The sequence below is a fragment of the Miscanthus floridulus genome, chromosome 2 (assembly GCF_019320115.1).
Source record: "Miscanthus floridulus cultivar M001 chromosome 2, ASM1932011v1, whole genome shotgun sequence".
NCBI classification, from domain to species: domain Eukaryota; kingdom Viridiplantae; phylum Streptophyta; class Magnoliopsida; order Poales; family Poaceae; genus Miscanthus; species Miscanthus floridulus.
In genome coordinates, this window is record NC_089581.1 from 1,011,532 (window position 1) to 1,083,620 (window position 72,089).

At 44.1% G+C, this 72,089-nt stretch overlaps 2 protein-coding genes across 2 annotated transcripts; one reads left to right on the forward strand and one right to left on the reverse strand.

The window, feature by feature from the left end:
* The first annotated feature begins 25,198 nt into the window (after positions 1–25,198).
* Positions 25,199–38,301, forward strand: LOC136513805 (uncharacterized). The gene is made up of 16 exons (XM_066507785.1): positions 25,199–25,588; positions 30,696–32,974; positions 33,071–33,361; positions 33,438–33,534; positions 33,613–34,263; positions 34,369–34,554; positions 34,648–34,834; positions 34,923–35,173; positions 35,263–35,466; positions 35,622–35,714; positions 35,977–36,090; positions 36,743–36,844; positions 37,200–37,433; positions 37,516–37,521; positions 37,857–37,859; positions 38,275–38,301. Exons 1-16 carry the CDS (start codon positions 25,199–25,201, stop codon positions 38,299–38,301), a joined length of 5,115 nt encoding a protein of 1,704 aa, XP_066363882.1.
* A 2,508-nt stretch (positions 38,302–40,809) lies between these two features.
* Positions 40,810–41,876, reverse strand: LOC136513816 (secreted RxLR effector protein 161-like). The gene is made up of 2 exons (XM_066507795.1): positions 41,558–41,876; positions 40,810–40,919 (listed from the first exon to the last, which is right to left on the reverse strand). The coding sequence occupies exons 1-2, from the start codon at positions 41,874–41,876 to the stop codon at positions 40,810–40,812; spliced, it is 429 nt and encodes a 142-aa protein (XP_066363892.1).
* Positions 41,877–72,089: the final 30,213 nt, after the last annotated feature.

Genomic DNA, 72,089 nt, shown 5'->3' on the forward strand with positions numbered 1-72,089 from the left:
GTAAATGAAAATGTGACATAGCTTATAATTAGAAAGTGCCATTTTTGAAGAATTATAATGTGCAAAATACTTAAATAGTGCTTTAATATTTTATTCCCACGAGTTAGTACGAAGTATGGACTAGGTCATGACATGTTGTCTAGTTGAAATTGATGAAGTTCCAACCTTTTTAAAAATTCAATCACAAGTGTTAATGGTTGTTTAGTTCAAATGGGACTCTCATCCTTTCTAAGTCTGAAACGATGATAGACAATGCCGTTTTGGCACTTAGATTTCAACAAAAATGGATTAAGCAATATATATGTTTTTGCATGATTGGTTGCATCAAAGGTGTGTACTAGAACATGGTGCAGGTTGTAGTTGCGATAGAGGTTATGATGCTCACTCGACAGCTGCCGAACTTCACTAGAACGCGCTGTAACCATGTTGTTAGCACTCCATTCATGAACTGGGGTTCAGGGCGACGAACTCATCTTGGCATACTTGTATCTTTTCCCCTAGTCATTCATTGGTCACGCCGATTGCTTCACTAGATAGCTGGTGGTGTGGACCTTAGGTTAGTGAGGTTGGTCGACCCTTAGCCGCACTGTTTGGTAGCCTTGGCGGCGCTTCAAAATTCATGCAAACGCATCGTTCACCTGATTGGCTTTGTGGGCGTGGTCACCGTGCGCTGTTGTTGCCTGGCCATTCATGGCCATGGCCGCGTCGTGGACTGGTCTTGTTGGTTGCCTACCGCGCGCTGAGCTAGGCTGTCCACGATCGCGTTTCATAGGGCCGGGCTAGCCACTGGGCTACTATTGCGTGGCCATCGTGAGCGAGCAGCCAGTCACAACGAGCGCGGGCTAGGTCGATGCCACGATGGCTGCCGTGTGGTCGACATGGCACCCGCCTTGCCACTGAATCCAGCTACCATGTTGTGACCTAGCATGCCTTCTGTTCATCATATCTAAGTCGGTGACCCTAGTCACTATGGCGAGGGTGATGCCCCTCTGCCTCGCCTGTCCCCGCTAGCCGGCACCGATGAGACCGATCGAGCTTGGCTGCTCTAACACTAATGCGTCGCGCCAAGCACCCATGTCGTGTTACCGAGGCGTAAGTACTTGCACTGTCACCACTAGTTGGAGCTGCCCCACCTTAACTTGCTCGGCTCGCTCGGGCGCACGCTCCATGGCCGCCCGTGCGCTTGACCATCGCCTCTTCATCCCTTGATTCTCTTAGCCAGAGCTTCTCAGTCTGATTCCTTGCAGCTATGCATAGTATGGGGAGTCGGCTAGCTAGTCAATTCCTATCAAGGCCCTACCATGCCTTAGCATGGTCGAGCTTGGTGTTTCTGTGGTCGCCGGTCGTCTCGTCACCGTGGATGATACGATTGGGGGAAAGGCCCTTAGGGCTGGTAGAAGTTCAATTACTTGCAGCCAGGAACTCATCTTGACCTTCTCTAGCTCGTGCTCGCATCCTTCTGGCCAGGGACCTCGCCGGAGATGCGGTGACACACCAATGTCTGGTTGGAGCGCCACCGCCCTGTCAGCTCGCACGTGCCCAGCGCTGCGGGGGCCGTCTCTGACTTCACCACCACCTCGACCATGTTCGTTGTAAGCTGTTGATGCTCAATCGCCCCCTGTTAGTCTGTTAATTGTGTTAGCTCATCAGACCGCTCGCGCCGCCATGGCGGTTGGGCCGCTACCGTGGGTAGCGCTATAGAAGTCATCGTTTAACTCCTAATCATCGCCTAGGATTTTGTCTCGGCTCCGCGACACTCGTTGGCTCGATTGTGGGGCTGGTGTTTCGTTCCGGTGGTTGGAGTACGCGCGTTGCGCCAGCCGGAGTCGTGCCGTCATGCGTAGGCCGTTGAGGACCTCCCTATGGTGAAGCCGGCAACATTTGGGGCCCATTTGCAAATATGATGACTAGGAGAATAGTGTGTAGGGAGGTTATGCTATTACTAAGAAGAATATGGTCTCTTTTGTAAGATGGTGCGCACGAGCGGGCTCCCCTCCTTAGGCCGCTTGCTGGGCCGGCTTATCGCACGTGGTCATGCCTCACGCTGGGCCGCGGGGCCCATTTCATTTTCCAGGGAATTGGAAAAGGTTTTCTAAAATAAATTCTGAGCTGATTTTTATTATTTAGATATGATATAATTTAGGGATCCAAAAATAGTAAAACCAATTTTGTTAGGATCCTAAAATCATGATATATCTGCTAGTATATTTTGTTCATATAGTTTTATAATATTCTTATAAGCTATATAATTAATTTGAGATACTTAATATTGTCAAAATATAAACTTGTAGGAATTATTGTGATAAATTAGTGATAGTGTTGGCTCTAAAATTTTTACAGTAGATTCCTAACAATATTAGGTGCTCACTGTAATTTTTGTAGCTCCATAGGAATTAGTTTGTTAAGGTAACTAAATGAGTCCTAGTTTAAATATATATGTATTTAATTAATAAAGAAACACCTAGGGATTTTATAACTAAAACATTGTGGGAAATTAGCGCCTAGTTCGACAACCTAGATACGTGGCCTAGTACGTTAATCGTCAGAGCTAGCTCGTTAGCTTAAGAGGCGTAATCGTATTTTAAGAGTTGCGATTGTCGTTGATTATTTACGTCCCTGTGTTGCATCCATGTATTTCGTGATAGGAGCGATGTTGAATCGCGGAGTTATCGGGAGTAACGGAAGCAGATGGTGACTTGACGATCATGCCACCATGATGGAAAGCTAACTTTTGGTTATACCTTACCCAGGCAAGCCTTGGTGCATAACCCCTACTTTTCTGCACTTTATATTATGTTTGTGCATTAAGTTTTAAGGAGTTGTGTGGGGGGTATGACCCTGGATACCCACGGCAGACCACATGGGCTGCGCCCTCAGGGGCGGCCTAGCCCACAAGACGAAGCCTTGTGGGGCACGACTCTGGTCGACGCCTTCCGCAAGATATCTAGAAGATATCCCAAAGATACTACGAGATCTGTTAGGATATGTATGATTCCAAGATTTCTATAATCAGTTATTACTTTTCGGTTATCTCTCAGATCTAACCGACTTGTAACCCTGCTTCTCGGACTATATAAGGTGGGCAGGGACCCCCTCCAAACACACGTAATATCAGACGATAGCTAATACAAACCAACAGACCACATGAGTAGGGTATTATGTCATACTGATGGCCTGAACCTGTCTAACTCGTGTGTCTCTGTTGCCTTCTTGTTCTTGATCTCACGCTCATCTGCCGATCAATCTACCTTCGTGGGATACCCCTTGGAGGACTGCCGATGATATTCTGTCGACAAGTTGAATCAAACCCATTTGCATATATATATATATATATATATATATATATATATATATATATATATATATATATATATATATATATATATATATATATCTTTATCCTATGAGTCTTACTAGTATGATAGGATCATGTAGATTGCTATGCTACAGGACTCCGGTAGAAGTCGAGTGATTGTCTGTCACTCACGAGAGATAGGAAAGATATTATTATTGCTATTATATTATTATCACTTGGAAAATATATATGAATGATAATTGGAGACCGAACGGAATGATACTTTGGATCTGGACCTGGTTTGGCATTCGAGCGAGACTCGGATTGCACGTGTTCTGCCTGTGTCGGTTAAGGACCGGCCGTTGCTTTGGGTTCTAGGCAGGTCACAAACTTATTATTCTGAGGACATACTTGTTTATGGGAGCAGGGAATGCTCGTTACTCTGTTGTCGTGGGTTCCGGCTCTTTCTGGACCGACTAATTAGAGGCGGGGATGGTGAATGTCTAGGCACCACTCTCAGTCTGGGACTCAGGAGTGGGGTCTTAGAGTCTAAGTTTGGACGGGGACCTAGACCCCTCGATAGGAGAGTGGTGGGTTGGTCCTGCTTGTGCCTGGGGTACAAGCAGGGTGTGTGTTTTGGGGTACCCAGCTGGCACATTGATTCGCGAATCACTGGGTAATCCGGTATGACCTGTCTACAGTCAGCATCGTAGTAAGAACTGGAAGATGAAAGATGGTAAAAATAATCCTGATTGCTTACCACATGCTTGAAAGTAGTCCAGGTGCATACATAGAACGGTTAGTTAATGAACTAATAATGACTGCTAATAAAATTAAATATAAGGACGCACGTTTAGTAATGCTCCTGCAGATGCAATGAACCCACAAGCCAGATAGCCTTGCATACCTTTGGAGTCTTTTCTTTCCTCTTGATGGGTAAGTCTTGCGGAGTACAATTGAGTACTCAAGGTTTGTTCTACCCTGTTGTAGGTGACAAGAACATGTGGAGCTGATACTTGTGTGTGGAAACCTCCTGGTGAGCTTAGCGAGGATTTCCTTTACATTGTGGACATAGAGTTTCTTTGAAACTTCCACCCAAAATATTTTACAATGGAAGAACTTATAACATGTTATGATGTATATAACGGATCATCATGTTGATGTTAAACTTGTCATTTAATGATTTTATTTCCGCTAAAACTCTGATAACATGATTATATTTCGCTGATTATAAACAATAAATATTATACTCTGAAGTTGCATAAAAAGTGGCGTAAGAAATGGCTAAATGTTGTAAGCTTTATTCTCTTATTTATGATTCTGATGAAAAAATATGGATTTTCACATTCTGTTTTGGAGTGTGCTCGATGAAGCTACATAATTTAATGTTCTCTCTTGAATACTTAATGTCTAATACAAGACGAGTACTCTCGGATTAGGCGGTTCTGCCGTAGCCCTACCATGACTGAGATCGGGCATGTGACAACGGTACCCGCTCCTCTAACCAGCTGCTACCATCGCCTAATCCCATTCGCTCGACGAGGATGGCCACGTGACCACGTGCGAGAGGGATGACAGCCAGTAGATCTCAAGCCTCGTCTTGGCTCCTCACGCGCAGAGTGAAAGGATCAAGATGCCCAAGAGGGGGGTGAATTGGGCTAATTCTAAATTTTCTTGCAATAATTAAATCCTACGGTTAGCCCAATTAACCTCTTGTGCCTAGAAAAGTGTTTCTATTAATCTAACGCACAGAGGACTTGCAACCTATGTTCCAAACTTACTCTAGCATGGCAATTCTATGAATGTAAAAACAAGTATTGAATTGCTCAAAGTAAATAGAGAGAGAGGAACGCGGCGATGTTTTGCCGAGGTATCGGAGAGTCGCCACTCCCCACTAGTCCTCGTTGGAGCACCCGCGCAAGGGTGTAGCCCCCCCTTGATCCGCGCAAGGATCAAGTGCTCTCTATGGGTTGATTCTTCGACACTCCGTCGCGGTGAATCACCCACAACCGCTCACAACTTGAGTTGGGTCACCCACAAGCTCTGCCGGGTGATCACCAAGCTCCCAATCACCACCAAGCCATCTAGGTGATGGTGATCACCAAGAGTAACAAGCACAAACTCTCACTTGACCACGCGAAGCCTAATGAGAATGGTGGATGCACACTTTGCTACTCTTGATTCACTAATGAGGCTACTCTCTTGGATTCTCAAATCTCAATCACCTCACTAGGACCTTGCTCTTCTTGGCACTCACAAATGTGTTTCTCAGCTGTTGGAATGAACAAAAGTACCCCCACACACGAGTGGAGGTTCTATTTATAACACCGGCTGAAAAACAAACCGTTATGTGCTTCTGCGGGGTGACCGGATGCTCCGGACAGTTCAATCCGCACACTAGTGATTAAGTGTTGACCGGACGCTAGCAGCGTCCGATCATCACTGACCGGATGCGTCCGATCGCATTTAACCCTCACTGGAACCTTACTGTACTCGACTGGACGCTGAACCTCCAGGGTCCGGTCAATACTGACCGGACGTGTCCGGTTGTAGATTTTCTCTTCTGGAACCTTACTGGAGTCGACCGGACGCAGGACCTCAGCGTCCGGTCACTTGACCACTCAGCGTCCGGTCGTGCCAGACGCAATCTCCTTAGTCAAATGAACTGACCGGACCCTGCGGCCAGCATTCGGTCGCACCGGAGCCAGCATCCGGTCAGTACTTGACCCTCCATTCACTTCCAACTCTCGATCATATGTGAATGAAGTTTGCTCCAAAGGATCTTAGGCATATGTAGGAGCTACCTAGCGCTAGTTTTAACAAGTGTGCACCACACCTAACTCACTAGACTCACCTAGGTCAAGCTACCCGTCCATACCCCCCTTAATAGTACGACCAAAGGAAAAACAAAGTCCTAAACTACTCTAAGTGTCTCTCCAACTCCAATCGACACTTAGAACTAGTCATCCTTAACCTTGTCGTCCATCCTTTGAAACCGAAACGATTTCCATCGTCGGGGCATGACCACCTCGATTGCCCAATTGATCTCTATTACCATGACCTAACTTAAATTGCCTCTGCAAAACACACGTTAGTCATAGTAATCTTGTATTGTCATTAATCATCGAAACCCAACTAGGGGCCTAGATGCTTTCACAGAGCTCATGATGTTGACAACGGCACAGACCCATGCCCTTCGATTTTTTTTTAATTTTAACCTTTTTTTGAATATAATTTTAAATCTAACACTGTCGGTTTTTTTTAAACTAACACTTTTAGCCACGCCTATTGCCATGGCGTGGCCAAATGCCTGTGTCGCGCCATGCATGGTGGCGCGGCAGAGGGCTGACATGGCGTAGGCTGGCCTGGGGGACCGATGACGTGGCAGGTCCTGCCGCGCCACCAACCTTGGCGCGGCAGTGCCGCGCCCTGTTGCGTGGCGCGTCTGGACCAAATATACCGCCCGAGCAGCCACACCACCTGGCCGCTGCGCCTGCCGCCCGCCCGAGCTACCTGGATGGTTGAATCGAAACTCGTCGTGCCCATATTTTGTTGAGTTTTTTTCACGGCTGAATAGAGAATTTGATAAGCCAATGATTAGTTTTTCGTCTTTCATAATACGGTTATGCACCATTTTAACTAATCAATTATGAAAAATTGCCACCAGCGTCCAGATACGCCGGGACTGCCGGTTCCCGAACGCAGGGTACTTAATCTCGCCGGCAGTGCTGCTGCGACTCAAAGAAATGAATAAGAAGCAAGTTGACAAGCTGCCACATAACATATTCATTGTTTTGACATAAGTTTGAGATAACATAACCAAATAACCCTGCAAGTTTTGGATGCCAATATTCATTTGACCTAACAAACTAAGACCCATGAGTGTAATGATCCCTCGGATGCCTCTGTCTCTTCGGATTTGTTGGCAATACATTGGGAGTGTAGCCAACGTCGATATGGTCGCATCGACGATGCGTACGGCTCATACCCTGCAGGTATATGATATGCACGATTACTTATAATTCTTTATGATCGTTAGTTCATGGAGCCTACGTATTGAAACAAACTATCTTTGTTAGTACCTATGAGGCTCCTTGGGTGCCAAGCAGGGCACCACCTAGCTGAGACATGCCGATCTCGTTCTACGGCCATTCGTCCCACTGGTCATGTTGTCCGTGGAAGCCTGGGGGTTCATCGTTATTGTCATCATCCTCCTCCTTGTCCTTGATTGTAGGGTCCTCCCCAGCGCTATGATGTGGTGGTGTACGCACCACGAAAGTGGCACCCTTCGTCATCGGCTGAGAAGAGCCGACTGGTGTCCTCAAAGAGGCTGAAGACATGCCACCCGACCGCGCGGGGAGTGGCGGTTCCTCATAAGGAGTGTCCATGTAGCTCAACTTCTAAGCTAGCTTCCTGCAGCTCTTCTTCACCTTCTGCATAAATAGACGTTAAAGTTAGTTCATTACCTAAACGCATATACACTAAAGAAATATTTTTGAAACGGACAAGTTTATGTTTACCTCCACAAAAGCCGCGAGAACGCCTGGCCCCTGCCCTGTAGACTCATGAAGCCGGAACGCTGCTTCATTGGACAGCCTTGACAATTGTGTCGCCTGGGTACAGAAACGCGGTTGGACAGTTTTAGTACACATACTTAATACCAAAAGGATAACAAATTGTACCATTCAAGTATCTTACCATGTATCTTTGAAGCGGGGCTCTCTGTAGCTGTGTGTCCTCCCTAATGGTAACGTCATACACATCTTCGATGACATCTTCCTTCGAGTCCTCGTCAATCGCCACATCAGTTTACGGGGGCTTGATATGTGTCCTCGTAGACTTGTGAAGCCACCACAGGTACTCGTCGAAGGTGTGCTGGTCATGTGGAGGACCCACAAGGACCGCATGTGGTACCCTGGTCTACCACAAATGGATGTACGAGTTGTGTGTCATGCGCCAATCCTTGGTCTTGTACCTCTTCCTGCGGTCAAACCTGCAACAAAACGATGTTAGTTGTACCAAACATACCTCTGAATTGTAGCATTGTTATTAATCAATAACGCACCCATGCAATTCTTGATTGGTGGAGTAAAGCGGTGGTGGGCAGCCTGTCATTCTTCCAAACTGTCTGCAGATCCGGATGGGCAAGTGAATCTCGACCACATGGAAGAAAATAAGAGGGACGTCGCAGTGATACTCATGTGACTCGTCCCTAGTGACAGGAGTCAGATAGCCCTGGAGCTCCAGAGAATCCCAAGGACACCAAAACACCTGAAATTTCATAATTGTGTTAGGTTGTGATATAGTGTACATCAAAGAAGACACTGCTATGATAGTATAGAGAGCGTAACCTGGTGCTGTGTCAGGACGTCGAGACCATCCGTATACTCCCTGTACTTGCGCCACGCATTCCCTCTAACTAACTGTGCTTCCGTCCAGATATACAGAGTTGTAGGGAGTGTATTATGCCTATTTCATCGCTGCATTGAACACGATAATAAATTAGCAACAAATAATCTCATCATATCTAACTGCCTGAAAGAATATAATGAACCAAAGTACTTACCGGTAAACCATTATTAAGGGACCTCCCAATGGGCAATCGTTCCCAACACCAAACCTAGAGTAGGTAAGAGCAACCCCCAAGGTTCGCATGTCCTAAGGTGCGACGGTAGGCAACGCATAGCTGTCGATACGTCCATGCCAGGACTGCGCTGCCCTAGCTGTACCCCGCTATGTTCTCCCATGGCTGGCGAAGTATGTCAAGGAAGATCTAGCTGATGGTGTTGCCCAAGGCGTATGGGAAGAGGAAAGCACCAAGAAAGTGCTAGAGCCACACTCGAGTGAACCTGTCGATCTGTGCCTCCTCAGCTTGTGGGTCCAAGTACTCAAAGCGCTCTGTGATCCAGGACAACGAAACACCAAAACTTTTCCTATAATTGATCAAAGAAAATGAGACCCGATGCCAGCTATAAAGCAATGCAAGTATTAAATAGGCTTGAATTACTCACTTATTTTTCTTGAAAGCATCGTCGTCCGGTGGAAGAAAGCCAGTAAACTGAGCCACCATCTCCCACCAGTGATCGTTGTCAACTATCCCTATCACTGGAAGTCCCCCCAACTGAAGGCCTAAAATAGCCTTCACGTCTTGCAACATCAAGGTCATCTCGCCACAAGGTAGGTGGAACGTGTGGGTCTTAGGCCTCCACCTGTTATAAGAATAGAACGATAGTTGGCTCAAATTTGTTACAAGAAAGTTTACGTACAAAGAATGCACTCGCACCTGTCTATAGCTGTAGTAAGTAGTGCTGGGTCAAGGGGCGAAAGACCGTGGTTGACAACACGGACAAGCTTGAGGAAGCCGGCACGCCGTATGTACGGCGTATAACGCTCGTCCCACTGATGCGCCCTGGTGTGAGTGCGGAGCCTTAAAGGAGGCAAGGACACCTCTGCATTGTTGTCACTCAAGATGTGTGCTCGGTGCTGGTCGTCGTACTCCACCTCAAGAATGGGGTACAACGGGTGCTGCGTGGGAGGGGCCACCCTGTTAAAAATTGATAAACAAAGCGTTAGAGTATTCAAATTAACAAAATTCAAGTTAATATTAGTAAGTTCACAAACAAATCACAAACAAATTCACTAACCTAACTAGCCTAAATCCCTAAACCCAAAATCCTAACTATACTAGATAATAAATACATAATCAATCCATATAAAACTTTGGTTCCAAAATTACAAGTAATCCCTCCGTCTCAAAATAAATACACATCTTGCTTCTCGAGTAGTCAAATATGTTTAAGTTTGATCAAAACTAAAAAACGGTATCAATATTTGTATCTCCTAATAAGTTTATTACGAAAGTATACTCCATGCTTAATGTAATAGTACCTATTATGTATCATAAATATTAGTACGCTATTATATAAATTTGGTCAAATTTTTAAAAAAATTAACTTCAGGAAGCGAGATGTGCATTTATTTAGGACGGAAGGGGTACTTCCTCCGTCACATAACAATAGTTGTTCTAAGATATCGCAAAGACACTAATACTCAATGAAAATAGCCTCGATGCCCCTACATGCTCCTAGAAATGCTAGCACTAGCAGACCATCATAAACTCTTTTGCTTCTGCGCCGGCCGCTCGAGAATTGCGAGGGCACGTGGGGGTACCGTAGGGATACAAAAAATACTAACTATACTAGATAATAATAAAAAAATATGAAATCGAGAGGGAGGTACCTTAGGAGCGGGCGGCCTTGACGCGCCGGCGTTCGTGGCGCGACCGGCTAGGGCGCTGCGCGGCGGGAGTGGCCAGGCGCGGCGTGGGCGAGTGGCCGAGGCCGGGCCGTGCGGGCACGGGCGGGGCGAGGCGAGGTCGGGTGGGCGGGGCGAGGCGAGGCTGGGCAGGCGCGTGCGGCCGCAGGCAGGGCGCTGGCGGCGGGGCGCGTGTGGCTGGCGGTGGCGGCGGCTGCGGCGTTCGGGCGGGCGGGCAGGGCAGGGTGCGTGCGGGCGGGCGGGCTCGCACATGGTATATATTTGGTCCAGCCGCACCACGGATCAGGGTGCGGTACTGCCACGTTCGGTGGCGCGGCAAGACCTGCCACGTCCTCGGTCCCCCAGGCCAGCCCACGCCACGTCAGCCCTCTGCCGCGCCACCATGCATGGCGTGGCACAGGAATTTGGCCGCGCCAGGGCAATAGGCGCGGCTAAAAGTGTTAGTTTTAAAAAAAATCCGACAGTGTTAGATTTAAAATTATATTCCAAAAAGGGTTAAAATTAAAAAAAATTATGCCCTTCCCATCACGCACATTGAACCCCGTTGATGAGTGGAGAGGTGGCCCCGCGCTCGATCTGTTCATCCTTGCGATGCGTGATGGCGTGGCCAGAGCTTCGCGTCGTCGGCCTCATCCTCGCATCCCTCCTCAGGACGTGGCCTCTGGAGTGGATCTCTGTCTGCACCACGGTAAGCAGCTGGCCCGTCCTCCTCCCTGAACTTCAGAATGGGTTGGATCTTGGCCCTAAAATCTAAGGGATTGCAGTTTCCTCTACTTCATATGGATCCGAAGGTGGACACATGCATGTTTGATCCGAAGGAGAATAACCGAGGCAGATGATTAATCAAGCCCAAGGTAACGTCTCTTCATCCTGCTAATTTTATCTTCCTATACTGTGTTGCCCTCAATTGACTCTGTGCTGCAGCAGGCTTTGATTTTTTTATTCTGAATGTGCTTGATTTCGTTTATGTAAGGGAGGAATCAAATTAGATAGGTTGATTATGAGATAGTGTCTGTGAGTTGGTATGACGGGGGAGACACATAGGACACCCTATTTTTCCTTTTGTTCCCAACCAATGAACTAATACATAACATTCTTTTTTCCTAGAAAACACACATGGAAGACTAATGTAATAGTTTCTATCCTTAAGTTAATTACCAACTATGATTATGTAATAAAATAATTTAGCTTCTAATCTTGGTTCCCCCTCGTGGCTGACTATTTCAATGAAGTTTTAACTTTAGGGCAGCCATTACTGGTGATTGCATGGATGTACCTTGACGATGATAGAATTTAACAACTTCAGGGTGCATACCATCTCATTACAGCATGTTGTAATGATTACGATCATGAGTTATTCAAATTCAATATGTTTATTAAGGTAAAAATATATCTTCCCTTCACTTAGCAATCAACTGCAACTTAATCAATAGCTAACTTTATATTGCTTGTTGAAATGTAAAGAATATGATACAAAATTCATCTTGTTAAGGTCTAGTGTTCTGCAATTTGAAGAGCCTATATGTTTGAGAATCGTTGGGGGCAATTACTTCTATAGTGCCATCAGTTTTATATGTTCCTAATGAATAGCTAAAAATGTGGTTTATCTTGGATTCAGACAAAGATTAATATCCTAGATTGCCTTAAAAGTTTACATTAAGGTTATGTTCACTGTAGATCTTATTCATTGGTCACCTAATTGAGATCAGAGGTATAGAAGATATTTTTTATTCTTTCTTGTCTTCTCTGTGATCTAAATTGTATGTTCAGCTCAAAATTCTATATGCTTCTGTCGTGCAACATATTCGGTTTTTATAGTTTTGACATTTTAGTATTATTAATTGCCATTTCTTGACTAGTTATCAAGCATTTCAGCATGGCTATTGAAGCATATTTTTTCAAATAACAGTAGGGGTTGTCCCTGCTAGTTATATATTAAATAAAAGAGGAAATGCTATTTACAAGAAAGAAAGAGAAGAAAAATCAGGAGCACAAACTAATTAATGTAAAGACTTTAACCGTTTACTACTGCTGGAAAGTCTCTCTTCTTTTGCTCGATGCATAAGCATTGCAAATTAAGACTTGCACTTGATCATCACTGCAGCTAGAGTTGGATCAAATTGATTGAAGTCCAGCTATCGAAGCAGTTATGTGTGAGAGACTTCATTTATTCAGCTTATGCTTTTTTAATCTGTCAACAAAAGTGACTCTTGTGATTGTTTGGTCATTTTTGTTTTGTAGTGACAGATTTAATGGCCATGAACATTCAAATTCTAAATGAGAAGGGGTGATGGTCAGTTGAGACATCACTTATCCTTGTGTGTGTGTGCTTTGGGTAATTATATCTTCCTGTTCTGTTGTCCTTAATTGAATCTTCCTTCTTCTGTCTTGCAGCAACCTTTGATTTTTTCTTGTTTTAAATGTGCTATGCTGGTTTCAATTTTGTAAGAGAAATCAAATTAGATAAGTATTGATTATAAGATAATGTCTTTGAGAAGGTATGACGGGGGAGACATATAGTGTCCTTTGCCCTATCTTCTTTTTGATCCCATCCCAACCAATAAACTAATATAGAATATTGTTTTGTTCTTAAAAAATCCACAGGGACGTCTTAGAACCTGTTTTCATATGTGCATATTTTATGGTATTTTTCTGATGAAATTCTGTACAAATGAAGCTAGCTTGACAATTAGTCAGCCGTGCTAGACCAGCTCTTTTGATGATTGCACATAGTGGGAAAACCTGCTGGTGTTCTCAGTCAATTAGCAGTCCTAGATTTAGTGATTGTAGGAATTAGTTAATACTTCTAGTCTTTTATGTACATCACCAATTAATGTGTGCTTAATTTATGCACTTCCATAATGCATATGGGCTTTGTGGAACCTGCATTTGGTAGAAGTACATGCTGCTGTATGATAAAGTGGTAGGGACAGGAGCGTGTCGATGAAATGCATTCAGGAAAGCTGATATTAAACCCAAGAGGGTTATAAATCAATATTTATGATCAAGCTAGTGTGGTTGTATGTACTAGGAGGGTTTAACCTACCCTCCTTTATGTTCTTTTTCTTAATAAAATGACACAGCTCTCTTGCGTTGTTTGATTTTTTTTTTTTGCTCAATTTCTTTGAAAAAAAGCTTTGAACTGAGATGATTTTTGTGGTTCAATTGAAATAGTAGGATGAATGTGATTAACATTCGATTAGACATTGTGCCACCTTATAGTTGAAGTGGAATCACTTGATTTTGCATCTCTACGGAAAATATAGAATGCATCGATTGAAGTTTTAGTCTTAGAATATCCCTAATCTGCAGTCGAATTTTTTTGAAACAAAAATTATATGCGCCGGTGTAGATTTCTTCATACTAATCTTCTCTGAGCTCCACCGGCACATAAGTATGTGAGGAAATCATGATAAATTGTCACATACTGATTGTGTACAAAGATATATAGTTTCAATACATAATTCTTTAAACCAAAAATTAAATTCTGAATACATTAGGAGCTTATCTATGCAGTCAAGATGTTCTCTATTGATTTCTTTTCTTGTCAACTACTATATTGTGATTAACTTTTTTTGTCCAGTAAAGTCTAAACATTCTCTCTACCATGTTCTTGATTTTTATGTACCGTCTTCAATTCAGTGTAAGGTCAGCTATTTTATTGCAGTAACAAAAATCTTTGTTGACTGAATACATCACATGGTGCGAGCCACAGCTTTTCCCCAACATCCACGGGATCCACTTGAGTTTTCGTCCCTATTGTTGTACTCTTTGCGCTAGCATGATAGTGCTGGGCACAGCTTGTTCTGCTGCTCGTATTTTGGGATAAGCAGTGTGGCAATCATACAGATTATTTCTGCCAAATTTCATCCTCAATTGTTAAGCTAATTCAAGCACAACTCTAAAGAATGTTGTATGTTCACAAGGCTTTGATAGTTTCAAGCCCTTTGTTGAAAATTTGCAATTATCCTTTCAAAATGTATTTGATAGACTGATAATTCCAGCTCTGATTTCCAACATGTTCTCACTCAGTTACACTCTTGTTCTATATTTTCACAAAACAATTTAGATTTTTATTCAGTGTACATAACTGAACTCTTAACTTGTTAGGCCTTGCGATACAGAGAAGATGCATTCTGAGGCTAGCCATATCAGATAGAAGTACTTCAATAGATTTCTTACAGTGACGTCTTTTATACTTGCATTACATCCAGAAATAGATATCTAGAGGTTTTATGTGAGAAATCAGACAACATTATTTCATTTTTTTGCAAACAATGGCTGAACGATAAGAAGCTGGAACTGATAGTAATACTAGGAATAGTATTACTTGTTTTGCCCTCGTTGCATAAGTCTTCAAATAGTAGAAACTGTAATCCATAAGAGAGAAACACAAGCTCCCTAGAAGGCCATTTTGATCAGCACCTTTATATAGACAAGTCACAAGTGCATGCTTTTAATCATATTTGGTCCAACAGTTCAGAATGGGTGGCTTTTGAAGTGATACACACAGTGCTTGCCTAGATTATTTTTCTGCCAGTAGAACTACGTGCAGTATTAGTAATTCAGGGGTTTTGAAGTGATATTGCGATGGTCGTATTGTAGGCTGATTAATCAGGCAACTTAAAAAAAAAGCGACTTGTAAGATAAAAAACAGAGTAAATTAATGAGATTGGAAACATAGTTTAGATTGCATCCTTATTTGCTTTCCATCTTTTCTGATTTCTAGTTCACCGAAGTAGCATCTTTTTATCATATTGTCATAAATTAAGAACTTCAATCATGTGTGTTAATGTTTAGTCATCCTCATCCATTGGGGGGCAACTGTTAGACTTAGTTAACCAATACGGCACATAATTTATTTTTCGTATCAGAAGGGGCTAAGCTAAACATGCATGGAGTACATAACACAATATACTGAGTAAACTGCCCCCTTCCTTATCAGCAGCTCAAGCCTCACTCAATCCGCATCGCCACCAGGACACTGCTGTCGGTCATCACTATGTTTCGGACAGCCAACTCCCGCCGTCTCTCTCTCTCACTCTGATTTTCCCTAAACTAAACTTTGGTTCTTAGTCTGTGCAAACTGACTTCTGGACAACCGTGCACCCTCCCTCCAAGCTTCGGCAGCGGCACCCCGGCATGCCTCCCACCCATAGAGCATCATCCTCTGACCTACCGTGGTGACCAGCTTCAGGTTGAGAAACAGTGAAGCATGCTGGTTGGTATGGGGCTCACTTCCTGCAGAATAGTTTATATGAAATTAACTGTCTATGAATTAGATTCATTTTGATACTGGCGGTTTGTGCAGGCTTATTTTGTTTCTTTGGCAAAAAAAATGTCATTTCCATCAGCATCCGTGATTTAGTACACACAAGGAGTCATTGATTCTTGCAATTGGTAGTTCCAAGCACATCTTATAGGTTTTATTCGGCTTGCATTTCTTATTTTCCTATCTAAATTTTCTTATTTGATTTGTTTATTCCCACTACTTATTTTCGTGTCCTTTTATCTGCAAAGCTGAGGGCTGAGATGTTGCATTGTCTTGTAATGTTCATGCAGAGAACAGAATCATGATACCCATATAATGCTTCTCACTCAACCTGTCCTACATGCCGAGGTAAGGCTGACCTTGGGGTCTTCTAATTTTATTTTATGTGAATATGGCTACTAATTTTTTTGCATGATCGATATGCATGAGGGCTGAGATGCTGCATTGTCTTATATTATTCATGCAGAGAACAGAATCAACAAGATGTGTTACCATATAATGCCTCTCACTCAACCTGTCCTGCACGGCGAGGTAAGGCTGGCCTTGGGGTCCTCTAATTTCATTTGATGTGAATATGGTATCCAATGTGTTTTCAACCAGAGTGTAAATGTTCAGATATCTGTCATGCACAAAACAAAAAGCTCTCAAATATCTGTACTGTGCATCGTTAACTCAGATGCTCTTTTCTTCCATATTCGAAAGCATACCATAAGGTGAACCAAAGACAGTTCACCAGAACACTTAGCAGCCATAAGGTGAACCAATAGTTACCCCCTTTGATTCGAAAGCCTAAATATGAAGTTGCTACCATTTTTATCTTTTGGAACAGAACCGCTAACATTTGGAATGGCAAACCACTTTGGAATGCAAGCCAAACTGATTCATTGATGTTTATCCGGTTATTTAAGAAAGCACAAATTAGTACCTGAGTTTGTAGGAAAACATCTCTTTTTTTTTGTCCACTATGGACTGCTGCAGAACTGGATGTTAAATCTAGAGAGCAACTTTTCTTGCTTATCTGGTTTGATTATCTGCATCTAGCATTCTAATTTCCCTTTCAAGCCAATTCTATGTTTTTCTTTTTTACAAGCAAGAACCCTTCTAACGATGGTTCTAGACTTCCGGTTGATCCATTTATATTAGTATAATATATAATACCTTAATTCAGTAACTATGTTCATTTTTCACCATTTTCTGGAGCATCTATAATGTATCCTTGGTTTACTGAATTATTTTTTGCATACATTTTCCCATTTATGTAAGCTTGAAGGTTCTATAGTCGTATCATTAGTGGATGTTGTCCCCTTCATGTAAGCAATGCATTTCAAGACTACAACTATTGTTTCCTTTATATGATCTGCAAATCCGTATGCATGGCACACATTGTTATTAATCATGAAAGTTCCTTTGTAATGTTTTCTTTTGTTCCGCTTCTTTTGACAGGTGAAGCAATCGGCGGTCATTAGAGAGGGTCGAGAGGAGAGGGATGTAATAGTTTTTTTTCTTTCAGATAAAAAGGTCATAATTTGGCGTGAGTTGTTGGAACCCCCATATTTATGATCGCAGTGAAGGTTATTTAGCTGCCATAAATTGCACTGTGATTTTGTGGAATAACTTAGACAGAGCTACAAAACCATGTGTATTCAAACTGCAAAGTGTATTGCAATCTTTCACGATTCATTTACTTGACAAAAAAATGTTTTCGACGAAAAAAAGGTTTATGGTTTGAAATATGTTTTGTATGATTCATTTATTGTTGGAGACTTTTTTGTTGCCTCACCTATCTCAATATAATGTAATAATAAACGTTCAAATAATTTTTTTTGGACCCCATCCTAAAAACTAGCAGCCTAAAAGAAAACCGAAGAAAAAAATCAGCCACAAAAGCCGATTCAGTAAGGTTAAAAAAAATATTTCTCGAAATTTTTATTGTAATTCCTCCTTTATAAATGAGTCTTTTTATGGACACGTACATGACTACTAGTAAGGTTAAAAAAATATTAGCATTTGAAGCTTGATTATTTATATTTTTTGAACTCCATGCATGGAAGCAGCCTTTTTCTGAACCAGAGTACTGTGAGACGCTGGTCCCACCTGCGGTCAAGGGGAGCTGAGAAAACTGCAGAGGCCGCTGTCCTCTAGTCCCTTTTGTTCTACTTCGTAGTTATGTGATCTTTATCCAATCAGGTTGTTGACATCGTACTGGTTTCTAAAAGGTCCTTTGGTTGCAATTTTTTTTTTTGTAAATTACTAGTAAGCCGCAGCAAATCTTGTTCAGTTACATAATATTTGCCCAAAACGTTTCTTTGGTTACAAAAGGTTACTACTCTAGAAGATGGCCCTATAATATTTTCGTGTATAGCGCGCTCCACTGGACCAAAGTTCCACGACGATAGAAGTCGTACTCCGCTATCAAACAAAATTAGAGGCTATAAATCCTAACAGGAGTCTGAAACGACGTCCATTATTGTGAATTTGGGAGCTGGGACTCAGCCAAAGCTGCCAAATTAAGCTGCTTGACCTTTCTGCCAATGTACTAGTATGCTGTTTTTGGTTAATGAGCAAAGGCCATCCGATCAAGACTAGAGCACACGCGTCACTCATCCAGGACCAGTGGTAGATACCACACCGGGGTGGGCAGTTACCCTCCGTTGCAGAAAATCCACTCTAATAATATATACATATCCTAATCTATTCCCAACCTGATCTGATCTGTAGTCTGTTCAATATAATATAGGAGTATCAGCGTTGCACCGCGTCAAAAAGGCATGCAGTCACTGGAACGAATCAAAGTACCATGATGGTCCACGGTAATAGCGTGGGATAGCTAGCTAGCCTTTTACAGTGTAATACTTAGGTTCTTCATTTGAAAAAAAAATACCGAGGTAGACAGAAAATTTTTGTTTTCGATCCAGTAGTGAGCAAGTGTGACAATAGATTTCTCTTAAAACTATATATAAACTATTACTTAAATTAAATTACCCATGCTCCTTCGGTAATGCACTTGGTGGACCTAGCTTAAAAACAATGTCACCCTTTCATGAAAATTGCATGCATGGAATAATGTACTTAGCTAACCAGTGCCTCTCAATGAGTGGTATGTTATACTGGTATTATTAGTAGATCGCAATGAGTGGCTCCCTTGTGTACACGTCATACCTACGATAAATGAGTTCAATATCTCCCCAAAGGAATCATGGACGCTAGGTTATCATAATTAGAAGTCCACTAAGCTTCATGGTGGCGTGCCAACTTGATATAAAAAGGAAAGAAAATCACGAATTGCCCTCGCTAAGGCTTCATAGCTTGTTGTAGAATATTTTCAAGTAATTTATTATCATGTTCAAACGTCATAGCTAAGTTTAGCCAACTAACCATTAGTCATTTATCTATGTGTTTCCATCTAAGGTTTTCAAAAAAAAAATTAAAATTTGAACTCAAATTAAAAATCTAAGAACTTAGCATGTATATTTGGGACTTTAACGATCTCAAATAGTTAAAAATCACGTCAATTATAAAGTTTTAGATCTCATCGAGCTCTACAATTTTGATATGCAGTTAGTTTGTCTTTGTCCAACTTCATACGAAACATAAACTGCCCCTAGGAAAAAGCATTTCTACGTGTGGTTGTTAACACTGATTGCGCCTAAAAACGGGGGAGTTTTGCAGGAGGTCTGTCCCTGGAACCCATTTATAGGTGGTTAGTGATACCACGCATATCTAGAAAGAAAACAGGCAACTCTAAAAACAATTTATGTAGTAATGTTCTGTTCTAGCTAGAAGGACATCGAGGCTTGGTCCATGGACTTCCTTATGGTCTTCCTATGCATGACGACAGTAGTTTGTTGGCATCTACTGGAAACCAAATTTAATTTTCCTATGCATGACATGCAGTCAGTGGCGGATCCAAAGGGGGGGCTGGGGGGGCTCCAGCCCCCCCTAATGTCTTGATTTCAAGCCTAATCACTGTAGCAAAAGCTTGATTTCACCATTAAATCTTCATGCAAATCAACATCTCTATTGTTTTAGCCCCCCCTTATCCCGCATCGTGCATCCGCCATGCAGTAGTTGGTGAGGCTTGGAAGGGGTAGACATATGATTGGACAAGGCAATATGCAATATGGTATGGACATGGGCCATGTTTAGATTGCAAAAAATTGCAACCTGATGAATAGTAGCGCTTTCGTCTTATTTAGTAAATATTGTCCAATCGTGGACCAACTAAGCTCAAAAGATTCATCTCGTGATTTCCAACTAAACTGTGCAATTAGTTATTTTTTTTACCTACATTTAATGCTTCATACAAGCGGCTAAAAATTGATGTGATGGAGAGAGAGTGAAAAAATTTGGAATTTGGAGGTGATCTAAACAAGGCCATGGTGTGCATGATAGTAGTTGCATGGGGCTTGGAAGAGTAGACATATGATTATTGGACACAAGGCGACATGCAATATGGTATGGACATGGTGTGCGTGATAGTAGTTGGGGGGCTTTGGAAGGGTAGACACATATGAATGGTCAGGGCAATAAATGGGTATGCAGTAATAATATGAGATGGACGCAAAGTCAGTCTTATAGAACTTGGGCCAGATCCAGTCCCGGGACCACGCGATTTGAATTTTGTTTCCGTTCTTTTGGCCTAGGGTTTTTGACCAGTACATAAAGACCTTGTGTATTTTCACCAAGGCCTTAGGGATGGGCCGAGACAACTATCCAGAGGTGGAGTCTACCTGTTGGTGTCTCGTCTACTTGGCGTGCAAGGTATAGGTAGATATACACATGGACTAGATCAGACTCTATTGTATCTGAATAGAAAACATATCTGTAAAACAATTCGCATAGAATTATTTGTAACTCTAATGCCCAGACTATATAAGGAGGGACATGGAGCCCGTGATCGGCATCCTGCATAGTCTAGCGACATCAGCTCATACCAACATAGTGAGCACAGACAATACAAACACCGATATAGATCGGAGCAAGGATCTCCCGCTTGAACCAATATAAACTATGTGTCCCATGTAGCTACCCGGATAGTTGGCGCGGTGCATGTCAACCTGGATGAATCTAGATGGTTTCGGTCACTATCTTCATTGATGCCTCGACATCCTGCGGTGGCACTCGGCAGCCCGCAGGACCATGTGGTGTGCTGCAGCGTCCCTCTCGCTCGCTACCCCGTCACGTGACTTGGCGTCCCCTCGTAGTCCTAGCCTCCTGAGGCATGGCTCGGCATCCCTTATCCTACAGTGTGACTCAGCGTCCCTCGTTAATAACCTGCATGAGTCGGCATCCGTTGTGGTCCCGCGGTGTGACCCAGTGTCCATCGTGCTATCTGTGGCATGATTCGGCGTCACAATTTGACGTTACAAAATTTATAACTTTTTTATAAGCTTAGTTAGAATTTGAATAATTTGACTAAAGAAGAAAGTTAATTGGTACTCCCTCCGTTCTAAAAAGAATGCAATTTTAGAATAGTATCATGTTAAAGTTTGTCAAGCTTGACTAAATTTATATAAAATTTTAGTAATAATTATCGTATAATATATAGATACCATTATATTTGTCATTAAAAATATTTTCATAATAATATACTTATTTAGCGTCATATATAGGCATTAATATTGCGGTCAAATTTTTGGACACTTTAATCGAGAATGTACCTAGCATTGTATTTCTTTTTGGTACAGATGTAGTAAACCTTTTTGGGGACGGATGCGGTACTAAGAGAATCTCCAGCAGTCTCCCGATACTTCATCCCCAATAGGATGGTATTGGTCGCCACCAATACTACATTTTCAGATTATTAGGGGAGATGCTCTAGCAGATCACCAAAAACTCCCCCCAAAATGTGGGACCCACCTGTCTGTAACATTTTTTTATTTTTCCCTTTCCTTTTCTGTCCCCTCGATTCATCTCTCCCGCATTGTAGGCTCATAGCAGATCTCCACGTTGTCGTCCGTAGCATCATCCTCCACCACCGGGTCAAGCACGGGGAGGACACGACGGACACGCGCGAGCTCTGAAGGGATGCGCGAGAAGACAGCCGCGACAAGCTTCACCGGGCACGCGAGACAGCGGCTACGGCGAGCTCAACCGGTCGTGCCAGCTCCGTGACCACCGCAGCGGGCATGGAGGCCTTCACCAGCTCCGGTCACGGGCGTTGGCGGCGGCGTCCCCAACTCCGGCCATCACCACATGAGTACGTGGCCTCCTCCTCCCTCTGCCTCCCTCATCCTCCTCCCACGAGATCTGCATAGGCCTGGTTGGGGGAGGCGGCGGCCATGGCCACAGAAGCGCGTGGACCTAGCCGGGGGCAGTGGCTACTCATTTCCCAACTTTGAGGAGGATTACTCGTGATATTTTGGCTATTCCAGTCACCACAGTAGCTTCTGAGTCAGCTTTTAGCACCGGTGATAGAGTTTTAAGTGAGCATCGTAGCCGTCTTACTTCTCAAATGGTGGAAGCTCTTATGTGTAGCCAAAGTTGGCTTCGTCACTCGCTTAAAGGTAATAAAAATGGTCATTTTTTATGTTTCAGATATTCTAAAACCTGTAATCTATATGCTATAGCTACTAACATTAAAAAAAATACCTTACTGTAGATCAAGATGATGGTAATGTTGATACCTTTTGGTCTTGCCTTGAAGACATAGAAGAAGAAAGAATCATGCATCACCAGTGTCGACTCTGATTGATAGCAGCTTGTTGAAGTTGAACTATGTATATTATACTATCGTGTCCTGTGTGACGGTGTGAGTGTGATCTATGAACCATAATTGTTGTAGAATTTGATATTGACATGTACTGTACTGTACTGATGTTATCCAATTGCCTTGTTAGCTACTTAATTGCTACTTTTCACTCTCTGTTTTTGATATCTGGCGGGCTGGTGGGTGTGCCCACGGGTATTCTATGCCTACGGGTGGCGGGTGCGAGCACACTATTGTACCCGCCGCGGGTAATGGGCGCAGGCGCGGGTGTGGGTTTCAGCTCACGGGTACGGGTTTATATACAATGTACCCACAAAAATTGTGCCCGTTGCCATCTTTATCTCTCCACGAGGGAAGTCAGCGGATCGCGAAGTAGTGATTGCGGGATTGGGAGGCTTCGTTCTCATGCACAGTGTAAGAGCAGCAGGGAGCATGGGAGATCGGGAGCTGGTGGGCGCCACTAGATGCCTGCAGCCAGCCTGGTGGGGTGTCATGGACGTGTCATTGCATGTCTCATGCAATGTGCGCGCCATCCTTGCCTGCACCCCGCCCAGCAGTGGATAACTGGACACTACCGCCTAGATCGATCTAGTGGGCGGTTGAGGATGTTTTGAGGTTGGGTATTTAATTCGGAAATGCAAAGAATTATATTTTTTAACAATTTAAAGCCTATTAAAATTTTCCTAGCTAGCTCGGCTTCACAGTTTGTTGTATAATATTTTAGCTCATTTATTACCATGTTCCAATATGAGTAAATTACACGGCCGGTCCTTAAAGTATTGGGCGGGTTTTGTATAGGTCCTCAAACTACGAAATCGCATGTTTGGTTCCCTAATATATTTAAGTGATCTCATTCAGGTCCAAAAGAGACATGAGGAGAGTTAGAAGCTGACATGGTCGTCCACGTGGCCATGATTTAAGCGTGGACATGGCGTATGGCCGCAGCAGAGGCGGCGGACGGCCTTTGTCTTCGCCTTGCATCTTCTGCTCCACGATCAGCGACGGGTACATCTCCAACCCTCTGCCCCCGTCAAAAGCCGACGCCGCCCTCCCCGTCCAACCCCACGCCCCCACCCCGCGCGGCCTCTGCTGCTCATCTATTTGGCATTGATGCTGCAATTGCAACGCCGCCGCCACCACCACCACCTGCTCCTCCTCCTCCATCCGCAGCCGGCGCCCAGCGTGGTGGCCGGCGCCCAGCGCGCGCCCACGGTCGCAGCCGCCGCCACGACCATCGCCGCGTCGGCGTCGGCGTGAGAGGACGGTGGGGGTGGGGACGGCAACGACGACGACGCCTCCTTCTTCGACCTTGAGTTCACCGTGCCCGGCAACGAGAGCGCCGCGTCCGACGCCGAGGAGGAGCGGGTCGAGTTCAACTTCGCCGTGGCCGCCGGTGAAGACGTCGTGGCGCCCGGGGCCACCAAAGCGGTGGCCGTCGATGCGCCGTCCGTGGAGGCGGAGACCGAGGCCGAGGCCATGGTGGTCCCACCGCTGGCGACGCTGCTCCGTCCGGCCACCAGGTTCCGCGTGCTGCTGCTCAAGCTAAGGAACCCCACACGTACCGTTGGCGTCGCTCTTCACGCGCGACAACAATTCAGGCACCTCGGACGCCGGCATGGACCGTCCGGCCACCACGGCGGTGGAGCCCCAGCAGCAGCAGCAAGAGGTGGCGCCGGCGCTGAACTAGAAGGTCATGATGGAGGACGCCGTGGGGGCGGTGGGGCTCCCGTGATCTCTTCTCCTCCAGCCTGCGTCTCCAGGCAGGGCAGAGCGAGATCGAGGGAGGACGACCACGCGCGAGCATGCGTCCGGCGGCCATGGCGGCTGTCGCATCGAGATTTGGCCCAAGGGGCCTCTACCTTGGATGAGCAGCAACACAATCTGGTGGAGAGGGTGGAGAAGGCCTTGGCACAGCTGGAGTGGAGGGAAACCGGACAATGGCGAGACGACGGTGGCGAATTTGGCGGGCGAAGCTCGTCGGCGTCAATGGCGGGGCTCGAACAACCGTTTGCGCCTCCGAGCCTACCTCGTAGCAGGACTCCGAGCCCGAAGCCACTAAAGAATTCGGAAGCCCATCGGAAAAGCAGAGAAGCCAATCGAAGGACGGGAGGAGGGGAGTGGTGTGGTAGTAGTGCAGTAGTGGGCTAGCTCGCGGCGGAGCAGAGAGACCAGAGAGCGAGAGCGAGCAGAGCAAGCAAAGCGTAGGCGAGCTCGCGGCGAAGCGGGAATTGATTGTGCCGACCACCATGTCTTCTCCACCTCCGTCCTCACCAAGCCACCATTATTGCCACCACCGCGCCGCCCGGGCGTGGGAGCCCAGCTCAGCTGCGCATTCTTAACTATTGTTTCTCTCTTGGCGTCTTGGCGAAGTGTGGCGGTTGCGCCTCACGGGGGCAGCCACGTATGAAGGCATCTCACCAACGCCCAGCAGGCAGCAGCACCCCCTTGTCGCACCACCCCACGCCGCGCGCCTTTAAAGACAGCGTGCGACAAGCTTAAAGGTTCCCACATCGCCGCTCGCGCTCCTCTTTGCGCCACGGCCCGACGCGGTTGATCGGTGCTTTTGATTTGTACCTTCTTGTTGCAGCTGCAGAGGTAACAGAGGTTAGGGCCGTCGCGCACGCGCGAAAGCAGAGGAGGAACAGCAATGGCGGTGACCGTGCGGCTCGGCGTCGTCGTGGCGTGCGTCGTCTTGGCGGCCGTGGCGGTGGCGCCGCGGCCGGCGGCAGGGATCCTTGACCCGATCGACTTCCTGGCGCTGCAGGCCGTGCGGCGGTTACTGGACGACATGCCCGGCTCCGAGTTCTTCGACGGCTGGGACTTCACAGCCGATCCGTGCGGGTTCCCCGGTGTGTTCTGCGACGAGGACCGGGTAGCGGCGCTCGCGCTCGGTGACCCCCGGGCGGGGTCTCCGGGGCGGCTAGACCCAGCGTTGGGCCGGCTGTCCGAGCTCACCGAGCTCTCGCTCGTGCCTGGGTGCGTCGAGGGGGAGCTCCCGGCGTCGCTTGCATCGTGCTCGAATCTCCGCTTCCTGGAGGTCAGCAAGAACCTCCTCTAGGCTTGGAGTCCTGCTGCGCGGCAGGCTCGGAGGCGCAAACGACTGTCCGATCCTGAGGCTCCTCGCTCTCCGCCCGCGCTGCCTCCGCGTACGTGGATAGCCACGTTGACTGCTTGACACCGCCTGGGCTGTATAGTATGGGGACCCAGACAAAATTAGCCCAATATTTTAAGGACCGGCCGTGCAATTTACTCTTCCAACATCATAGCTAACTTTAATTTAGCCAACTAGCCATGCATATATTAGTCATTTATTGATGTGCCTCTATCCAAGAATTTTAAAAAGTTTGAAATTTGAATTTAAAATTCTGAGAACTTAAAACGTATATTTGGGACCTTAATGATCTCCAATAAAAAGTCATCAATTATAAAAGTTGTATATCTCTTCTAGCTCCACAATTTTGTTAGTTTGTCTTCATCCAACTTCAAATGAAAATTTTCCCTATTTACAGAGGCGGTTCAAATATTCCCAATCGCCCATGAAAGTCAAACTATAGGGTACAAATATGATTATATTTCTAGGATTGGCAGCACAAAACAATCCGCCATGCAGTGCTGACAAACCGACAGTGTAATATCTCACGTGCTAGTACTGTCATGCGCCAGGTGACATGTGAGGTTGTCGTCTGTGTCCATCGGCTCGTGGTCCACGCGACCACGCGTCCATCTTGCTCATGTGCGTCCTTCCCTTCAGGACGGAGTAGGCTCTAGGCTCTCTGGTGGTACACGTCGTACGTAGCTTTAATTATTCGATTCTGAGTATACACCACCTCTGCACAGTCAACTCGTCGAGAACAAACGTCAGCATATATTTGTGAGCTTAAGGCAGGTTTGTAATAATATAATATGCTACTTGGTCTGAGTGATTGATATAAAAAAATTATTATCAATATTTGTGTCTCCAAACATGTCGTTTAATGTAAAAATATGTCACTTAATAATTATTAATATTTCTATATATATTGATTAAAATTTGCATGCTAGCTAGATCCGATCCGTAGTTGAGGACAACAGATCGTGTACCTATCTATAGTTTCAAGTCTCACTCCATGCATCCATGCATGCACGGATCTGGATTAATATTCGCACATGGAACTCGGTGTATTGTAATATTTATTTTTTGCTTATTTTTTTTGTTACAAACCGATTTGTTGATCATTTAATTGATTTTTAAATTATCCTTTCTCCATATAATTCCATGATTTAAAAGCTATCGTCATTTTCTTCTCTTCTTCATTCCTGTTGTAGTTTATGCCGAGACCAAAATTAAGATTGCCGGGAGTTTCTTTTGGTGGCTATCCAAGTCTCGATCTCGTTAGTTTCCAGCTTGTGTATGCAACGTGCATTCAGTCGCCAGACGGTCCGGATTTACCGTTCATGTAGCCAAGATGTTCAATGGTTGAAAAAAAATTTCAATCCAGTTTCGGTTCACAAATAATGAGTCCTTTAAGTTGTTCTCTATTATGCCCGTCAGCCTCTCAAAAGATAACCATTTACATGGTTTCTGGTCGTTCCAGGACGTCAAGTATGGCATTCTAGGCGCGCTCTATGGACTACTATGGTTAGCTTTGGTCCATCGGTTGGAAATGAATATGCAAAGGCAGTTATCTTAAGCAAAACACCCCTAGAAATGCATTTTCAAGAGATGCATTTTCAGGATGGGTGGGTAAACTCAACTCCACAGACCATTTTTACTGTCCCTGAAAATCGTTTCCGCAGTAGTGGATGTGTCTCTCTCCCTCGGTCCAATAGAATGAATATAACTTTATCATAATAATACCGACTTGAACCATCTTGAGTTCAATCAAATTTATACAAAAATATCAAAAATTATAATACCAGATAAACATAATTAGATTTGTTATAAAACACATTTTTGATAATATAATTATTTTATGTCACTCTTTTTTATATGTTTAATCAAATTTTAGATAATTTGACTATAAATTAAGACGAAAATAGAATGACATACATTCTTCCTCCAGACGGAGGTAGCACTGCAGCACTCCCTCTGTCTCTTTTTTAACTATCGTTCTCACATATCGATGAGCTAAATATACTCAAATTTAACTAAACATATATAAGAGGTTACTAATTATGATATGTAATAATAAGTATCATTAAATTAACCATTGCATATATTTTTGTAATACACTTATTTGGAGAAACAAATATCACTAACATTTTTTAGTCAAAATTTAGACGAAGACACCTAAAAATACTGCGGCCGTGCTGTCGAATCGATGGCATGATCAGGCGATCAGCCATAAGTTGCTTGTTATCTCATGCAGCATGCAATGTGAGGCTGTGAGCGCTAGCTTGTCGTCGTCCCTCTGCACCATCAGCTCGTGCTCTATATCTCGCTCACAGATTGAGGTTTGAATCGGAGTCAAAGAGATCAGACGACGCCTCGAGATGGGAGAGCCGGTCGATATGATCTCCTAGCTGTCCCTGCTGGATCGGAATATAATATAATTTGGATATATATTCGATATCCCGTGCCTGCTGGGCCACCTCCCAACTCCATAAAATATGTCTTGTTGGAAGCTACCAGAGCCAGTTTTTCTACTGATGGGTGACGGCTACAAACCGACATATTGTTTTCTACCAGCAAAAAGATATGGGACGATGCTGCATGGCATGATCTGGATACAATATTGCCCACACAATATATAATATTTGGATGCCCTGCCTGCCGGGCCATCTACTTACTACTTTCACTATGTAAAAAAAAAACAAAGAGCAGAAACCGTTCTAGTGACACGAAATCGGCCTGCGTCTGCAGTGATGTGTGAGACAAAACACGTCTATAATTTGCTCCCTCAGTTTTAGTCTGGAATATAATTAATCTAAGTGAAGAATATAACTAATCCCATGCCTCGAATACAATCAGTCGCTTCTTATATTATAGCTCATTTTAACTTGATTAGCTCTAAATAAGACATCTTTGATTTTATTTGATTTAAAAAATACATCAACACCTATAATATCAAAATTGGTTTCATTGAATTCTCCGTGAAATGTCTTAATAGCTATTCCCTCCATCCTGAAATATAAGCAATTCAAGGTTTAAAATATATACCAAATTATAAGGGATTTTAGGTGAACAAATACTTGAAAAGACAACATTCACATGCATAATTACCATTAGTGACTATCACAAACCCAAATATGATAATCAGTGAGGGTTATATACATCATTTGTCTTACCACATACACTACACCACAGCCCAAAATCAACGTCAGTTGGGGGTCGTTAAAAATGTCGATTTAACGTCGGAAAGTTAGACGTTAATGATTTGTAACGGACGGTAGGTCGTTATATCTCATTTTGACTACAGGTCGTCGGACGTTAATTCTATTTCGATTCAACGTCGGATGGTCGGTCGTTATATCGTTCTTTTAACGACCCACCGGTCGTCGCCACAGATGGACTCCACTCGCGCACTGGATTAGCCCACTTCCCGCCTAACCTTTTAACATAGGCCCACATGACAGAAAAAAAAAATCAAAGCCCGCCAATGGGTCAGCCCATTTTCTATCTCCCGCCTGCTGGGCACTCAGAGCAGGAACCCCAAAATCCACCGCACTCCTCTCCCCTGACGCACACCACGCCGCCACCCGAAGCCAATCGAAGAAAAAAAAATAGCGTCGCCCTGCACACGCCCTCACACGAGCGGCCTGCCTGCCGCCGTCGGCCGGCCACCGGCCACCGGCCCCTCTCAACGGTGCCCCCAAATCTCCTCTGCGCGGTCAGTCTGCGGGCCGGCGAGCTCAGCTCGGCCCCTCCCGGCGGCGACCTCAGCTCTCGCCCGCTCCCCACCGGCGACCACAGCTCGGCCGGCGACCTCAGCTCGACGTCGTCTCCAGGTAGCTCGCCATTCCCTCCGCCCACCTCAGCCCCACCGGGTTCCTCTGCACCCACACCCCTACCCCTCTGTGTTCCTGTCCTCTGCACTGCCGCCACAGGCAGATCTCCCCCCTGCCTCGCTCTGCACAGCAGATCCAAAGAAGGGAGCCGCCATCTCCATCTGCACTTGTATGGCATCTCCGTCTGCACTTGTATTTGCTGTTGTTGTATTCGGTAGATCCCAAGAGGGCCTCCAAAGCCATCTGATTTGCTAGCTGCTAGTACTACTTCACTAATCAGGTTCATGAGAATGTAGGATCTCTTCGGACTCTGCAGCTCCGGCTCTCAGGCCATTGCGGCCAAGATTGCATGCTCCTCTGCACACTGGCGGAGGCAAGGGGGCCAGCAGTGGCCACGGCCCCTCCCAAGTTCAGCACTAGATTTTTATAGTCTATAATTTGTGCTTTTGTAAGCTTCAGCTGATCGATGCATACTATAATTGCCTAGTCCAGCAGTATGCTGTAGCTTATATGCTGTAGCTAGTATGCTAGTATGCTGTAGCTTATGCTTTTTTATTTATTTTTGAAGGATGATCCTAATACCTAAAAGAGAGCCATTTCAATTTTTTTTTGAAGGAAGAAAGCCATCAAGGACAAATTAAATGACCCTGACTAGTCAAAAAAAATAGTACTTTTTATATCATACAAACTCAGTATATTAAATATATAGTTGATCCCTATATATACTAAGATTAATATACTATGTTATTTATGTTTGGTCATTGTCCAGCCCCCTCTATACCACAGCTGTTGACATACTTCCCTTCCTAATTACTCGCTAATTCATGGATCTGTGGTTTCCTTTATCCAGCAGGTTATATTCGTGGTTGACTGAGGCGTACAAGAATAAGTTGCTCCTTGGACCTTTGCCCTAACAAAAGCCGTAGCATCTACAGGCGCCTTGTCACCAAGTAGTAGGAGCCAGCTCGTGAATTTGACTCAGGAGTATCAGGTAAAGTGCTCTCTACCACTTCACTACCATTGTTGCTGCTGGTCTTACCCGTGCTTGTTATGCTGGATGCAATTGATGATATATATGCACAATGTGTTGAATTCGATGCAGCTTGTTCTGGTCAGCTTCTAGTTGTCCCTAATAAAGGTTGATGGATAAATCCTGGATTGATGATGATGCTAGGTAAATACAGTAACATAGCAAATACGGAAAGCGGTATACATAGCAAGAGTGGGCATTTAACATAAAACTTTTATGTAGGCATGGCAAGGCATATTTGCAGGGGGTGAACCGTTTCTTAGCTTTTGCATTTAGTAATGCAGCTGTTGGTAGCAAGATACTTTGTCCTTGTAGAAAGTGTTCCAACTCTTTCTGGAAAGAGGCTAGTGAAATCCGCGAACACTTAATATGTGATGGGTTTCTAAAAGGGTACAGAACATGGAATTTACATGGAGAACCCACCCCTTCTGTGAACCATGGGAACTGTGACAGTGATGGTGATGGTGTTGAGGTTATGGATGAGTCTGATGAAGATGATGATATCTCTGGTTTGCTTAGGGACTTAGCTGGTGGCTTAGACGATAGAGGTGATTTTGAGGACAACAGTCCTGATCTAGATCCTTGTGAGGACCTAGTTGCTATTCAAAAGTTGGTCGAAGAAAATAGCAAAGAACTGTTCCCTAGTTGCAAGAAATATACCCAACTCCGATTTCTTATTAGATTACTACACACCAAACTTCTTGGAGGATGGTCTGATAAATCTTTTAACATACTATTAGACCTGCTCAATGATGCATTCCCTGATGGTTCAGCAATAGCAAAAACCTTTCATGAAGCTAAGAAATTGGTGAAATCCATAGGAATTGGGTATATTAGTATTCATGCATGTGAAAACGATTGCATTCTCTATTGGAAGGAGAACATAAATTTGAATGCATGTCCAAAGTGTAAGGCTTCATGGTGGAAATCAAATAGGAAGACTCTAGACGGGAAACATGTATATAATGTTCCCAAGAAGGTTCTTCGCTACTTTCCAATAAAGAAGTGTCTCCAACGGTTATTTCTATCCTCTAAAACAGCAAGCCTCACGAGGTGGCATGATGAAGACCGAAAAAAAGATGGTCTCCTAAGGCATCCTGCAGATTCCCCTCTATGGGAGGACTTCGATAAAAAGCATCCAATCTTCGCTGCAGATAGCCGCAATATTCGTCTTGCATTTGCCACCGATGGCTTCAATCCATTTAGAACCATGAATAACAGCTACAGCATTTGGCCTGGTATTTGTATTCCCTACAATTTCCCACCTTCAATGTGCATGAAGCAATCAAATTTCATCTTGTCTTTTCTGATTCCTGGTAAAGATTCTCCTTGTGGTGATATGGATCTCTATTGTCAGCCACTTGTCAACGACTTGTTAGATATGTTTGAAAATGGTGTTAGAACTTATGATGCTTCTAGGGGTGAGTACTTCCAGTTACGGGCAGCAGTATTATGGACTATTACTGATTTCCCAGGTCTAGGATATCTGTCTGGATCTGTCACATCTGGTGAAGCAGCATGTCCTGATTGCCACTTCTTTACTAATTCACTTAGACTTGGTAATGGTACCAAGACTTGCTATATGGGTCATCGAAGATTCTTGCATGGAGATCACCCATTTAGGTTTGACGCCAATAAATTTGGTGGTAAAACTGAGTTGAGGCCTGCACCTAAACCACTTTCTGGGGAGGAAATTTTGGAGTGCACTAAAGAGCTTAGCAATAGTTATGGCAAGGATCCATCTAGGAAAAAACCAGCAAGAAAGAAACGCAAGGAAGGTGAACCATTAGTCATTTTCAAAAGAAGATCTATTTGGTTCAAGCTTCCATATTGGAAAGACTTGATGTTGCGACATAATTTTGACTTTATGCACATAGGCAAAAATGTTAGTGAAAGTTTAGTGAACACATTCTTGGGCACTGCTGGGAAGTCAAAGGATAATTTGAATTCTCGCCTAGATCTTCAAGCTCTAGGTCTTAGAACTGATCTTCACCCAGTTGAAGTAGAGGACCAATTTTATTTACCACCAGCACCATACTCAATGAGTCCCGATGAGATGAAGTTATTTTGTCAAGTACTAAAAGGGGTGAAGTTTCCTGATGGTTATGCATCTGATATACGACATAATGTACATGTCAATGAGAGGAAGGTATTTGGGCTTAAGAGTCATGAGAACCACATTATTCTACAACACTTGCTACCACTTGCTGTGAGAAAAATACTACCAGAAATAGTCAGTGCTGGAGTGATTCGTATATGTAACTTCTTTAAGAAACTTTCTGCCCCTATCATTCGAATAAGTGATATGGAAAGTCTAGAGGCTGACATAGCTGAAACCTTGAGCCTTCTTGAGACTATATTCCTTCCATCTTTTTTTGACATTATGGTACACTTGATGGTACATCTTCCTGCCCAAGCAAAAATAGCTAGTCCAGTCCATTTTCGCAGCATGTGGCCCATGGAGAGGTAACTATCTTAGGCCCTGTGTCTTGCTGAATATGTATACAAACCTACTAGTTATATGGCATTATCAATTAATGTGCCTATTATTTATGTGTATAGGTATCTCATGAGATTAAAGGGTTCTGTACGTACAAAAAGTCATCCCGAGGGATCAATTATGGAGTGGTCTAATTTCACTGGGTGCCTTACACTTTGTTCTCGCTATCTATATGGTGTGGGGCAATTTGGCCGTCAATCTAGAATAGATGAAGATAACAGTACACCTCCTTTCTTCCGTAGCATTGGTCAAGGTTTGGCTGGAAAATGCACATTTAGTTTGGACCACAAGACATGGGTGCAAGCTCATAGATATGTTTTGTTCAACTATGACAACATTGCGCCTTACTTGGAGTAAGTTATCAAAATCATTTACATCATATAATCAAATTCACCTACATTCTAAAGTCACAATAATTAACCTTTGCAGTAAGCATGATCAATCTCTTTCCTCTATTGGCCATCGAAATAAACGGGACATCAACCGCATGCGTCATGAATCCTTTCATGAGTGGTTTAGGTTGCATGTAAGTGAAACTAAAACTTAGGGCTTGTTATTTGTGATTGATTTTACGTATTTTAATAGTAGTCTTTCATTATCACAGGTGGGAGAACTGTGTGAGGAAGCACCAGATGAGATAAAAATTTTGGCCAAGGGGCCAATGTTGAATGCACGCAAGTACAGTAGCTATAGTATTAATGGATTCTGTTTCCACACAGAATCCTATGATGAGGGAAGACCTATTCAAAATAGTGGTGTTGCTGTAGTCGCTGAGGCAACAACCTTTGATAGTGGCAATAATGATGACAGTACAGTAATAAAAAATGCCTATTATGGAATTATAAAGGAAATTGTTGAACTAAATTATCATCACAAAGGAAATGTGGTTCTTTTCAAGTGTGCTTGGGTTGACAACCGTGTGCAGGACAAATGGGTAAAAACTGATAATTTGGGGGTTACATCTGTTAACTTTAAGCATTTGTTCAATATGGGCGAAAAGATATCAGATGAACCTTTCATTTTAGCCTCACAAGCAATCCAAGTATACTATGTTCCTGAAGCAATTGATAATGAGTGGGCTGCTGTTAGACAATCAAAACCAAGAGATGTGTATGACTTAGATAATTTAGAGAATGAGCACATGGATAATGATAATGGATTAGCTTGGCCATTGCATGATCTAAGTGCAAATGTGACAGTGGATATTGTAAATGGGGTGGTCCCTTCTGTTAGAACTGATATAGATGGAACACTTGTTGTTCCCCAAAAGACTAAAAAAAAGTCTAGAAAGTAAGTGTTGTTTAAGTGCTGATGCTACTGATTTTGGTTATTGATTGTTTTATTGATCCCCCTTCCATAGGCTGCTGATATTTGGGTCTTTTTTTCAGGAAAACAAATGGCAAGCGCAAGAGGAAATAGTAACAAGGGCCACCTAACCGTGTATGAGCAGGAGAGAGATGAACAGATAGCAGTCAACAACGAGTTTCTAGCATCGCTTGGTCTCCCTGCTATGAATATGTGCAATGAACCTAACAAAAGAAGAAAGGTCATCTCTTATTTAGATTGTTCTACCGCAATGAGTTTGCTGATATTTAATACTGCTGATATTTACACAAATTGTTCTACTACTTCCTTTTAGAGAACTCATAACATAAGTGTTGAAGCAAGAGTTCACAATCTACGACCAAGGACACAAACAAGCCATGCAACACTTGCGAATGAGCAAGTTGAAGAAGATTTAGCTGAAGAAGATTTAGATCAGGAAGATTTAGCTGAAGATGATTGGGAATGTGAATCAACGGGAGATTTCTTAAGTGATAATGAAGGTCTTGTATATCCTGTAAAATTTTCTCAAATTATTTACAACAGATTTTCATTGTGCCTGCATCTAATTTCTCAAGTTACTTGTAGCAGATTTTCACAGCAATACACAAGGGAAGAGGAATGGAAGAGGTATCAGTAAATTGGACGAAGTCTTTGCAAGGAAACCTGGGATGCCTAAAATCAAAGTTATGGTCAATGAATATGGTCAGCCCATTGGTGAGAATGCTAGGAGGTTTTCTGGTGCTGTTGGGATCCGTGTGAGACAGAAAATATCAATTGCCTATGCTGATTGGAGGCTTGTTGAACCTGAGATAAAGGATGCAGTATGGGCAAACATAAAGGTATTTTTTGGTTGTGCTGATTGTCTTGTTGTACATTGAATTATTATTACTCTATAAGCACTCATTTGCTACTTTTCTGTACACATTAGGAATTCTATGATATTGATGATAAAGCCTTTAACTGGTTTTTGACTGCTGCTGGAAAGAAATGGAAGGATTTTAAAGCAAACCTGAAGAAGAAGTTTTTTAAAGGCAAAATAACAGAAGAACAAATAAGAAAACAACAAGGTGATAGGCTGAATGATGATGATTGGAAGTTTCTCAAAAATCATTGGACAACTCCAGAATCTGAAGTAAGTAAACTACTCCTAGTTACTGCTTTGTTCAAGAAAAAACAACATCTAGTTGCTGCTTGTTGATTGCTGGTTATAGCCATCTTTGCTGCTTCCTGTGTTGCTGCTTGCTAGTTACAACTTGCTGGTTGCTGACAAAGCCATTTCTATCATAGACTCGCTCAGAAATTGCCAAAGCCAACCGTGCAAAGTTGTCCATACATCATACAACTGGTAGCAAGAGCTTTGCTTGTAACAGGCATGAATTGGTATGTCAAACTATTATCTACCTGGTATGTCAAACTATAATAGGCATGCTACCTTTCTTGAGTACTAAAACTGAAACACTTGTAGGCTAATGAACTTGGGCGCCCTCCTCGAAGGGATGAACTATATATCAAAACACATACAAGGAAAAATGGAATCCCATCGAGGAATGCAGAACCAATTATTGTAAGTTTTTCCTTGAACAAGTATCACTGTCTGAAATGTTGGTTTTGGCAAATTAATAATGATATTTTGTTTGTGCAGAATAAACTTAAATCTGTTATTGAAGCTCAGCCTGAATTGACAGAGAGAACCATCCAAGAAGGCGATGCATTTGCCATTGCTTGTGAAAAAAAGGAACCGAAAGGGCGTGTTCGGGTTTTAGGTCTAGGACCAACTCCCCAAACTATTGGTGCACCAGGAGTGAAGGGCTACACACCAACAAGGGTTTAAATGCAAGTTCTAGAGTGTAAGAGGAAAGAAAGTCAGCAAGCAGCTCTAGAACAACGCATAGCAGAATTAGAAGCTGAATTGGCGCGTGAAAGGTTGGCACGTGAAAGGTCAAGTATGGAAAATGTCTCTCAGAATGGCTCTAACTCACGACACCATGGGGTAAATTATTTGTACATCCTCTGAATTGAATTATTAATCCATCAATAGCTAGTTTGCTTTATCTGGTGCTATATCTATACTCTGATTTGTACATCCTCTATACTTTAGCTGTTTGCTTCTGGTGCTATATATATAATTTAGGCTAACTGAAAAGTGACTGTAGTCTTTTATACTTAATTTTAGTCACCATAACTGCACAGTGACACTTGGACTTCATTTGTCCTGAGTACTTACTGTACTACTTTGCGTGGCCTGAGCATGGCAGTTGTTGATTGTAATTAACCACATGAACTCTTTTGTTACTAGGAGAGTTTATATGATTGAGATAAGTTGACTTGCTTAATATGTCACAGAAGTTTTTTCCTAAGTTCTTATGTTGTCCCAGAATGGCTCTAACATCCCACTTTTTTGCTTACAGAGCCCAAGATCTGAAGAAAATTATGTCCAGACAAATCATGCTCCTGAATTTCTTGAAGATGGTGCCTATGCAGATAACTCTAATGAGTATGAATATGTGCTTGTGCGTAGGACCAACTTAGCCTCACCAGTCCAGCAGCCCCACCGATCGAGCAGCTCCCCATTTGTGCAGCCCAACACCTTTCCTGCAGCCTCATTTATGCAGCGCCCTCACTCTAGCCCCATTCCTACAGCCACAGACGTTCAGCCACCTCAGTCTAACCCCATTCCTACAGCCCCAGTTGTCCAGTCCCCTCAGTCTAGCCCTGACGGTGCAGCCCCATCAAGGAATGGTGATGCAAATCGCATCTCACATGCTGACCTTGTAATGTTCTCATTGTTTTTCATTTTTTTTTGCTTATAGTCCAATGGTGATTTTTTAATGAATACAATTCTCATAAGTACATTGTTTGTTTCAGTGTGGCAACGAAGTTATACTATATGCACTCCAAAGAGATGAACCTGTGGCCAAGGGAATAGTTATTTCAGTAAATCCTAGCACCATGTGTGCAGGCCACACTCTTGGAAGGAAACACTGTGAAGTTGTTATCAGGTATGTGATGAAAAGGGAAGCAAAGGTACCTCGTCCATATCCTGGTGTGCAAGACATGGCTGATGCTAAGGACCTGTCAATTGCATGGCCATATAACAGGGTAACAAACAACACTTGTCATTGTTTGTCGTTTTCATATGTAATGAGTGCCCAGATTTTCTAATTGTTGATATTTCTAACAGCTCAAGGTCAGCAAGACTAAAAAATCATCCCATGGAACAGGTGTGCTATTCTGAATTTTTCCATCTACATGTCATTTAGGAGATCATACATCTTGCATGAAACTATGAACCTTTGTACATATGAAAATGAAAATGACATGATCTAGCAATCTGAAACTTTGCCCAAAATGACATGATCTAGCAAGCATGCTGATTGTGTGAATGGAAACTAGAGTATAGTTGTACCTCCTACATGTTAGTGCTTGGTGACTGGTGCCCCTTCCAAGCATGCTGACATGATCTAACCAACATGCAGTGGTGCTTCGATGTTTCTTTTATGTGTGCATCTTGCTGATTTTCAGATGGTCTGTGATAACCTAAACCAATTTCTATAGAAACAACTATTGCTGCCATGTTGTAGAAGAGTCATATGGAGAACTGCTATTATTTATCTAAATATTTTCAGAAATTCTAAATTCCAGAAGAACAATTCCTTTATTTAGTAGATGTGATCCCTGCTGTATGCCTGAGTAGATGTGATCCCTCCATGTTGTGGCTGTGTGCATAGTGCCTGCTAGGTTGAAACCATAGTCAATGTATTGTCTGGTGGCTGTGAAATGAAATCTGAAATTAATATGCATCATAAATGAATTTTCATTCCATGAATACCAATTGTGCTGCTTGCTGCCTTGTGCTGGGTGCTTGTGCCTCCAGCTGACTGGTGCCTTTTATGAAGTTTTTGGTTGAGTTTTCTTTATGAATTTCAACTTTTATTTACAGGTGGTGGGAGGAAATAGCTGGAAGTAGAGTGCAGCCACTGATTGGATCAAAGTGCTCATGATGACGTGTTTTGAACATCCTAGCTATAGATGAAAACATTTGTTTGGACTTACTAGAGGTGGATCATTTTGTAAAGTGTGGAAGCAAACTATGAGATATGGGTTGTGGAACCGTATCTCTAGTACGTCTACCATTTTGGCCAAACTTGTTTCATCTTAGCTTTTGTTTGCCATGAATTGTGTGTAAAATGGCATGACAAATTATGATGGATTTAATATAACTTGTGAGCTCTTTCTGGTCTAGCTTATGTGTTTCATGACAGTGTTATTTGAATGTATGAGATGCTACTGTTGATTGTATGATTAAAATATAAACAGTAGCACATAATATTATATGTTAATTATTTGTATGCATAGTGATGGACAGTGGGTCGCTATAAATATATATCATCAGGCGGTGCGTCGTTATAAGTTTATAAACCACGTCAGAAGATCTGTCGTTATATCTTTTGCATATCGTTAGACGGTCCGACGTTAAAAGTCGATCCGACGTTAAAAGTTTTTAACGTCGCCAGTATCAACGACTCATATATGTGTCGTTATAAGTTTATAACGACCGACCGTAAGACGCTGAAATGGCTTATAACGACCCACCGACCGACGCTGAATCTGGGCTGTGGTATAGTGATATTATATCCTAAAATTACTTAGATACCTTATATTTCAGGACAAGACATTATGTTTGTCAATCAGCCATCACCCTTTATATTTATATAATACTGATCTTCTCTATATATGGGTCAGGTTTCCTTTCCAAAATTTCAATAACTCAGGTTACCGCTAACCAACTATAGTACAACTCCCACACATGCAAATCTTATAGTTTCTTCAAACAATGAGTCTCTATTAGCCACGTACTACGCACCAAGATGACCCTTGATCATTATTGTCGTATTATTTGTTTTTTTTAATCATAGTATATAGACGCAGATACTCATATATGCATGCACAATCACCCTATGAATACACGCACACATCCTATCTCTATGAACAACCTTCGAAAGATTAATCCGGCATATCTCAAGAGTTATGATGTAGTCACCACAGACGCATTTATCAACAAACATGATGCCTACGATTCAAGGACTTAAATCTAGAAAAAAAAATGTGAACATCCCCGCGTTAAATCGAGGACTTAAATCCAAATAATCAGGTTCCACCGTAAAAAAGACATAGTTAGCTAAACTACGCACCATTCGCCCGTAAATAGCAGGACTATGGCTGTATGGCAGCAAGTGTATATGCGTGTCCACCCCTCTCTGTCCTTTGCTTTCCTTCACGTGAACAAACAACCATGCATGCAGGATGGTTTGCAGGACGTGTTGCTTCTGTCCACCATCCCCATACCAGCAAGCTATGTATTATCACTTCATGAATAAATGTGTGTCACAATAATGTTTCTGTCTCATCCCTTCTTAACATGGGAATCATGTGTTGTAATATACAATTATCTCTCTCCATAGATGCAACAGCTAGCACTCGACCAATGACATGCACGGTAACGGCAATGCATGCAGTAGTTGCTTAGTATTAATCGCTGCAAAAAACCTTGCCAAATGCTGAAAATCCCTCAAAAGAAACAATCCTTGGCATCTCTCTCATGCTCCTGCTATCTTTCTTGCATTTATAGGCTTGCAGTTACATCCGGTGTTCCTGCTGGCTTTCTCTTTCATGTATAGGCTTTGCTGTTACATCCGCTCAGACCATGAAGTGTTTCCTCGACAATCCAGCTCAGGTAGCGGCCTAGCTAGTAGCTTGCTACCAACAATAGAAGAATCTTAAAGCCAGGTAAAAAAATCGAATGAAATCTCAAGGACGCGCGCGTGATAGACATGAACTAACCGACGTAAATCTGAACTTGTTGAACGATTCGTACGTGGAGTTTGTCAATTCTCTTGCAAGTAGCAGTAGCCGGCAACTTGCACTGTGTCTTGGCCGAGTTTTGTAGCTGATGTAAACCCCAGCTACACCCATACGTTTTCACATGTCGGTAAGTTTATTTACATGCATTATTGTGTCTTATCCAGCAAATTGAAAGCTCATGCAGGTCTCCAAGCTACCACCACCACCGCGGTCTAGGGCATCTTGCAGCCGCAATTCAGAGCCCCCTCGTTCATCTCTGGCGAGGCTGTCGGTGGCAACAAGGAGAGTCAATAATCCATCTCTCTTTACAATTACGTGATTCTTCAGCTTAGTTAATTTGCTTGGATTTAGTTTTAATAAATCTACTGTGAAGTCATATGATTAATGTTCGACCGGGAACTTTTAATTTATTACTTACAATGAAAGCACATCTGTATGAGGTCACTTTGTGGACACCATCTACTAGGGGAAGGGTGAGCTCTGTTAGCCCACAGGATCACCGACTCAGATGAGTGAACCACTCACCAGTCTTGCCGAGCACCCACTAGTGTTGCCGAGCACCCACTAGCTAAGTCGACCACAAACAAGCGTTGTCCGTCCCTACACACTATGCCTAGAGGTTGAAGAAGAGGGAGAACAGAGTATACACACATAGTACAAGACACCAGCGTTGGCCGAAGCCCTGTATGGGAGATGGCAAATCTGAACTATATCCATCTAGTCCTAGTACAACGCATATGCTATAACAGTAACTAGATAACATAGCAGGACTGACTTCTGCTCCTGTCCCTGCATGTGGCTATAGTGTGGCAGGTGAGCCATTCGGCGCCTGCCTCTGCAACGGCTACAGTACCACAGCAGGGGGCCCTTTCAGCGCCGCCTTCCCCTTGCTGTGTGTTCACACAAGGAAGCAGTAGATTATTCTAACAATTCTTCCTCTAATCCTACTGCTATCCCTTGTACCCCCTCCATGCCGATCATCTCCAGCTCCGTGAGTCGAAGACGTCCGAGCGGCTTGGTGAGGACGTCCGCGAGTTGCCGACCAGTTTTGACAAACTCGATGACGATCTGCCCTCCATCAACATAGTCCCTGAGGAAGTAGAACTTCACGTCGATGTGTTTGCTCTGGTCGTGCAGAACCGGATTTTTTGTGAGGGCGATGGCAGGCTGGTTGTCCACCATCAGTGTTGGTGGGTGAGCTTCCACGCCGGTCAGCTCACCCAGCAGCTGGCGCAGCCACACAACTTGGCACGCCGCTGTGGCCGCCGCTATGTACTCTGCCTCACACGTAGATAGCGCCACCACCTTCTGTTTCAGCGACAGCCATGAAATTGAGGCCGACCCGAGGAAGACAAGCACACCAGAGGTGCTCCGTCGTCCATCGATGTCCTCCACCATGTCTGCATCGCTGAACACAGTGAGCTGCAACCTACTCCCGCCGGTCTTAGGAAAAATGATCCCTTGATCCACTGTTCCCTTGACGTAGCGCAGTAGCCGCTTCACCGCAGCCCAGTGATCCTCTCTGGGATTCTCCATGAAGCGACTGACGTAGCCCACGACAAACGCAATGTCCGGCCACGTGTGGACTAGATAGCGTAGACCGCCGACGATGCTCCGGTAGAGTGTTGCATCTACCTTCGCCGCAGTGCTGGCTTTTGTCAGCTTCAGCTGCTCCTCCATCCGAGTCACGCATGGCTTGCACTCAGCCATGCCGCTCGCTCCAATAGCTTAGAGGCATACGCGCTCTGACCGAGCGTGAGTTCCTCCTTCCCCTGTCTCACCTCGATGCCGAGGTAGTAGGAGAGTGCGCCGAGATTGCTAATTCAAAAACGAGCCGCCATCTCATGCTTGAAGCCGTTGATGTCCTCCGTGCACGCGCCGGTGATGATTAAGTCATCCACATACAATCGATGAGCTCCTCCTTCCCCCGTCGTCGCATATAGAGCGTGCGCTCTGTTGCGCACCATTGAAACCCAAGCTCGCCCAGCGTGGCATCAAGCTTGGCATTCCATGCTCGTGGGGCCTACCACAGCCCATAGAGCGCCTTACGCAGTCGGAGCACCCTGTGCTCCTCTCCCTTCACGACAAAACCTGGAGGTTGCCTGACGAAGACCGTCTCCACCAGCTCGCTATTGAGGAAGGCTGATTTAACGTCCAAGTGATGGACGCGCCAGTCCTTTGCTACTGCCAAGGCTAGTAGCAAATGGACCGACTCCATGCGCGCTACTGGCGCAAAGATCTCCTTGAAGTCTATGCCCTCGCGCTGAACAAAGCCTCGGGCGATGAGGCGCGCCTTGTGCTTGACAATGGCGCCGAGCTCGTCCCATTTGACCTTGTACACCCACTTCAGGCTGATCGGACGGCATCCTGGAGGTGGATCGATGAGCTGCCATATCTCGTTTTCCTCGATCGCCTTATCTCCTCCAGCATTGCCCGTCGCCAGTTTCCATCCCGCTCGGCCAGCGCAAACATGGGTGGTTCCTCTGCACTGACGAGCAGCAGCTCTGCGTCATTGAGCAGCCGACCAGCTAGTCCTGAGGGTCCTGTGCCACCGATGATGTCGTCCAGCCTGTAGAACCGCACCTCCTCACCTTCATGGAAGGCATCCATGAACTCAGTGATGCCACTTGGAGGTGAGGCAAACTCGATCAGCATCGATGGAGTTCCTTGCTCCGCCGGAGTGCTCGGCACCCTGGTTGTAGTGCTCGGCACTACTTCTGGACAGCTTGTCATTACTCTTGCAGTGCTCGGCGCCACTATAGGAGTGCTCAGCCTCAGTCTTGGAGTGGTCGGCACCACTACAAGACCTCTTGGCTCTGCCACAGGAGTGCTCGGCACCCGTCCTGGAGTGGTCACCACCACTGCATAACCTTCCAGCGCCACTCCTAGCGTGCTCAGCATCCCTCTCGGAGTGCTCGACACTGCCCTATGGGTGCTCGGCTCTACCACTGGAGTGCTCAGCACCCCTTCCGGAGTGCTCAGCACCTCTTCCCCAGCGTCTCCACCACCATGGATGACCAAGTGCTCGACAACGAAGGTGCTAGTGAAGCCACCAGCTTCCCCCATGCTCGGACTGCTCTAGTCCCAAGCTGCCTTCTCGTCGAACACGACATCGCGTGAGACAAGCACCTTGTCTCCACGTGGGTCGTAGAGCCAGTACGCCTTGGTACCCTCCGCATAGCCCAGGAACACCATTGGTGTGCTCCTGTCCTCTAGCTTGGTGAGATTCGGCTTCGTGTTCCTGATGTGGCCGATGCAGCCGAATGTCTGGAGGAAGGACACGCTCGGCTTGCGCCCATACCAAGCTTCGAACGACGTCTTGCCTGTCAGGGCTTTGGTCGGAGTGCGGTTGAGGATGAACACCATCGTGGTCACCGCCTCACCCCAGAACCTTGCTGGCATGCCTTTGGCCTTCATCATGGATCGGGCCATGCCGACCACCGTCTGGTTCCGTCGCTCCACCATGCCATTCTGTTGTGGCGAGTACGACGCGGTGTGGTGTCGCACCACACCCTGATCCGCGTAGTACATAGCAAACTCCACCAAAGTGAATTCGTCGCCGCGATCAGTCCTCAGTATGTGGAGCTTCTTGCCGCTCTCGGCCTTCGTGCACATCTTGAACTTCTTGATCGTCGTCGCCGCTTCGTCCTTGCTCGTCAGGAGTTGCAGTCACATATAGCAACTGCAATCATCCATGAGCAGGTGGAAGTACCACCGACCACCATTTGTAGCTGGCGTGATCGGGCTGTAGAGGTCACTGTGGATGAGCTCTAGAGCATCCTTCACGAGATACTTGGCTGCCTTTGGGAATGGTAGCCTCCTCTGCTTTCCGGCCAGGCAGCTGTCACATATCTCGCCTCCATGCTTCATGTGGGGTAGCTCTCAGACCATCTTCTCTAGCCGACCAAGCGTGTCGAAGCTGAGATGTCCGAACCGAGCATGCCACATCCATGGTTCCTCGGTGTGCCTTGTCACCAGGCACACTGGCTGCTCTACCTTTAGGTCGAGCAGGTACAACTGGTTCAGGGACCTCTTCACCTTAGCAAGAAGTCACTGCTCCTGGTCCCTGATCCTAAGGACTCCGTCCTTGATCAGTACCTTACTACCACGCTCATCCAGCTGACCAATGCTGATGATGTTGGAACGTAGCTATGGGATATAATATACATCCGTTAGCGTGCGGTGCTCCCCGTTCTAGCACCTAAAGATGATGGTGTCGCGCCCTTAAATAGCCACCCTTGAGCTATCACGAAACTTCACCGTACCGATAACATCATCGTCGAGCTCGGAGAAGGATGCCTTGGAGCCCATCATGTGGTTGCTAGCACCAGAGTCTAGATACCACCGCTGCTCCTGGTCAGCGCCCACACATCCGAGGTGGACTTGGGCACGTGGTTCGTCGAGGTTGACAGTCTTCAGGGCCTTCCTAGGTCCTTCCACCATCGTTGCCTCTTACTTCTCCTCTACCTCGACGTCGTGCAGTGCACAGAACATTGCTATTAGGATAGTGGCCTCCTCATCATCATCAGCTTGCGCCAAATGAGCCTCAACCTTCTTCTCCTGCTTGCGATTTGGGCACTCCCGTTCCCAATGGCCCATCTTCCCGCAGCACCGATAGGCGTTTGGGTTGACCTGCTTCTTCTTCTCCAAAGAAGCCTTGCCGTGGCACTTGCCATCGCCACCGTGGCTGGAGGAGGCTGCCTTCCCAGAGTTCCTCTGAGCAGCCCACTCCTCTCCAATCAACAGCAGTTTGTCACTGTCATTCATTGCTGTTGCCTACTCTAAGCGCTCGTCCACCACCTGTAGATAGCCTATCACATCCTCAATGGTGAGGGTGGACAAGTCCAGCATCGTCTCTATAGAGAGAGCGATCTAGATATACTTTGCTGGCACGGAGTGGAGATACTTGGAGACCGCCTCCTCTTTGTCGATGGTGACGCCATGGCTCTTCAGCTTGCTAATGAGCGTCTACAGGCAGAGAGAGAAGTCCTCCACCATTTCACCATCCTTGAACTTGAGGTTGGCGTACTCCTGCTTTAGAACCTGGGTCATCGCCTTCTTTGCGCGGTCGGAACCGACGCGCATCGCCACAATAGCCTCCCACACCTCCTTAGCAGAGCTCTTCATCCCTAATGGCTCCCTGTACTCCACCAGTACAGCAGCGAGGATAGCCTCCAACGCTGACATGTCATCTTCCTCATTATCGGGGCCCTTATCAATAGCATTCCAGAGTCATTGGCCTCTGAGCTTGACCTTCATGGTCACCGACCACTCTCCATAGTTGGTGTGAGTCAGCATTGGCCAACTGGTGCCACAGACCTCCCGCACCATGCGAACAATGACCTCCGATCGTGGTTGGGCAGCCATAGCAGTGCCACTGTTGTCGCCCATCTCCGAACCACCCGTCATCGCCAGCGGTTAGTCTAGCGATGACGTTTATACGGCTCTGATACCAGTTGTTAGCCCACATGATCACCGGCTCAGGTGAGTGAACCACTCACTAGTCTTGCCGAGCACCCACTAGTGTTGTCGAGCACCCACTAGCTAAGCCGACCATGAACAAGCGTTGTTCGTCCCCACACACTATGGCTAGAGGTTGAAGAAGAGGGAGAACAGAGCATACACATAAAGTACAAGACACCAGCGTTGGCCGAAGCCCTATATGGGAGATGGCAAATCTGAACTTTATCTATCTAGTCCTAGTACAACACACATGATGTAACAATAACTAGATAACACAGTAGAACTAACTTCTGTGCATGTCCCTGCATGTGGCTACAGTGCGGTAGGTGAGCCATTCAGCATCTGCCTCTGTAGCGGCTACAGTACCATAGCAGGGGTCCTTTTCAGCGTTGCCTTCCCCTTACTGTGTGTTCACACAAGGAAGGAGTAGATTATTATAACAGTCTCTTCCATGGGGATATTAACTCTAGTCTCATCATCGATGATCGTAGAGAGGGGTAAAAATTTAGTGGGGATGGTCCCCATGGGGCATCCATAGGCACCTATCATGGATTCATGACGTGTGTTCATGCACAATCAACCAACACATGGGATTGTTGCATAAATTCATGAGGAGGAATCGGTAAGAAAAGGTAAAACTCTCTCACGCATTGGATGATTGTGTGTATGGACACATGCCGTCACAGCAGGTTGCCCACGACTACGCCATGGGGCAGTCCCCACAAATTTTTTCTATAAAGAGGAAATCAAGCGTCCAACTTGAGGGATCAAGGGTGGAGGTGTTGAATGTACAACATGTGATGTACCCAATAATTCAACTGCCGATGTTCTTGTATCGATTCAAACAAGGGCGGATCTTGCACCAAGGAGGGGTGGGATCACGCCTCCGCTATCACTACTCAAAGCATGAAGCCCCTCATAATCCCCCCTACAAATTGGTACCCATAGAAGCTTGAAAGGAGGGGCTAGAGATGGAAAATAATAGGAGAAACCTTCCAAATAACTCATTTTTCTAGATCAGTCACTGAATTCATATGCATTTTGGTCTTGTTTCGGAATAATGGATCTTGGGACATGTGTCCAAGCTTTTGGAATTGATCGGTGGATTCAGCATGAGAATTGCACTGCGGTTTTGGTGTTCGACAGAGTCTATATATTTATCTAGAGTATTGGAAGGCGTTAGAGAAGATGTTGGAAGGAACTAGTACATAGCTGTTTACACCAAAATTTGGAAGGAGAGTCACAGGGACCCAGAAGCTCCCAGGATCGTATCATCAAGGGATCAATTGCGGGTAGATCAGAAACAGCTGATTCAGATGCAAAATCTAGGAATCGGCTTTCTTCGGATAGCGCCAGCAGATAACGACGGAGGCTACGCTCGACGCCAGGACAAAAGCGTGTTGGACTCTACAAAAAGGGAAAGATTAGAGTCTAAGTTATCTTAAATTAGGAATGTTTTTATTATGCCAAAGATTGTATTAAGTCGTACTCGAGTAGGGTTCGTTTTAGGCTCCGGGTATAAATACCAAACCCCGGCTATTGTAGAAGGATCAATCAATCATTCAAATACAAGTCAATTACTTTTTTCGACTCCGGCCACCCCTTAGGAGTAGGAGTAGAGTAGATCTCGGTGAGTTCTTCAGCAAGTACAGCTGCATCGATCCGGTCGACCTCCACTGCTTGTTGTAAGTACCGTCATGGTTTATACCTCTGTTCGTATGGCTACATCGATTCAGTCGACCCCCACTGCGGCTCTGGTATAAGCTAGTTATCGACTCTTACCTAATTCAAGTATGGCCTGTGTGATTCTGCCTCACACCCCACTGCTTGAATTAGATCAAGGTCAAGTTATCGGCTCTATCTTAGAGTGGCAGTCTTTGGTAGATTCATTAAGTTACCGATATTGCTTATTGCTTTCATTGTTTATCTAATTACAGCAATATCACTCTGCCCGATTGAGATTGATCTGGATCGGCCTTATATCTTGTTTAATTCATCATTTGCTAATCTAGAACTTATCTAATCTACATCTTAAGCGATGAGTTATGTTTTTATCGGCTGTTTTGCGTCAATCTTAATCGTGCACAGCGTGCGGTTAAGGCATGTTCGAACTTGAGTAGATCTATCGGTTAGCGAGAACCGTTTCATGACCCATCATCACGGCCTATGGGATTCTGCCTCTCACCCCACTGTTGGCACCATGGAGTGAGGATCGTTGGTTGATAGACCCGTTCCTGAGAAGACATGACCTTAACTGTGCGCTATGCCTGAATCGGCTATTTAGCCGATATCGAATGCTTTCATAAACAGTCAACATCACGAGATCGTTGAAGTAGAGATAAATTGAAACATGTGTTAGCCCCATGATCTTGTTATTGTATTATGGCCTATATGATTCTGCCTCATGCCCCACTGATATTAGTAATAAGTTAGGGTCGTCGAGTCTATTGTTGTTTCTACGGCCTGCATGATTCTGCCTCATACCCCACTAGTCATGGCGATACATGAGATCTAACATGTTCATTAGATTTATCTTTATTAAATAATTAAGTGATGTTGAATTGTTTCTTTATATAAAAAGGAGTTTGATTACTCGTAATCATTGGCTCAGCATGGACCGATCATCATTGATATCTTATTGCCATTGATTAATATTCATTTAAATGATGTTTATCCTGAATGATAACCGATTCTCTTCACATGACCCCATGAGTTCTAAGTGACTTATTCTCATGAATATACTAGAATCGGCTATTTAGCCGATTTCCTTTCATATCGGCTCTCACAGCCGTACATTCGGGACTGTCTGGTAACACCGGCAAGTTCCGCCCTTAATTACTGATGAACTTTCTCTCCTTGTCAATTGCAGGGTCAAATTGACTAGCACGCCTCGGGAGGATTGCGTAGGATCGACCACCCCTGTGCTAAAGCTAGGCGGATCTACTCCATTGAGCAGACCCTTCCGGCTTGCTGTGTGTGTCCTCGACATGGGACGAAATTCTATGTCGACACACATTTCTGGCACGCCCGGTGGGACCCCACAATCGTCATGGCGGTTCATAACAATGACGACATCCTTATGGTACATTATGAAGACCTACCTGATGAAGATAAGGATACCATCAACAAAGATACAGAAGAATTTTAGAAGAAGTGTTTGTTGTCCTACACCAAAACACGTGACAACACAATTATTCAGAAATTTCCACTACCAAGAGTTCTACTACACGGACAGACAGATACAGTCGAAGCTGAAGAAAGGCGTTTCTTTACGGAAGCCATAGACAAGTCTGTTTGTGATGCTCTATCAAGCCGCAATGAAGCTTTCATTGACGCATTTCATGATGCCACGAAAGAGGCGATTCATGGAATTCCAGTTGGTCAGGTTGGATCGACTTATTATAATATTCCAGATCCGTTAACCCAAGGGACTAATCAAGTCGGTATCAGTCATCAAGAAGCAGCACCAACTGGCAATGGTGGCATCTAGACACTTCAAGATTCATCTGAATAAACTCTGGGTACTACTACAAATCAGATACAATACAATCCTGGACCGTCAGTACAGCATGTGCAGCAGCCGACGGGGCAAAGTCAAAACCAGATGATCAATTTTGGCACATCAGGCCACATACCGTCGTTGGCTTAGAAGATAGCACCATCTGTTCAGAGGATCCGTAGAGATATAGATCCTTATGTCTATAATCAGATACTTCAAGCAGCAAGCCAGCAAAGGACCCAACAGATTGAGATTCCACAAGGCTATCATTATGGCACAGATTATAACACCCTCTATATGATACCAAATCTAGGATATCAAGGCATGTGGGATTTCAATCCACAGATGGGTCAGCAAGTATCGAGAAATTCAAATCCACAAGCTGACGAGTTGCTGCTCAAGGTGATCGAGATGATGAAGAATCAGTTCGGTCTGAAGCCAAAAGGAATGACTTTTTCGTACAAACGCTCATATCCAGAATGGTATGATTTGGTCACCCTTCCTACAAATTATAGACTCCTAGAATTTGCCAAGTTCACTAGTCAAGACGGTACAAGCACAATAGAATATGTCAATCGGTATCTTACACAATTGGGCGAAGCGTCAGTTGAGGATGCCCATCGAGTTCATTTCTTCTCCTTGTCCCTATCAGGGCCAGCCTTCACTTGGTTCTCGTCACTACCAGTCAACTCCATTACCAATTGGGTTGACCTGAAGAAGAAGTTTCATACATATTTTTACACTGGGACTGGAGAGAAGAAAATAACCGATTTAACAACCATGAGACATAGGACTAATGAATCGGGCACTGAATTTCTTCAGAGATTCTGAGAGATTAAGAATTTGTGTTTCTCATTGAGCTTAGCCGATGATCAACTAGCTGTTTTAGCCGTACAAGGAATGTTGCCGATGTGGAAAGAGAAACTGCTGGGATAGGAATTTGACAACTTAGGTCAATTGGCTCAACGAGTGGCAGCACTTAATAGCCAATTCTAGAGCATACATAGAGATACCCGATTCCAGAAGAGTACCTCAGTGGCCGAAGCTTACGATCCATATTCAGTCGATGATGGCTATGAAGATGAAGAAGAAGAGGTTGCTGCAGCTGAATGGAATAGGGGCAAGAAGACAGTGATGGTGCCAAATCCTTGGGAAAGAGAAGTTAAGGAGAGTTATGACTTTGATGTTACCAAATTGGACAAGCTCTTCGATTTCTTGCTTGAGAAGGGGCAGATCAAGTTGCCCAATGGTCATGTCATGTTGCCCCCTGATCAGTTGAAGAACAAGAAGTTCTGCAAATTTTATAACGCTACTTCTCATTCCACTAATAAATGCAGAATCTTCAGGCAACATATACAGAGAGCTATTCAGCAAGGGAGGCTCAAATTTGATACACCTCGGAAGATGAAAGTCAATGATAATCCTTTCCTAGGAGATCAGAACATGATTGATGCTGGGCTGTTCAAAGGAAAAACCAAGGTCCTAACATCGACCAAATTGAGAGAAGCTGGGACAGTCGATCCCGAAATGCAAATATCGGCTGATGAGTACAGAGAGATTAGAAGACGTCGTGCTGAACAAAAGAGCCGATACGAGCAGAGGAAGACGTCGAAAGCAGAGATGTCAAAGCTACGGGTCACATCTCGGATTCTACTGAATAAATGGCAGCGGCAGAAGGAAAAGGATTATCAACGTTGGTTAAAATATCAAGCATACCAGCATCAATTAGAAGAAGAGAGGTATGAAAGGGAACAAGCTGAATTACATTGAAATTGTCCCTTCTTTAGGCATTGCTGGAATAAAGGTTTAAAATTGCCTACCAAACACGACTGTCCAGAATGTAGCAATCAATATTGAGAGTATAGGCAATCTCGAACCAACCGCCGGTCTATCCATGCTCAAGATGCATATCATCATAACAACACGGATCGGCGCTTAAAAAATGAAAGTGTTCATGATCGGTTGGGAAAAAGAGTGATTGGACAGGACTAGGCTGATCATGAAAAGGAAGGCACTGAAAGAAGATACACGTGGCAGGAAAGCCAGTGGTGCCCAGGAGATTTGACGAGAAGCCAAAAGAGGAGGGTGCAGTGCCTAAGGAACAGAGAGATGGAACAGGCTCAGGCACCCGGTAAAACTCAAGTATGGCGTACCAAGCAGATAGCTAATAAGAGGCAACCATCGGCTAATATCCAAATGGTTTTCTGTTACCATCAGAATTCAGAGCTTCGGTAGATCAGGAAGTTTATTTAGACTTCGATGAGTCAGAGTATGAAGAGATGGTTGCCAAGTTAACAGTTGTGCAGCAAGCAATATTTGATAAGCCAGCCAAGCATCAGCACTTAAAGACTTTATATATGAAAGGTTTTGTTGATGGGAAGCCAATAAACAAGATGTTGGTGGACGGAGGTGCTTCTGTCAATCTTATGCCATACACCACTTTCCGTAAGCTTGGCAAAGGACCAGGAGATTTGCTTGAGACCGACATGATGCTTAGAGACTTTGGAGGAAATACATCCAAGACCCGGGGGGCAATAAACGTTGAACTGACAATCAGGAGTAAAACTCTGCTCACCACGTTCTTTGTCATTGATGGGAAAGGATCATATAGTTTACTCCTCGGTCGTGATTGGATTCATGCGAATTGCTGCATACCGTCGACTATGCATCAGTGTTTGATTCAATGGCATGGAGATGATGTCGAACTGGTTCATGCTGATGAGTCCGTAAGCATCGCAACAGTCGATCCAGTCTTTTGGGAACTAGGAGATTTCGAGTGTTTTTCTGGCAAGTCATGGGAAGGAGGCTTCATTAAGATCAGCAATAAAAGCCAACAGCTGATGCAAGCGATTGGTTCAGAGAGTTTATTTTAGTAAAAAAGGTTACGGCTTCATATTGGCCATTGGAATAAAGGAAAACAAGTATTAGTTATGAGGTTTAGGCCGATGTATGAATGCTAGATAAGGTGGCGAATTCAGAGTTAATGGATTTGAAGAAGTCATGTTTCACTTGACAGGATGTTTGACCTAGGTTGATTGCTTGTTCGACTTTTGATGTGAAAGTTTCTATGGTACGTTATCCTAACACCCGGGCAATATTCGATAGCCGATTCATTCTCGGCTCTAATAGCCGGTAACAAAGGAGTATCGCCTCTAGTTCAAAAAATAGAAATCTTCAAAAATAGTAAAAGCCGATACAATACGTATCACCTATAGAGCAAAAAACAAAAAATAGAAACAGTCATACATAAGAGCATTGTATCGAGGTGCATCCACGGAAAGAACAGGAGTCTTTGTTCATTAGGGTTACCCTAAGTACAAGCTAATCAAAGACCTTGTTCACCACATCCCGCGCGGATGTGATGTCCACTATGGCCTCCGCTGCCATGATGAATTCTTTGAGTAGGTCTTCGTGCTCCTCAGGGCCATCACCAATCGGGAAACCAACCTCCATGGTATGAAGCTTGTGCTTGGTCTGGACTAGCGCTGCAGTTAGAGCCACTGATGCGCCATGGCGAACGCCGTGAAGGGCAACCTCCTGGATACAGGCCGGGATATCGTAGAGATGAATGTCGATGGAAGAACCCCGGGCATTGACAGTGTCCACGGCTACGTTCGCCGCCAGTTGGAGAGATTCCAACTATGCTGTCAGGGCTGACAATCACAAAACAAGAAAAATATCAGAATAAGAGTAATAAAAAAATCAGAGTAAGAGCCCTTCATGGAATTCATCTTACCCGCCACCATGGCGTCTGATTCGGCCAGTCGCGCTTGGATGGCGCTGGCCTCCTCCTCGGCCTCATGAAGGGTGGCCTGAGAAACCCCGAGGCAAATCTCCAATTGGCCGTTCTCCCAAGTCGCCTCAGAATAATGATTCTGGGCCATCCTCCACTCATGAAGATAGCGCCGGTTGTCGTCTCCATTATAGGAGTCGGAGGAATCTGATGATGAAGCCGGGATGGAAGATGCGGCGTCAGAAGGCCTACTGGCCCTTGAGAGAGGACGAAGGTTGTCATTCACAACAAACCTGCAGGCGAGTCAGAACTATTCATCATCATGAACAAGAAATGTTGATCTCAGCTCATGCGTCAGAGACGCTGGTTCATTGGCATACTCTCCTCCGAGATTTCCTCCACCACGCACTTACCTCGGTTATCTTCGCTGGCCATAGAAGAACGATTGGATCTATGAAAGGGAGAAAGAGAACCGCTATAGGGTTTCGACAGGCGGAGAAGAGCGGAGAAACAGTTGCGAGTAAGGATGTATTCGAGGCCGAAACCACCAACCGGTATTTGAAGACCTAAAGCGAAGGGACGGGCGCCTCGGGACGTGTAAAAGGCAACAACAATTAATGGAAGGCGAAGCGCCACTTCACTAATGCCAATGGAAATACAGCACTGAGCAACTGAAAGGCAGGAAGTCGAAGGGTTCTCTTAATAAAAGTCGTGTTTTCAGACTTGGTTAAACCAAGGGCCTAGATCGGCTATATCAAATTGGCTCTTTAACCAAAGAAGGAAGCATGAGTAAACAACGGAGAATATGATTGGTTCTACACAAGATCCATGATGACATGCAGATCTCGAGTCTGGGGCACCATGGGTCGCTCTTGGTATTTCTAGTCAAATGACATCAGCTCCCGTAGGCTATTGACTTCTCCAGCTGATCTAGAAATGCTCTCAAAGACACACTTATGATGACCAAAAAGTGAGACAGCCGGTATGGTCGCCTAATCAAGGGAAACCTTATCGGCTCAGGCATTGCGTGTCTGGTACATTTTGGAGACGCTGGGAGGAGGAGAAGGATTCAGCAGATCAATAGGGAATATTTGTAGGAATATTACCCTAATGTTTGGATTAATACTCAACGACCAATTCGCTCGACTAACAGCTCTAATGGCCGATACCAGAAAGGTATCGCTGCTGGTGCGAAAATAGATTCAGAAGAGTAAAAGCCGGTACAATGCGTATCATCCATGGGGGGAAAAGCAAGCATAAACAAAAGTAATGCACATGGTGCCAAGACAGGAAAATTATCTGCTAAATATCGCCTATTACAAACTACGGGCCAAGGAAAACCTTGCCTACTATGTCATCGGCCAAGGTATTAAAAGCTACAGAATTGGCGGCACTCATGAAATCCTTAACCAAGCGCACCTGCTTCCCAGGGTATGCTGCGTCTGGAAAACCATGGGGAAGAAGCTGAAGATTTTGGCCCGAATGGGCTTGGGTGACAGCCAATGCCGTGGCAGCGCCATGACGAACGCCATGGAGAGCAACCTCCCTAACATGATTCGGGATGTCATGCAAACGAACCACCGGAACGGCGCCCCTAGCATTGACAAATCCCGCCGCATGATCTACAGCTGATCGAAGGCTCTCTAGCTGGGTAGATAGATCTAAAAGATTCAAAGAGGAGGTGATCAGAGTCTTAGAGACAAAATTGAAAAGAAAGCAGAGGTTATGACAAGTATCTCACCCACAATTCTAGCCTCGGCCTTGGCCAACCTATCCTCCACCGAATCGACCACAGGAGGTGATCGGCATCGAACCATGGCCAGGGCCGATTCTGCGAGGGATAAACACTCAGCGAGACTCTAGCCATGTCGATCAATGGAGGCAAGCATATCATCATTATCAATCCGCCTCATCTGATGGCAAGGGGGCTGGCGGCAAGCCGTCGACGAGGAAGGCCCTGAAGGCCGAACAGAGTCGGCCCTGTTCCCCGAGGCAGCGGAGGCATCATAGGATATACCCTCATGACGATGAAGGTGCTGACGCGATGATGCAGACCTGATGAAGACCTTTTTAGGAAACCTCTTGTTGTTCTCCATGATCTCTGACCTATGGAAAAGCAGGAACTATGCTAAGGGTGCAGAAGGTTTGAGGCAAAGTGAGTTATCCTTAGATCAACTACCGAGGCCCATTTATATAGCCCAGGAAGGCGAGGAGATAGATTTCGCCAGGGGTGTGAGGTTGGAATCAGAAACGGAAGCGGAACGGCACTCCGGAAGTTCAGGAGATGGATAATGAAGAAATAATAGATTCGGACTTATTGCTTCCTCAAATTACAAGAGATCTGAAAAAGATTCGGAGATTTTACCAGAGATCAGCCTATCCAGTTTATTTTGGATTGAAGGGAGTCCGGGCCCCAACAAGGCCAAAGTCCGTCGCGAGGCGAGTTGACGTTGGCCCATTACTAACATTATGCCCAAGGAGAGAGAAAATCACCCGCCTAAACATAAATTCAACCGATTTTTCGATAAATCGGAAAACTATGGGGAAGAAGCCTGTGGCTTTCCCAGTGGGCATTCAGTGGAGTAAATAAGGGGAAGGTGTCCACACATTTTAGCCTTTGCAAACACTAGGACAGCTTTGTGAGCATGGAGAGAAGACTCAGGTGATATCACAAGAATTCTCCTAACTGCAATAGCTGATCCTCTTGCTCGACAGGACGCTAGAATGAGCGACACAATCACCCTATGCACAAGAATTCTCCTAACCGCTAAAGATCTACATAGCAAAAGGATAAACCATGGAGGATCCAGCGGGATCTGAAACACCCGAGGAGGCAGATAGAAGTAGAACATGGCTGAATCGTTGAGTTTGCTCTCACCAAGGTCGAATAACCATTTTTATAGCTGGCTTGGAAGGATGAATCCAAAACGCCCGTGAAGCAATAATGCTCTGAAAAAGTTTTGAAGCAAGGGCTCATGAGTTGATATGGATGGTGACAAATAGTAGACCTAGATCAAGATTCCTTACCCGTGACTATGGGTCTATCGGGAGCACGAACATGGTAATTTTGGAACAAAATTTCTTTTGTCTCAAAATTGGGGGGCATGTGTTTACACCAAAATTTGGAAGGAGAGTCACAGGGACCCAGAAGCTCCCAGGATCGTATCATCAAGGGATCAGTTGCAGGCGGATCAAAAATAGCTGATTCAGATGCAAAATCTAGGAATCGGCTTTTTTCGGACAGCGCCAGCAGATAACGACGGAGGCTACGCTCGACGCCAGGACAAAAGCGTGTTGGACTCTACAAAAAGAGAAAGATTAGAGTCCAAGTTATCTTAAATTAGGAATGTTTTCATTATGCCAAAGATTGTATTAAGTCATACTCGAGTAGGGTTCGTTTTAGGCTCTGGTTATAAATACCAAACCCCGGCTATTGTAGAGGGATCAATCAATCAATCAAATACAAGTCAATTACTTTTTTCGACTCCGGCCACCCCTTAGGAGTAGGAGTAGAGTAGATCTCGGTGAGTTCTTCAGCAAGTACAGCTGCATCGATCCGGTCGACCTCCACTGCTTGTTGTAAGTACCGTCATGGTTTATACCTCTATTCGTATGGCTGCATCGATCCGGTCGACCCCCACTGCGGCTCTGGTATAAGCTAGTTATCGACTCTTACCTAATTCAAGTATGTCCTGTGTGATTCTGCCTCACACCCCACTGCTTGAATTGGATCAAGGTCAAGTTATTGGCTCTATCTTAGAGTGGCAGTCTTTGGTAGATTCATTAAGTTACCGATATTGCTTATTGCTTTTATTGTTTATCTAATTATAGCAATATTACTCTGCCCGATTGAGATGGATCTGTATCGGCCTTATATCTTGTTTAATTCATCGTTTGCTAATCTAGAACTGATCTAATCTACATCTTAAGCGATGAGTTATGTTTTTATCGGCTATTTTGCGTCAATCTTAATCGTGCACAGCGTGCGGTTAAGGCATGTTCGATCTTGAGTAGATCTATCGGTTAGCGAGAATCGTTTCATGGCCCGTCATCACGGCCTGTGGGATTCTGCCTCTCACCCCACTGTTGGCACCGTGGAGTGGGGATCGTTGGTTGATAGACCCGTTCCTGAGAAGACATGACATTAACTGTGCGCTATGCCTGAATCGGCTGTTTAGCCGATATCGAATGCTCTCACCAACAGTTCACATCACGAGATCGTTGAAGTAGAGATAAGTTGAAAGATGTGTTAGCCCCATGATCTTGTTATTGTATTATGGCCTGTATGATTCTGCCTCATGCCCCACTGATATTAGTAATGAGTTAGGGTCGTCGAGTCTATTGTTGTTTCTACGACCTGCATGATTCTGCCTCATGCCCCACTGGTCATGGCGATTGATGAGATCTAACATGTTCATTAGATTTATCTTTATTAAATGATTAAGTGATGTTGAATTGTTTCTTTATATAAAAAGGAGTTCGGTTACTCGTAATCATTGGCTCAGCATGGACCGATCATCATTGATATCTTATTGCCATTGATTAATATTTGTTTAAATGATGTTTATCCTGAATGATAACTAATTCTCTTCACACGACTCTATGATCTCTAACTGACTTATTCTCTTGAATATACTGGAATCGGCTATTTAGCCGATTTCCTTTCATATCGGCTCTCATAGCCGTACATTCGAGACTGTCTGGTAATACCGGCAAGTTCCGCCCTTAATTACTGATGAACTTTCTCTCCTTGTCATTTGCAGGGTCAAATTGACTGGCACGCCTCGGGAGGATTGCGCAAGATCGACCACCCCTGCGCTAAAGCTAGGCGGATCTGCTTCATCGAGCGGACCCTTCCGGCTTGCTCCGTGTGTCCTCACACGGGACGAAAAAGAAAAGCACGTGCATGCATTATTTGCACTGATATATATCGATTGATTACGCGTGGACAGATAAGCTTTTTTACATGCATTATTATTGTGGTCCTACCTAGTTAGCTCTGATCCGCCCTGACCCGGTCGATCTCGATATTGATTAATTAGTCGAGAACGAAAGATTGCGCACGTCTCTCTTGTTTCATGTCTCCATGGATACGTGCACACATGGATCCACGTGACTTAATTTACTATTAGGAGTAAGGAGAGCTTGCAGGCCTGCGTTAAGTGTGCATACGATTACCAAAACTAACCAATAACACTGATCGATGTGATCATTAATTGTCGAGTGCATGGATGTGTTTTTATTAATGATAGGCGACGTCCCCGACGACAGCTAGGCATCCGTGGTGACTTTGTGAATCTCGAGATTTATCGGCTTAGTCCTTCGAATGTGCTTATATGGGTAAGTGCGTATGTGTGTTCATAGGAGTGAGTGTGCGTGCATGTTATGAGCGTCTATATTACTGTGTAATTCTTAAAAAAAAAGAACCGTGCACCAGACCGTTATATATATTGTCTTACAATTTGCTCATATATATAAACTTGTTTCCGCTCCATGATATCCTCGTCGTGTCGATCTCCCATCGTTCAATTTATGAGAAAATTGTAAGCTATATATTTTATTAACTAGTTGTTTGATGAGCATCGCTGGTGCTCTGCATTTGGCTCGGCTGATATGAACACACGGTCAGCAGTTTGATCGCCGTCGTCGTTTGCCTAAACATGGTCAGCAGTTTTAATTTGGCTCCCCTCCAAAATAAGAGGATCAGAAAACTAGGCTTCTTTTGTTATTGTTGTTTCTCTTTTTTTTTTAAGACTAGCAAATATACCCGTGTATTGCGATGGGAGGAAAAAAATCAAGCATTCATGGGGAACTACCATAGAAGTGGACATATTATTTATGTTTCACCATTAGTATTTAAAAATTATAATTTATTATATGATGACCATGGCATCCAAAATGTAATTTAATGTCAGGCAACAATATGACATTAAGCTTGAATTAAAATAGAATCTTGATATTTCCTTCTATTGCAAACCACATAAATATTTAGACGTAAATATGATATAACTTTATTTTTTATTCTATATAATTACTACTTTCAATATATTGGAAATATATAAGGCATCTATATATTGTTGTTTGTATTGATGTTCCATGCATCATTTACAATTCGATCTAATTCTATTAGTCTTTTTATTAGATTCTTTCATTGCCTTGCCCAATTCTAATAATATTAGATGTAAGAACATATAGGTTTCACTTATACATACAACTTTTTTGTTTTTATATACTTCCTCCATCCTAAAATATAATAAATCAAAGCGATTTTTAGATAAAACAAGGAGTCTGGCAAAATACCGCGTTACTCCTCACTAATAGGAGGGAGAGTGAGTAGTTTGGTTATTGCTTTCTGTTTACACCAAAATTTAAGAAGAAGAACGCGGGAACTCGAAACTTCCAAGATTGTATCGTCAAGGAATCGATTGCATAAGGGTCGACATCAGTTGATTCAGATGCGGCATTGGAATCGTCTCTCTTCAGATGACATCAGCAGATAACGACAATAAGCTACGGTTCGCGTTGGGAAAGACATGTCGGCCTCTACAAAAAGAAAAATATTAGGGTCTAAGTTATCTTAAATTAGGAATGTTTTTTCTTATGCCAAAGATTGTAATGAGTCATACTTGAGTAGGATTCATGCTTAGGTTCCGGGTATAAATATTAGACCCCGGCTATTGTAAAAGGAGATCTAATCAATCAATACCAATTACTTGTTGAAGTTGAAAAAATGATCAAGAATTTAAGTGGGGTGATGTACAACAAAAGGCGTTTGAGGAGATAAAAGAATACATGAAATGTCCACCTGTGCTGATCCCTCCTCAGCAAGGTAGGCCTTTTAAGTTGTACGTATCGGCCGATGATCAAACGATTGGATCGGCCTTGATGCAAGAGTTTGAAGGAAAAGAATGAGTTGTTTTCTAAGTAGAAGGCTTTTAGATCCAGAAAAAAGATATTCTTCCATCGAAAAGTTATGCTTGTGCTTATATTTCTCTTGCACTAAGTTGCGACATTACTTGTTATCGTCTGAGTGTATAGTTATTTCCAAGGCCGATGTGATCAAGCACATGCTATGAATGCCAATATTAAATGAAAGAATGAGGAAGTGGATTCTTGCATTGTCGAAATTTGACTTGAGGTACGAATTGGCTAAAGCAGTCAAAGGGCAAGTAATAGCCAATTTTGTCACCCAGCATCATAAGCCAAGCATTGGCTATGTAGAGCCGATACCTTAAACGTTAATCTTTGATGGGTCATCATGCAAGCAAGGTGGTGGCATAGGTATTGTTATTATTTCACCTCAGGGGGCAAGTTTTGAGTTTGCTTTTCCAACTGAACCAATGATTACCAACAACCAAGCAGAATATGAAGCTATTCTTAAGGCGCTTCAACTTCTTCATGAAGTAAAGGCCGAGGCAATTAAAGTATTTGAAGATTCATAGTTAATTATTAATCAGTTCATCGGCCTATACGAATGTAAAGAAGATACACTGAGGGGGTACTATGATAAGTGCCAAAGGTTACTCAAGTAATTTCCTCATGTTTCTCTTCAGCATATTCTGAGAGCACAGAATCAAGAGGCTAATCGTTTAGCTCAAAGTGCATTAGGTTATCGAGTGTTTCAAGAGGTCTTAAGTAGTGAAACCTCGAATAATGATTAGAGAGTTGAAATAGTCTATTACCTTAAGAATCCATCACAGAAGGTTACTAGGAAACTAAGGTATACGTCGACTAAGTATGTTTTGCTAGATGATCAACTATATTACAAGACAGTCGATGTGGTGTTGCTTAAATGCTTAAATCAAGAAGAAGCTAAGGTATTGATGGGTGAAGTACATGAAGGGATATGTGGAGCTCATCAATCGGCTTATAAGATGAAATGGATTATTCGCAGGACTAGATATTTCTGGCCAACAATACAAGAAGATTGTTTTGAATATTATAGGGGATGTCAGAATTATCAACATTTTGGTAATATTTAGAAATCGCCCGCAACGGCTATGAATCCAATAATCAAACCATGGTTATTTTGAGGTTAGGGAATTGATTTAATTGGTCAGATTTTTCTGCCTTCAAACAAAGGACATAAGTTTATATTGATAGCAACAAATTACTTCACTAAGTGGGTTAAGGCAATTCCTTTGAAGATGATAACCTCAAAGAACATGATTGGTTTTGTCAAGGAGCATATTATGTATCGTTTTAGGATTTCTTAAACTATTACTACTGATCAGGGGACAATATTCACATCAGAAGAGTTCGGAGATTTTGCTGCCAGTATGGGAATTAAGTTGTTAAATTCTAAAGGAGACTTAGTCTGGAAAGCGAAATTGTCAATCGGGTCAAAAGACAGCAAGCTCAATAAATGGTCACCTAATTGAGAAGGACCTTATCGGATTAAACATCGTGCGCCTAGCGATGCTTATATTTTGGAAACACTAGGAGGAGAAGAGGAGTTTGACAGAGCAATCAATGGAAAATATCTAAAGAAATATTATCCAAGCGTTTGGATTAATACTTGATAGCCAATTTATTCGGTCACCGGCTCTAATAGCTGATACCAGAAGGGTATCGCCTCTAGTTGAAAAATAAACCCGAAGGGGTAAAAGCCGATACGATATGTATCGCCTATAGAGAAAAAACAAACACAGACAAATTGGTACTTGGAACATGAGTACAAGGCAAAAGAGAAACCACTTAAAACGAAGAGATTGTCTGCTAACTTCTCCTATTACAAGCTAAAGGCCACAAAACACTTTGTTCACTATGTCTTTAGCCTGGGAAGCGAGAGCTATGGAGTCGGTGGCGTTAAAGAAGTCCTTGACTAGGTGCTCATGATCCTCAGGGTTTTCGGTGGCTGGAAAACCATGGGGAAGAAATCAAAGCTTGTGGCCAGAGCGAGCTTGCGCAACAGCTAATGCCATGGTAGCACCATGATGAACACCGTGAAGGGAAACCTGTCTGACATGGTTTGGGACATCGTACAAGCGAACCACTGGCATGACACCCCTAGCATTGATGAATCCTACCACGTACTCTGCAACTGATCGAAGGCTTTCCAACTAGGCTAATAGATCTAGAAAGATTCGAGGAAGGGATAATCAAGAACTTGAAGACAAAACTAAGAAGAAACAAAAAATTGTTGTAGGCATCTCACCCATGATTCTGGCCTCGGTCTCGGCCAACCTCTCCCCACCTGGTCGGTGGATCTGCCCCTTGGGGCATCTTGATGGATGGCGGCCGCAACCCCTAGAGTTTCCTGATCGGCCTACGATAGATCGAAATCGGAGGGTGGTCAGCGCTGAACCAAAGTGGTCAGAGCCGATTCCATGATGGAAAGGCAGTCGGCGAGCTTCTGACCAACCTGATCGATGGATGTGATCAGATCATTGTTGTTGATCTGCTTCCTCGGGTGCAGGGAAGCGGGCGGTGAATTATTGATGAAGACGACCTCGAAGGTTGAGTGGAGTTGGCCCTATGTTCCGAGACACCGAGAACATCCTACAGCGCGTTCAGATGAAGGTCCATCCGCCCAAGATCACGGGTTGCATCCTCCTAATGACAAAGACGCTAGTGTGGTGACACAGACCCGTCAAAGGCTTCTTCCGCAGACCTCTTGTCGTTCTCCATGCCTTCGAGCCTATGGGAAAGCAAAATCGCACCAAAGACACGGAAGGTTTGGGAAGAAGCAGGTTGTTTTTTGATCCACGGCCATGGCCCGTATATATAGCCCGGGAGGTGAGAAGATAGGCTTTGTCGGGGTCATGGAATTAAAGTCAGTTATGGAAATAGATTGACACTCCGGAAATTCAGTGGACGGATCATGAAGAAACAATAGATTCAGACTTATTGCTTCCCATAATTACAAGATACCGTGGGATTGATACAAAAGATTTACATTAACTGACGATCAACCCACTAAGACTTCTTTGGATTGAAGGCAGTCCGAATCTCCACAAGGCCGAAGGTCATCATGGACAGAGTCATATCGGCCCACTAATAGAAGTGCATCAGGGAAGAGAAAAGGCTGCTTGCTTAAAACATGCCCATATATCCAACCGATTTCCCAGTGGCTGAGAAATAATGGGAAAGAAAGTCGCCTGCTAAAAGATGCCAATTTCTCGGTGGCTGGGAAACCGTGGGAAAGAAGTCTGTGGTTTCCTCGATAAGCATTTGATAAAGTGAACAAGGGAAAGGTGTCCACACATTTTAGCCCTTGCAAACACCAGAACAACTCTGCGATCATGGTGAGAAAACTCAGGTGATGTCATAAGAATTCTTCTAACTGTAGTAGCTGATCCTCTTGCTCGATAAGGCGCAAAAATGAGCGACATAATCACCCTATGCACAAGAATTCTTCTAACCACTCAAGACCCTCATAGCAAGGAATTAGACCATGGAGGGTCTGGTGGAGCCAAGGGCACTCGAGGATGCAAGCAGAAGAGAAACATAACTGAGTTGTTGAGTTGCTCTCGCCAGAATCGGATAGACATTTATAGTCGGTTTGGAAAGATGGATCCAAGCGCTCGTGAAGCAATAGTGCTCTCATGAAGCTTTGAAGCATGCGCCCATAAGCAGGCAAGGACGGTGACAGATAGTAGGCCAGAGATCAAGATTCTCTACCCGTGACTACGAACCTATCGGGGATACAGACGTGGTAATTTTGGAATAAAATTACTTTTACCCTAAAATTGGGGGGCATGTGTTTACACCAAAATTTGGGAAGAAGAACGCGGGAACTCGAAACTTCCAAGATTGTATCATCAAGGAATCGATTACATAAGGGTCGATATTAGCTTATTCAGATACGATACTAGAATCGGCTCTCTTCAGATGATGTCAGCAGATAACGACAATAAGCGATGGTTGGCGTTGGAAAAGACATGTCAGACTCTACAAAATGGAAAAGATTAGGGTCCAAGTTATCTTAAATTAGGAATGTTTTCTCATATACCAAAGATTGTAATGAGTCGTACTTGAGTAGGATTCATGCTTAGGTTCTAGGTATAAATATTAGACCACCCCTGCTATTGTAAAAGGAGATCCAATCAATCAATACCATTTACTTTTTTTGGCTTTACGCCAACCCTTAGGAGTAGGAGTAGTGTAGATCTCGGCGAGTTCTTCAACAAGCAGGGCTGCATCGGTTCGGCCGACCTCCGGCTTGTCTATAAGTACCGTCATGGCTTATACTTTTGTTTATAAGGCTGCATCGGTTAAGTTCGACCTATACTGCGAACTCTAGTATAAGCTAGTTGTCGACTCTTATCTAGTTCAAGTACAGCTTCATCGGTTATGTTCGACCTCCACTGCTCGAATTAGATTAAGGTCAAGTTATCGGCTCTACCTAAGGGTGACGTCCTTCGGATAGATTCATTAAGTTACCGATCTTGCTGGTGTTCTTATTGTCATTAGTTTCAGCAATATCAACATATCCGATCGAGATCGATCTAGATTGGCCTCACATCCTTTTCAGTACATCGTTTATTTTGCTACATTGCGATGGTTCTTACTTTAAACGACGAATTACGTTTCATCGGCTGTCCTACTTCGATCTTGATCGTGCATAGCATGAGGTTAAGGCATGTCTGATCTTGAGGAGGTTTACTGGCTAGTTAAATCTGGTCTATAGATCGCTATTATGGCTGTAATGATCCGGTCGAACCCCACTAATGGCACTCTAGATCGGAGGATACTAGTTGGTAGACTTGCTTTTGAACAAGCGTGACCTTGGCTGCTTGCTATGCCTGCATCGGCTAAATAGTCGATCGCCTGCACTTTAACGCTCAAAGTATATTTTCATGATCCTGTTAAATATGAATAGATCTGTTTTCTTTAAAGGTTTAATCTGTCATCTTTATTATGGCTGCCATCGATCCGATCGACCCCCACTGTTAAAGATGATAGGTTAGATTTGAGGAGTTTATAGGTCTGCTCGTATCGAATAGTCGATTGTTCATATGCTATGATCCTTGTTCTACCTGAATCGGTTATTTCAGCCGATTCGCTTGTGCTTTCACATATATAGCATGACTTTCAGAAAACCTGTCAAAGTATAGACGGTTTTATGGATTTTTTGGTTTGAGTTTGTTATTATCATCATAGCTGCCATCGATCCGGTCGAACCTCACTGTTGATGGTAACATATTAGATTCAGAGCGTTTATAAATCCATTTATACTAGACAGTCGATTTGTTCGCATGTTATATCCTTTCTCGTTAGATTCATCGTCTCAATGCTTTACATTGGTAATATCCACCTAGCTGATGATTTTACCTATATCTACGTGCACTGTACTTGTCAACATAAAATCAATCGTAACCCACGAGCTTTACGGTCCGTAGATAGCCGATTCCTTCGTGTATCGGCTATTTAGTCAATTTTCTTGTTTGGCTGCTCCGGTAGCGGCACACTTGGAACTGTGAGGACAAAACCGGTATATTCTACCTTAAATTACTGATAAACTTTCTCTCCTTGTCAATTGTAGGTCAAATTGACTGGCACGCCTTCGGGAGGAATTCGCAGGATCTATTAGCCCTACGTTGAAGCCAAGCGGATCTCCAGCCTTGCTCCATCAAGCAGATCCTTCCAGCTTACTGTGTGCCAGACGCATTGACACGTTTTTACGCCGACACTTTCCTAATTTAAATATAATCTTTACATGTTATTATTTCCTACCATGAATTAGAGAGGAAAGGTATGGTGTACCCAGAAGGAAAGAGGCGTTCGGTTAATAAAGATAGAGGAGAGAGGCGTTTGGTTAATAAAGATAGAGAGAGGAGATAAGGATGCAGTACAATACCATATATTTTGGTATAAATTTTGAACCCTCAATTCCTTATATTTTAGGACGGAGAGAGTAAAAAAGTTCTACAACAACGTGTGGGATATGCTTCTAGTATAAGATAATAATAGATACTTCCACCGTCCCTAGATAAATCAACTTACGAAATTATCAATATTAAACTTTTGAAAGTCTGACCAAATTTATAAAAAATCACCATTGTTTAGGGTACAAGTACAATATTAGAATCATTAGATACACTATAAAATGCCATTTATATTTGAGTAGAGTTAAATGCACCAGAAGTTTATTAACTTTTGACTTGATGTCATTTAAATCCATCCAACTCGTAAACTGTATTTTTTAGTTTCTAAACTTTTTAAATAGTTCACTGATTTAAATAGTTCACTGAAGGTACATTACCCTTGATTTAACCTTTAGACCTGACGTGTCGTATACCAATTCCAGTTTGACGTTTGTTCGCTCGGAACGAACAAATTCGGCCGTCTGACATGGGGTGGGTCATCCGCGAGCCTATTTAGTCATCCGCGAGCCTTCCGCTCAGGATAAACGTGCGGCGGTTCGTAGGGCTCACTTTTCCCTTTTTTCTAATCTTTTCCGTATTGTATCCTCAAGCCATCCGCTCGCGTATATTAGAGTATATATTGTATAGTTTTTTTGCTTCTTAATTTTCCTTTTTATTTTTTTTTTATTTTTTTATTTTTATAGTAACCTATCATTTTTTATTTATATACTATAAACATGCACACCTCTTCATCGTTCTAAGTGACACTCAGCATGTTGGTTGTTCCGAGTCGGGATTACAATTTACAAGAACTGTTCTCCGAATTTTTTTGTTTTTTTATCTTTTTTTTGAAAGTTTTTCATAAATATGCGTCTGAAGGTATGCTTTCAAAATCTGGATCCTTAGCTCGGCGTCATCGTTGGTGGCGCCGGGCTTACAAGTCTCGGCACCAAAGGGTTATTAGCGCCGAGCTTGGCGCTGTGGTTATTGGCGCTGAGAGCGGCGTCAAGATCTATGGCGTCGAGGTGGTGTTTTAACCCGACGCCCAGCCTTCCTGCCCGAGCCTTCTTTCTCTTCTTTCTCCTCCCTCTCGGGTTTTTTCTCTTCCCACATCTCCCTACCTCACGAATCAGCATATTGGACCTTGGAAACTTTGAATTGATTCATAGATCTTCGAGAGCAAGGTATCCTCGCTCCCTCCTAGTTTTTTTCACATCGATTCGGTATATATTAGTCATATTTTTCAACTTAAGAATCGTCATACTTAAGGTTTCATGCAATTTTAATATTTATATTATATACAACCGTAGGATGCCAAGGCATGAAAAAGCTAGCAAACCAAGGTAACCTCAGCGCACGTTGCTATGTTATGGGTTCATTGTTGTGGATCAAATGAGAAACCCTAGCTGTAGGGTTTAATGTTAATTGCTTTCGGTTCTTAAAACGAAAATGACTAAATTGTAGTTATGGTCGGATGATCGGAAATGCCTTCGACCCATTGCCTCTGCCTAGTGGTGTTCCAGTGCCCATGTGCTTTTGCGGCGATCCTTCTAAGGTAGCCAAGTTCGATGAAGATGACACGTATAGGCAGAGGTATTGGATGTGTTCCAATTTTGTGTTTCAGCCTACACTTCGTCAGCGCTGCATTAACAAGATGGTGAGGAATTGATGTTGTGTAATAATTATTTTGTGTCCTATGACATCTTGCATGATTTTTTTATTTTGTAACAATTGCATTTGTTGCAGACCCCTCCACCGCTCTGTGATTTTGAGCAGTGGATCGACACTGAGATCGAGTCTGAAGACAAAGAGTGAATGTAGAAACTGTTGCGGTGGGAGGTAGAGGACAAGAAGATGATGGAGAAGAGACATAGAGAGGAGGCTGCAGAAAAGGGGCACAAGGAAGAGGAGAAAATAAGGCGTGTTGCTGCGTATAGGGAGGAGATGGAGAAGAAACTTGAGCGTGCACGTCGAGCGAAAGCAGCGATGGAGGAGAATCCCGATGCCTTGAGAAAGGGAAAGTGGCCTCGTTGTACTCAGTGGTCTCCATTACTTGCTAGTTCTATGGTTTATTCATGAACAATATTGTCTACTGTTGGACTTTTCATTGTGTTGTCATGTAATGCACTTTAAGTATGTGCATGCTTAGGTCATGTACTACGTTATTTAGTTTATCGGCATGTACTTCTAGTATTATTGTGTTATTTAATGTGTCATAGGATTGGACTTTTCTTTATGTAGTTGTTTTCATTATTTGTGGTCATAATATTCTATTTAATATTACGGACGTAGTGAAATGTGATCACGTGCTGCAAACAAAACCTAACGAAATAGGGCATCATATAATTCAACACACACAACACATGAAATGGCATGTGAGAACATGTACCAAACTAGGGTACAGGTCCTGAACTAAACCTAACATGCCTTAGGTAATCGAAGCGAACAACAAGCACACGAAATGGCATGTGAGAACATGTATCAAACAAGGATACATAGTTCCTTCGACTAAACCTAACATGCCTTAGGATTAAACCAAACAACAAACACATGGATGTGCCATGTGAATAAGATAGGGTCATCCTAGTAGTATGGCCACATAGCAAATTATGTTGCACCTTCTCCACAGTAGCCTCCCATTGTTGGTGGTGGTGGTGGCGGGGGTAACGGCGGAGGCCCCTTGTTCTTGTGATTAGGGCAGGTACAATATAGATCATTGCAGAGTGCCTCCTGTGAATTTGCACCATTGTTGTTGTCGTCGTCTTCGTCTTCCTTGTACCCGCTGCTAACTTCCCTTTGTAGATCGAAGATTTGGTCCTACAGGTAGTACATGTACTGCTGATGCAGATAAATTGGTCGAGGATCGACCCACCTAGTGAACCCACAGTTTTCTTCGGACTCGGAAGACTACAATAAATATGTCCTGTGAGTTGTAAGGGTATTCGAGAAACATATTTAAGAAACGAAATATAATAGCATTTACCCTTGCTCGCGGGCATTTGAAGAAGCGACGACCTCCGTCGATCCCCTCGGTGAACATCTGCACTAAGCAGTCCTCACCATGCATGCATGATATATGCTCACTAGCGATCTCTTTCCATAGCGATCTCTTTCCACGGTGCCTCCATGGTATATGCTCACTAGGTTGTCCATCTATTTCATACATAAATCCAAACACATTTCGTTTAGTCCAAATTACGTGCCAACAACTACATACTAGGTAACTGCTTCGCAAATAACATAATAGCTAGCTCCATACATGTCCAACAACTAGGTTATTACCTTATTATCACTACATCACCAACTAATTAAACTAAATAGGTTATCATAACTAACTAAATAGATAGCTAACTAAGTAAGTAAATAGTCTAACTAGGTTATCACCTAATCTCTAGATCACCAACTAATTAAACTTAATAGGTTATCACATTACCATCCTAAGTACATCAATAAACTAACTACTACACCACAATTCAACCTCACTATCTAACTACATTGCATATACACGAAATTTACCTGTCCAACGATGGCAGTGCACGACCCGGTGGAGAGCAGGACGATGCGCCGGGCGCGGTGGAGGGCTGTGGGACGGGGTGGCGGAGAACAACCTACGCGTGCAGCCGGACATGGAGGACGGAGAGGCAGCAACGCCTGGCCCAGCACCGCGGGACGGGCAGGGCGTGGTGGCCACGGCGGGGAGGCCGCCTCGAGCGGGGCGTGGCGGCGGGTGGGGCGGTGGGGCGGACGGCCGGCGCTGTGCGGTCGGGACGAGGGCACGGGGCGCGGCAGCGGGAGCGGCGCCAACGGCGGGAGGCGTCGGGCGAGAGAGAAGAGAGGAAAAGGAAAGGAAAGAAGAGAGAAAGGAAAATAACCCACCTGTAAGGCCGGCTCGACGCCAGGATCTATGGCGCTAAACTCGGCGTCAAGATCTACGGCGTCAAGCTTGGTGCCAAGATGCACGGCGCCGAGCTGGCTGCCATGTCACCCCTGGCTCTACTTTGATGCCGACGTGGCGCCCCGACCTAGGTGCCAAACACTTTGGCGTCGAGACGTGTAAGTTCGACGTCACCAATAATGATGCCGAGCTAAGGGTCCAGATTTTGAAAGCATACCTATAGGAGCATATTTGTGAAAAACTTTCAAAGAAAAGAGCCAAAAAAATAAAAAATTCGGCTCCATGGATTACAAGAACCATCGGAAGTGCAGAACCTTTTTTTTTAGGTGAACGACGGGGGGTTTAAATGAACCCCACCTGATATATTGATACTACAGATACCGGAGTGAACCAGTTGGTGGTAGTGCTTGGCGCCTGAATACAAGATTCCAAGAAATACACGAGGGATAGATGAGTTACATAGGCAAGTTATTACACCAAATAGTAGATCGACGAGGTTTGTTTCGGGGAAGGCAGCCAGAGCTTTGCTGATTCCCGGCGGCAGGCGGCAATAAGGCGAGAGTGGTCTCTGGAGCCATTGCTCTGAATACTACATCATGACGGTGCTTCCACAGTTCCCAGCAGATGAGAAGAAGGGTAGCGTGGGCTGACCGTGGCATGTCCACAGGCGCAGTGGATTCCCATAGGTGCTGAACATCTGCAACGTCCTCATCTCTCCACCCAATTCTCCTCCAAAACTCTGGCAAAGGGACAACCCCTGATTATGTGGTCAACTGTTTCCGAGCCCTGATGGCTTTCTGGACCACTCTCTTCTGCAGCAAGGCAGCTTTGCAGTTGATCTTATTTTTAGTGAGGAGCCATCCAAAGAACTTGACCCGAGGTGGGGCAAAATTGGACCAGACAAACTGCGGAACCCTGAAGTCTTCTAATCTCCAAACAAGCAAGAAAAGCTAGGGGTATTTGGTTTAGTCTACTAAAATTTAGCTGACTAATTTTAGTCATATTTAGTTATTTTTTACCTAAACACTATAACTAAATGTGACTAAATAGGCATTTAGCCAATTAGTCACAAATGGGTTACTAAATGGGAATAAAGCACAGGCTGCCTCACCTTTTAGTCACTTTAGAGCCAAACACCATGACTAAAATGTACTAAAATGCCTCTTTTAGTCTCTTTTAGTCCACTAAATCAAACAGAGGTGACTAAAGTTTAGCTGGCTAAAATTTAACAGCTTCAATCAAAATAGGGCCTTAGTTGGTGCGTATATTTAACCAAGGGATAGACTCAAAGTTCTCAAATGCAATGTTTTAATATTCTACTAGGAGTGAGGCAGCCAATACTCAATCAGGCACTATTCCCTTGGCGGCTACGTGCTGGTCCTCCGCAGCTGTGCCGAGTTGCATGCCCCCGCGCTGGTTCTCCTACGCGCGCTTGAACGCGGCGGCGAGCGCGTTGGACAGCGATGACGCACGTGCCCTGCGTGGTGGGCGTGGAACTGGAACATGGCCGGTGGGTCGGCACGTACGGGGCAGGGCATGCAAGTGCTTTGATGTGCGCCGAGAGTGGGCGGGCGGTTGTGCGACTGAGCTAGCAGCCAGTGCGGACGAGGTGCGGCTAGGGCGAGGAGAGCATGCCTAAGAGATTAGCCAAATCATTTTCTAAAGGTAACAGGCTCTGTAAATAACTGTCTAGATCTCTCTTTCGCTCTCTACTTTTGGATAGTCTACCTCGCTAGCCATCCAGCCTCTGGGCGTGGTTGGTGTTTCTTGCATGCATGCTTTGTTAATCGGCTGTCCCTACATGCTTTGTTGATTGAATGCTAGATGATTATGTGGCACTTTTGAATATAGAGTCCTGGTTTTACAGTCAGGTGGAGTACTCTAATATTTTTTTTATCAAATCTATTTTAGAGAGTAGCTAAATCAATAAATTTGGCTAGCTTTTTTTTTTTTTTGCTAATCTTTTGGAGATGCTCTAGCAGACCGACATATAATGAGCGAATGAGACAAGGCAGCAGGCGGTTGGGGGAACAAGGAGCTGGATGGAAGAGAGGGAAAAGAGGAGGGGCTAATTGCATATATCCTCCACACTGGCTGTTCAATGGACATGCCATGGCAGATCTAATTGTTAAAGAAAGAGGTATGGACATCTGTTAAACCACTTAAAAAGTACGGGGACCCAAACATAATAACGTATATATACTTTAAAAGAGTTGATGAACCTATATAACACCCCCTCAAAAGTTAAAGAACCTTCATTGTATTTTACTCTTTATATTTTGTCATATAGTTATTTGATGTCATAAATAACAATATTTTCTTTATAAAGTTGGTCAAATTTTTTCCTAAAAAAAAAGTTGGTCAAATTTTAAAAATGACCAAGAACAACTCTAAAACTTTATTTATTCAGAAACATAGTGAGCAACAGATAGCCATGCATAAAGGCTATCTCACATGTTATTAGCTGGCGGCACTTGAGGTGAAAATGGATGGA

What these genes read in the sequence shown, in the direction of transcription:
- LOC136513805 (XM_066507785.1), top strand. Translation starts at nt 25,199, where the DNA reads ATGGCGGTGACCGTGCGGCTCGGCGTCGTCGTGGCGTGCGTCGTCTTG. An exon ending in CTGATATAGATGGAACACTT is followed by an intron (nt 34,264 to 34,368) that starts GTTGTTCCCCAA and finishes CCCCTTCCATAG; the next exon opens with GCTGCTGATATTTGGGTCTT. An exon ending in CAGTATGGGCAAACATAAAG is followed by an intron (nt 35,174 to 35,262) that starts GTATTTTTTGGT and finishes TGTACACATTAG; the next exon opens with GAATTCTATGATATTGATGA.
- LOC136513816 (XM_066507795.1), bottom strand. Translation starts at nt 41,876, where the DNA reads ATGGAGGAGCAGCTGAAGCTGACAAAAGCCAGCACTGCGGCGAAGGTA. An exon ending in TGGACGACGGAGCACCTCTG is followed by an intron (nt 40,920 to 41,557) that starts GTGTGCTTGTCT and finishes GCGTTGTACTAG; the next exon opens with GACTAGATGGATATAGTTCA.